The sequence below is a fragment of the Dipteris shenzhenensis genome, chromosome 17 (genome assembly GCF_047967505.1).
Source record: "Dipteris shenzhenensis isolate YYH24624 ecotype China chromosome 17, Dip_SZ_1.0, whole genome shotgun sequence".
In the NCBI taxonomy this organism is placed as follows: domain Eukaryota; kingdom Viridiplantae; phylum Streptophyta; class Polypodiopsida; order Gleicheniales; family Dipteridaceae; genus Dipteris; species Dipteris shenzhenensis.
Window position 1 is genome coordinate 50,913,740 of NC_141612.1, and position 72,089 is coordinate 50,985,828.

At 37.7% G+C, this 72,089-nt stretch overlaps 2 protein-coding genes across 2 annotated transcripts in view; both read right to left on the reverse strand.

The window, feature by feature from the left end:
* Nucleotides 1-28,467: 28,467 nt before the first annotated feature.
* On the reverse strand, nucleotides 28,468-29,708 carry TIL (temperature-induced lipocalin). Its single transcript, XM_087388954.1, has 2 exons — nucleotides 29,054-29,708; nucleotides 28,468-28,912 (listed from the first exon to the last, which is right to left on the reverse strand). The coding sequence occupies exons 1-2, from the start codon at nucleotides 29,432-29,434 to the stop codon at nucleotides 28,727-28,729; spliced, it is 567 nt and encodes a 188-aa protein (XP_087245080.1). The 5' UTR covers nucleotides 29,435-29,708; the 3' UTR covers nucleotides 28,468-28,726.
* Nucleotides 29,709-63,085: 33,377 nt separating this feature from the next.
* Nucleotides 63,086-72,089, reverse strand: part of LOC147892260 (SWI/SNF complex subunit SWI3C homolog) — an 11,980-nt gene continuing 2,976 nt past the window's right edge. The window contains exons 4-8 of the mRNA XM_087388403.1: nucleotides 64,709-65,281; nucleotides 64,485-64,579; nucleotides 64,250-64,374; nucleotides 63,889-64,085; nucleotides 63,086-63,805 (exon numbers count right to left, since the gene is read on the reverse strand). Coding sequence (XP_087244529.1) covers nucleotides 63,455-63,805; nucleotides 63,889-64,085; nucleotides 64,250-64,374; nucleotides 64,485-64,579; nucleotides 64,709-65,281 — 1,341 coding nt within the window. The 3' untranslated portion in view covers nucleotides 63,086-63,454. The remainder of the gene's footprint in view (nucleotides 63,806-63,888; nucleotides 64,086-64,249; nucleotides 64,375-64,484; nucleotides 64,580-64,708; nucleotides 65,282-72,089) is intronic.

Below are 72,089 nucleotides of genomic sequence, written 5' to 3' on the forward strand. Positions count from 1 at the left end.
ACCCATCTTGCTTCTTCACAGGGCTCTCGTCTTCATCTACACACTTAACCATATCTTTCACAAGCTCTCTTGCTACTACACAAAAACAAAAAATGAGAGTTCTTCTTCAACCCATCTTGCTTCTTCACAGGCTCTCTTGCTACTACACAAAAACAAAAAATGAGAGTTCTTCTTACAAGCATCTTGCTTCTTCACAGGCTCTCTTCTTCATCTACACACTTGACCATATCTTTCACAGGCTCTCTTGCTACTACACAAAAACAAAAAATGAGAGTTCTTCTTTAACCCATCTTGCTTCTTCACATGCTCTCTTATTCATCTACACACTTAACCATATCTTTCACTTTACATCCCTTATCCTATGAAGGGTGTGTTCACACCATTGAACACTCACACACACATACATCGTACAGGATCCTTCTAACATCTAATGCTATGACGCATCATGGGCATTTGGGATGCACAAACAAAGGCCTGTCTCCAAGTGTTGACTAGGAATCCAACATGCTAGAAGAGAGCCAAAAGAACATGGAAATTTGTTTATTCCAGTAGGATCACTGAGTCGCCTCTTTTGATAGGATCACTAGAGTTGCCTCCCGGGCCGAGTATGCATGCATACTAATGCGAAAGTTATCCCAATGTACTCTCTGGGTAAGTATCCATTGCAAGCTTCACATCTAGGATCACCTAGCATTCTTGGCTATGTAGTCTCTATGTACTCGGAGGAGATTGTCTTATGGAGACAATACACCATCTATTGCTTATCTCATGGGTCTCATGGTAAGGGTTGAAGAGGGTCCATGATAAGAGAAGGGTGGGGATATATGTACCATCCTCCATCACTAAAGCCAAGAATCCTTAATCGGCTCCTATTGCACCCATGTGCCTAGTCTTCAACCCTTCTTAAAGCCGCATAAAGCACTATTTTGCCTCCTTAGTCTCAAATGATACAAATAACATGCGAAGAGAACATGCTTATCTAGATAACCTCTCCAGTTCGTGGTCCTTGATCTCCGCGAAGAACTATTCAAGGTCGCTATCATAGATCTGCGATGCCTGCTAACCATTTAGGAAACATATATTAGCGTTAAATTGAAATTCATTCCTGGAAATCTACACAAACCACAATGCATGTGCAAAAGTAGAACTATATGTAATATAGTAACTAAGAATGCACCACACAAACAACAAAGAATCATAATGTCGACAAAAGCAAATAACTACATAACTACAACCATTTGTCTTGCTGCATACACAATTTAGTACTATAGCAGTCCAAGATGCATGTAACACTACAAAAGCTTGACCTCAAAGACTTGAAAACAAAAGCACTAAATAATTAAGCATTTTGACATACAACAATCCAAGCTATTGGATAGACAATTATAAACAAACAAAGTATAAATGATCAAAGAGAAGGACTACAACACCCAACACTAAAATATAAATACTTCACAATAGAGATGCATGTACATATAAGTCAAAGACAACAAGTGTAAGATTTACAAAATAGGAAGAAGAAGAGGAAAGCATTGGCCATCTCCATCAAGGGTTAGACACACATGCCAAAAGTTTAATGAACATACACAAAACTCCAAAAAACACTTGCTCGATGATAAAGTTGAAGCAAGAAATGATTAGATCGATAAACATATAGTAAATAGTAGATGTTGGAATCCTAAAGGGATATAGAACTATTAGAAGCAATTTTTAATCTACCCCTAATAAGCATGCAATCAATTTGATTTTGCATGCTATCTTATGGGGCATCATGTAATAGATCCAATTTCAATTTTGTAGATTGGCTTGGAATCTACCATCCCATAACACACTTGCACCCATAATAGAAACTTAGCTACCCCATAATCTCCAAAATTGAATAAAACAACCTTCATCTCCACAACATCACCACACACAGGTCATCCACAAACAAGAGGGCATGGGACAAGAGTACATAACATCCAATTAGCAACCAAAACCCAAAAGGATTAGATTTAGATCTTATCGCACCTCTTAGTTCATGCATTGAGCACTCCATCATCTAGTCAAGGTGATGAAATGCCACATGGAATATGAAATTCATTCAAAAACATTTAAAAAAAAAATTCTATTATTGAAGATCATCGAAAATCTACCATCAAAGGTGATCATGATTGTCTAGTATCTACAGAAGCATATTGATTTTGAAGAAACATTAGAACAGACAGACATGTGTTTGAAGATGATTAATGGACTGACTATATATCTTGCAATGTAATAAAAAGTGACATCTACGGTAGAAAATCATAGTGACTATGTAGTGTATAAGGTATTTACAACCCACAACGGATGCATCAATTTACAAGCAAAAACCTATGAGCAGATTTATCCAAGCGTGTTTTTCAAAAGATTTAAAAATTTGTATTTTTTTAAGAAACATGGTTTTTACACTTTTATTTACACTAGAACTAGATCCCTTTATCATAAAAATATACAAAATACTCACTCATTCTTTTTTACATAACATGAGTTTTCTTATTCATAGACATCTTTTGTACCCGTGTTACTTCAAAAAGTGTTGAAAAGCAATTCCTTTAAGAAACATCCCTCATAATCACTCTCAATGTAATAATATTATACATATATAATTACTTATTAAACACATTTATATCAATATGACAAGAGCTTTCTAGTGATTTAATAGCATAAATAACAAGATATTTATGGATATGTTTCTAAAGAAGTTTAAATTATTATAAATAACTATTAACTTGAGCTTATATATCACTCTACATAAGCTCATAAAATACATGCAATCTTTAATACTATATATGCAAGATTTTCTAAAATCTAACCCCATAGATGTGCTCAAATGTGGTTTTTTAATCAATTTGAGTGGTTGAATGACTATATTTGGGGATTAGATATTAAAGTTATGTCACTTTTGAAAGTGTTGTCCATGGTAGTTTTGCAAGCGAAACTACCTTGGAAGACCTGGTTTCACTAGTGAAACTACTTTGATCGCTTGCTTCAATGAGGTTTCTTTGGAGAAACCCTTACATGAAGCTAGGTTGAGAGATGGTTTTCCATGTCATCCCCTATTAAGTAAAATTTGTAAGAAAGATCATAAGGGAATTTTCATAGAGAAGACTACTCTACATGTGAGTTTCTCCCATTATGTTACTAACCATTCCCAAAGATTCATGTAAAGATTTGTGTATAGAATAGTCATTGCTATAATACTTTGCATATTTCTAAGTGAAACTATGTTTTGTTTTGATCTATTTTTGCCATATTTTTACATAGTTGGAAGCTTTTATTCCTTTGCTCGGACGCTCAAAAGATTTTGCTCAGAAAATGGTTGTCCCCACAACCGTTCATCTTCAATGTCAGCATATATATGTGCATCTGTAGAGGAGACAACATGGAATAGGAGTGAAGAGGTATGGAGAAGGCAATTAGAAAGAACATGAGTGTGTTCATTTTTTAGGAGAAGAATGGGTCTCCAACAAAAATCATAAGCAAAGCTTATTAAAGGTAACCCTAAGAATAGATACCCTAACTGCTTAATTTGTACTACCTTAGTTAAAAACATATTAACAAACCTAAACAGACAACTAGAAGGCCCTTGGATTAAAAAAACAACCAAGAATCCATACTTCCTTAGCAAGGCCGAGAAAGGGCTTGAAAGGCATTTCAATGTAGCATAAGTAGCCCTCCATCCATGACTACAATGAAGGTTTCAATGGCAATGGATGGAGGTTATTACTTGGGAAGGGAGGGAAGCTAATGAGACATGGGTTCTTTGTGGTACAACATTAAGAATTTTTTCTTTATTTTAGTCTCAATATCTACTTCTATTGGAACACAAAGTAGACTTCAAACCTGGGATTGTCTCTCAACTCTGACAAAACATGTGTGCCTCAGGATCTATGGAGCACTCTAAGGTGGATGGAACCTATGTGGAAACATGATGAAGAGAGTGCTCATGACATGTATCTCAAGTCAATTAGGTTCCAAGATAGATTAGCTTGGACTCATAAAAAGAATCTTGAGATAGTGCAAAGTGCTTCATTGAATTACTTCAAATGAACCTCCCTTTTATAGGTGAGGGTACTTACATCCATTTTGCTTGCTCACATGTGGGATATCTCCTCTATGCCATGTGGCAGCTTACCCTTTGCTCATACCTTTGCTCTACAAGTGCTCATGGCACCATATCTCTCAACACCTCCCCTTGGTGCCATGATCCTTTGGCTACTGCAAGGTGGTCAGATGTGAGTTACATTCCATCACCTCCCCTTAGTGCATGCATTGCTACTTAAGGTGGTCAAGTGTGGCTTTTACATGTCAATATCTCCCCTAGGTGCTTTCATAGCTACTCTCAGGTGGTCAGGCTTGATTTACAAAACATAGGCAAGGTTGGCAAGGTTTTTGCTTTTCAATACATTCCATTGATGTCACCTTTTGGCTCATGGCTTGATGATGACTCTTTTGCTTCTTTGTTTGGTGTAGCTACCTGCATGATGCTTTGTTCTTCCATGTGCCTTGATGCTTTATGTGTGGATGCCATGCTTTCTGCTATGGTCATCTCATGCACTTGTGCTTTCGGCTTGCTTTTTACATCGATGTTTGCATTCATGCTTTGCTTTTTCCAATGGTTGCAAAGGTCTTACCAATTGATTTCTTTCGATATTGGCAGTGTCTAATTGCATACAATGATTCTGACATGACAGACGCGTAGAGCTCGAAAAGGCGATCACTTTTCCCTTTTGGAGCGTGTCCAAATTCTTCCTGGATTGCAAGTTATGGCTTGTCAAAGATTCTATGAAGAAGAGAGCCTTTGATGATGTGGCACAGGGATTCACATGCTGAATTCCATACTGTGCTTAACAAGGGCCTCTGTGCCTAGGTGGCACTGTGCCATGTGGCATCCTTTAAACCCACTTGGTTAACCCAAGGTTTACACAAATCTTACCATGGTTCAACTAACCCAAGTAGCTGCACCTAACCATAGTTAATTTTGACTACCTTATCTGCCACGTGGCAAACAATTAACTATTCCCAAACCCAAGGTTAACTAAACTTACCCGGGTAAGATTCTATCTTGCCACGTGTCTTTGTTGAGAACCTTAGGAGGACTTGAAACATTGAAGCTTGTAGACGACAGCGACGGCGTTGAAGGCACAGAGGAGAGGAACGTCGACGCTCGAGCGGGTTGGAGTCGCTTATGGAGCCGGTGTCACATCTGTGCAGGGATGGAGCGACTGTGGATGCTTTGTAAGAGGAGTCGGATAGAGCTGTCTCGCATCGGCGCGTCGGCTGAGCGATTGTCTCGCATTGGAACGGCGCTGTAGTGGCTGAAGGCTACCTTTGGAGGAAGCTGCGCTTGAGCCGCCTTTCCCATTAGAGGTGTTGCATGGAGCGCCTTGTGGGCGGCAAGAAGCTTGAGTAGCTGAGTGAGCAGCTCGCTTGCGAGGTCGTTGGAGAGCTTCTTAGTTGTTAGGCGCCGATGGATGGAGCTCGTCCGTTGCAGAGTCGAGGAGCTGGATGCGCTGAACGGTGAGGCCGTTTCGTTGGAGCCTTCCATGAGCTTTGTCTTAGTCGTAGGAGACACTACCACTGCTATTGCAGCGTCATTGTTTGCCTGTTGGGCTGGCAGAGCACGTAGCAGAGATGGGATTCGAGTTGATGTGGAGGCTTGGAATGTATTGTTGTTGAAGGCTGTTGACCATCGCGTCGGCGGGGAGTCGAACACCTTTGTTGGAGGGAGCCGCCTAGGCTTGCTTTGCCATAAGTTGTCCCGGTGGCTGGTCTTGCTGGAGCTAAGCAAAGGAGTAGCTGCTGGCCATAGGTAGCTCGTAAGAGATGCCAAGACTCAATGACTAGCCGCTCGTTGGTGCTGCTAGTTGAGCGGTGTGTCCATAGGAGCGTTGAGCACTTCTATCACCTAGCCGTTCTTGCCTTTCACAAAACCGAGAGACTAGATCTCTCTCCAAAGCTCTCTTTCCCTTAGCAACAGAAATTTCCTCATTCGAGAAGAAGACGGAGAAGAAAGGGCACTGAACTCATGAAGAGAAATTCTCTCATAAGAAAATGGACGGAATGATATCTCTTCCTCACAAAGAAAAGTCTCACAATGAAAATGAACCATAGGAATATCTCTCTCAAAACTAGAAGCGAGAAACTATTGAGACCTAAAACTAATCTTACATTCTAAAACTAATCTAGGAATGGGAGCAATCCTAGTGAACTACTAATGAGCTAAACTAGGAGAGCTAAACCTATGCTCTGATACCATGACAAAACATGTGTGCCTCAGGATCTATGGAGCACTCTAAGGTGGATGGAACCTATGTGGAAACATGATGAAGAGAGTGCTCATGACATGTATCTCAAGTCAATTAGGTTCCAAGATAGATTAGCTTGGACTCATAAAAAGAATCTTGAGATAGTGCAAAGTGCTTCATTGAATTACTTCAAATGAACCTCCCTTTTATAGGTGAGGGTACTTACATCCATTTTGCTTGCTCACATGTGGGATATCTCCTCCATGCCATGTGGCAGCTTACCCTTTGCTCATACCTTTGCTCTACAAGTGCTCATGGCACCATATCTCTCAACAAACTCTAGTAGTCAATGTGATTGTTTTGGGTGACTTTTACATGGTTGAGATCAAGGCTAGCTAAGCGGTCTATTATTAGTTGGAATGAACTCTAGGCCTGAGAAGATTTAAAGGATGCTGATTATTTAGTAAAGTATGATACACCTAGGATATTGATTTGGTGTAATAGACAATTAGGAAATACAAGAGGGAGACTAGACTTGACAGGCTCTATTTATCTCAAGAACTTTAATCCAAAGTGACTAGTATTACTACCTACACTTTTGCTTCTCTCACTCTATCATACCACAAACCTATTCTAACTAAGTGTGATTTGATTGGGGGATAGAGATCCTATTTTAAGGGTAATTCCTAAGGAAAAGTATTCAAGAGTAGGTCATAGGGGTGTGGAGAGGAGCTTCTTTAGTGCACAAACCTACTATGTTATTGCAAGTAATAGGGGTGTGGAGAGTAGCTTCTTTAGTGCACATACCTACTATGTTATTGCAGATGCTTGGCAAGACGCTATTGAACACACCCCAAAATATTCTAAGTAGGGAAAATAAAATTTGATCTAAAAGAATGGATGCAATCATGCTTTCAATTGAAGGTTAGAAATTGTAGATAGACAAGGGGGCATTCTTTCTTAGGTTCTACTAAATAGAGCCAAAAGGGAAGGCAAAATCTAGGAACAAGCTTGGATGAATGAGAGCAAGGTATATTTTAAAGATTGGGGTAAGGAAGATAAATGACCGACCAAATAAATATTCAAACTAATTAGAAAGAAACGGGTTAGTTAAGAAGTACCTTTTCTCAAGAGAATTGATGCAACTCTTGCTTCCTTTACTAAAAAAAATACATAAATATACTCCAACATGTTCAAAACCTTCTCTATACTTCTGTGAAGAGCTATGAGAAAATGCCAATAGGCCAGAACACAGACTATTCTAAAATGTGACAAATTTTACCTGGAAAGTCCTTTAAGTCAAAATGTGTTAAAAGAGGTAGTGGATGTCATAGCAGATGGAAATACATTTGGGGGGGAGGATGGACTTCCTATTGAGTTTAATAAGGTGCTTTCGGAGTTGGCAGGCCCTTATATTTTGCCCATATGGTAGGAGAGTGTACTAGAGTAGGGCATTAAGATTCTTCCCAAAGAAGGAAAAAAAGAAAAGCTCAAAAAATGGAGACCCTCACTTTGCTCAGTCATAGCTATAAAATCCTCAACCATAGCTATAAAATGTTGGCAAAATCTTTAGCTCTAAGGACTCAAATAAGAATGGACACTTGGATCCTTCAAGAATTGAAATGTTTCATTATAAGTAAACAAGTTCTTGAAGCCAATATCAACATATGGGAACGATATGAGTGTACAAAGGAACATCGAGGCATTTTCTTGCTTAAGAAGAAGCTACTCAATCATATCTTGCATATTACTCTTCGTCATGGCACTAACTCTACACTTGTCTAAAGTCTGAGCCATGCTTAGATTCCGATTAATACTTTTGCCAAAGCGTTTCCATGCAAGTCGTTCTACATGAAAATTCCAAATAAAGGGTGTCGAGGTTAGCATTGAGTGGGATTTTAGAAAATTGGAGGTTAGCATTTAGTGGGTGTCGAGGTCAACATTGACGTGGGATTTTAGCAAAGTGGATCACACTCATAAGCGAAGGGTTTATAAAAAGGCTACCACACCTAATGCTTACCTAGTACTAGTATAAGCTAACATCTAACATAATAGTACAAGAGTAGTAGTACAAGCTAACGTTATAAGATTTCCCTAATAGTAGTACAAGCTAACATTTCCCTAGTCATAGTACAAGCTAACAATTCCCTAGTAGCAGTACATATACTAGGACTTTTGAGCAAAGTCAGAGGCAAAGCTACTATGGGCAACAAACTTAAATGTAATTGCCAATAGCAATGCCAACATTGCCAACTATAGGTAAGATAGCTAGAAGGAGACCTTGGAATGCCTATCGATGGTTACCAGGATGTTATCTTTTGGTCTTTTTTGCTTATGAGTGCGATCCTTGTCTTGGGAATCTCACTTAATGCTATTATATTTGACATTCGATATGCCATTCATACCATACTACAATGCTACATATTGGTATTTGCATCTATACTTACTTATTTTGAAGAATCCACGTGCCCTTCAAAGGCTACGCAAGCTTCTGAAACATTTGGCTCAACGGAGGCTCAGGGAGGTTTGGAAAGGAGGAAATGAGCTACCACGTGTGTAGGGAGGGCAAAATCTGAATCTGACACGTGCGTAGGGAGGCACAATCAGTGGACTGAAGCAGGAAATGAGCAGCCACATGGCCAAGGAGGGTAGTCTGAAGAGCAGACTCAAACTCTGACATGTGTGCAAGGAGGCGCAGTCAGTGGACTAACAATGGCGACGTGCAAACTACATGCCATGTGTCGCATCAAACCTACACACTAGGCCCTTGGGTTCTGAGAGGTTCCAGACTTGCAGGGGGCACATGGGGTAGCGTGGGTGGTAGACTGTAGGCAGCAGCATGGGTTGCGATTGCAAACTCTAGGTGGCTGATTGCAATTGTAAACTCTCGATGGCGCAGCTGCACGTTGACATTGTGAGACAGATCATGAGCAGATTAAAGAGAGGGACCTAAGAGGAGAGAGAGAAATATAAATAAATAAATAAATTATATATATATATATATATATATGATACATAGAATATATATACACACATAATATTATACATCTATATATATTTACAATAAATATTAATTTATCTTTATATATGACTATATAAAAATATAAATTTAACGATACTTATATATAAAATATTATATTTTATATATATATATATATATATATAATAGATATATTTATATATATAATAAATATTTATTTATCTTTATATATGATTATATAAATAGGCATGCATCATTGAAGGATGGATCACAATCCAACCATCAACATTACAAAATGAAGGGGTTACACTTCTCCCAAAATGTATCCAAATATGAACTCTAGTGTCAATAGGTTGGTGGGTGCAACAAGTTGGGGGTACAAGCCTTACTTGTTACACAAATCATCAAAATTTAGTGATTTATGCAATAGGTTAGGGTTTCACCCACCAACTTGTTACATGTGCAACAGGTTGGGGGTACACACAACCTATTGCATGTGCAATAGGTTGGTGGGCGCTACCCCAATCTATTCCACAAATCACCAAAATTTGGTGATTTTTGCAATAGGTTGGGGTTGCACCCACCAACCTATTGCATGTGCAATAGGATGGGGGTACAACCCTTACCTGCTACACAATTCATTAAAGATTTGGTGATTTTTGCAATAGGTTAGGGGGTGGGTACAAGCTATTGCATGTGCAATAGGTTTGGGGTCCACACAAGCTGTGGCACATGCAATAGGTTGGGGGGTGCACCTCTAACTTGTTGCACAAATCACCAAATTTTGATGATTTGTGCAATAAGTTAGGGTTGTACCCCCCAAGAATGGACTTAGTAGTAGCTAGAAAAGAGATCTTTGAACAAATCATTTCTCATCCCCATGTCAAGCATTTGCAAAATGCCAATGATGAACTTTAGTTTTGCATGGAGCAATTGTATCCAACATCCGCATCACCTTAAGCCATGTTAAACATCATGAACCTTTGATGAAGTTTTCTTTAAGACGTCTATCATGATGATGGTGATGAATGTTAATGGACCAACATACCAAGAATTTAACATTACAAAAGCCTAGAGGCTTTTGGGTGTCCATAGAAGAAATTTTTACTCTGCAAAATCTCGTTTGTTGGTCGAAGATCATGGAATTTTGTTGCTATCCATGTGCCAAAGACAACAATGACGTAGCAGCATTACACATGAGGTTCATGATATTGTCTTTGCATTTTGGAATGAGGAAACAAGGGTGTCCCCTAATAAGAAATATGTATGTCGAAAGAGGCTAGGCAAAAAAAGCTGTGTGAAGCATCCTATCCATCTTCTCAAGGAAACTCATGTCAGTGCACTCACTACTTTGTAGCTTTCATGGGACTGCTATTTGGTACTTCTAATAAACACAACAATGCTTTATACATTCATTGTCCCCCCATAAATTCTATGGATTTTTGGATTGCTTTGGGTTGAGGTGCTTTTTGACTACTTTGAAAATGCTGTGTGGCTTCTAGGGGCCATAATGAAGATCACATATAAGAAAGCTACCAATTCTTGGTGCTTTTTGACTGCTTTGGAACTGCTTGGGGTCATGTGGACTCCCCTAAGCTGGGGGCCACATAGACTCCCCCAAGCACCAACTAAACCTGCTTTTGGGACTCCTTGAGAGTGCTTTCAGAATGCTTTGTGGTTGGAGCCATGATAAAGTGCTTTGAGGTCGTTTGAGATCGCTTTGAGAATGCTTTGTGGCTAGTGCTATGATAAACTACTTTGAGACTGTTTGAGGCTACTTTGAAAAATCTTAGTGGCTAGAGCCATGATAAACTACTTTCTGACTAATTGGATCCATGATGAACTGCATTGAGAGTGTTTTCAAATTGCTTTCTGATTGTTTGGAGCCATGACGAATAGTTTTGAGCATGCTTTGAGACTACTTTCTGAATGCTTTTTCATTGGTTTTGGAGCCATGATGAACTGCTTTGAGCATGCTTTGAGCACATGCAATAGATTGTGAATACCCCCAACCTGTTGCACATGCAATAGGTTGGTGTGTCCCAAACCTATTGCACAAATCACCAAAATTTATAAATTATTGCTTTCATTTTAGGGTTCAGCTAGGATTTGTAATCTAGAGTCTAGGATTTAGAGATTATGGTTTAGGGTCTAAGATCTAGGTTCTAGGGTTTAGGATCTAGGCTATAGGGTCTAGGGTTTAGGGTTGAGGGTTTAGCTTTGTATCTAAGGTTAAGAGTTTAGAATCTAGAAAGTAAGGTCTATGGTTTAAGGTTTGGTGTGTAAGGTAAAGACTTTAGAATGTAGGATCTGGGTTCAATGATTTAGGGTCTAGATGCGAGGGTTTAGGGTTTAGGATGTAGGTTTTAGGGTAATTTCATATAGTAAAAAATATGTAAAATATGCATTCTAAATCATGTCAGAGAAATCCAATGGGTTTTATACATTGTACAGACCTTAAGGTAAGTAAGTTTAAGGTTTGTACAAAGTTTTATACCCATCGGAAACAAGTACATAGGCTAAAAGGCACATGGACATATATTTCTCAACACTCTTGCATGATGCATGGTACAAACCATATACTAACTGCATTTCAAACCACATACTAAATGATATCATTTGGGTATGATAATTTACATAGGTCCTACACTAACATAGTTAGTTTAAAGCTTATGCAAAGTATCACACTCACCAAAGGCTGTAAATCATTAAATAAAAAATTACTAAATCAAATAATTAAATATAAATAAATTATAAGTTAAAATAATTAAAAATATAAATTATGATAAATTAACTTTTAAAAATTTATATAATATAAATTGATTTAAATAATTTGCTTTTAATAAGTTTTAAAGTTTTTTCCATAATTACCCATGGACTATTTCATATAAATAACATAACTTTTGAATTAGTTAGTTTAATATAGCTCTAATGTATATGTTAATTATTTTTTATTTAATTGTTAGTTATATATTTAATTATTTATTTTATATAAATAATATTAATAATTTTTAAAATAATTTCTTATAAATATATTATATTTATATAATTATATAGACTATACTATGTTTTCATATATTTTTATATAAATTTTAATATATTGTTATATTATATTATATTATATTATAGATAAATAATGTTATTGAAAAAGCGTTTTTGAAATCCAAACAAAGAAAAACTTTTCTAAGCTATTGAGTACGCAATAAATTAGAGAACCTTTTCAAAAATATTGTAAAATTTGAAAAAGTGCAAAGGATTGGAGTTGTTGCATACGCAATAGATTAGGAGAGTTTTTTGAGAAATCTTTTAATAAGCAAAAAGCAAATGGAAGTTATTGCTCACAATAGGTTGGAATTTGAAAAAGCCAAGGTTAAGAGAAATTTTAAAATTTAGGTTGGAATTTGAAAAAGCCCAAAGAACTAGAGTTGTTGCATAAGCAATAGCTCTAATGTATATGTTAATTATTTTTTATTTAATTGTTAGTTATATATTTAATTATTTATTTTATATAAATAATATTAATAATTTTTAAAATAATTTCTTATAAATATATTATATTTATATAATTATATAGACTATACTATGTTTTCATATATTTTTATATAAATTTTAATATATTGTTATATTATATTATATTATATTATAGATAAATAATGTTATTGAAAAAGCGTTTTTGAAATCCAAACAAAGAAAAACTTTTCTAAGCTATTGAGTACGCAATAAATTAGAGAACCTTTTCAAAAATATTGTAAAATTTGAAAAAGTGCAAAGGATTGGAGTTGTTGCATACGCAATAGATTAGGAGAGTTTTTTGAGAAATCTTTTAATAAGCAAAAAGCAAATGGAAGTTATTGCTCACAATAGGTTGGAATTTGAAAAAGCCAAGGTTAAGAGAAATTTTAAAATTTAGGTTGGAATTTGAAAAAGCCCAAAGAACTAGAGTTGTTGCATAAGCAATAGCTTAAGATAAAAATTTCAAGTTAAGAAAGTTTTTTAAGAAATCTTGAAAAGTTTAAAATGCTAAAAGCAAACAAGCTTTTTGAAGGTGTTGCTCACGCGATAGTTGGAAGAGATATAAAAATTTAAAAAAAATAAAAAAAATTATATGTGGAAGATGTTGCATCTGTAATAAGTTAGAAAGCTCTTCACCTGTTGCATTATTTTGAAAATTTTGTTGATTCGTGCAATAGGTTGAGATAAAGAGAGAACCAAGAAAAATAAAGAATGAGCTCTTGAATGAAGGAGTGTCTTATACTTATAGTTAACCTAAAAAGCCTAAAAAGTTGCCCTAAACCTAATTATTACCCACTTCCTCATGAAATCTCAACCTCCCTCCTCATTCTCTCATTCTTCCTCAAATTTTCAAATCTTTCTTCTCCATTGTTGGCAGACTCCTCCTCTTGAGGTATTCCCTCTCCTCCCTCCTCTCCTCCCCCCTTCCATATCTCCTCCTTGACACCTTCCCCTCCCCTCCTCTCCTCCTCCCTCCCTCCCTCCCTCCCGCCTTTGCCTTCCCTCTCCCTTCTCCTCTCCCTCCCGCTCCCTCCCCCTCTGCTTCCTTTCCCCTCTCCTCCATTCTCCTCTGCTCTACTCCCTCTCCCCTGCCCTCCCTCTCCCCTTTGCTTCGCTCCCTCTCCCCTCCGCTCACACTCCCTCTCCCAAAAAATAAAAAATAAAAAATAAAATTATAATATAAAATTAATGACTTAAGAATTATTTAGAAAAAAAATATAATTAATTAATTTTATTTTAAAATGAAATAAATTAAGTAATTAAATTTATTTATTAAAAATTTTATTTATTTAAATTTATGTTTATTTTTAACATAATGTAATTAAACTTGTACCTATAGTAAGTGTGCAACTAGTAGCAGCAAATGTGCCATCAGTAGCATCTCGTTCTAAGGTTATACCCCCTACAACATCCATGGCATTAAGTACCGGTACACCACCTCCAGCTAAAACTACAAGAAAGTGAGTGAGTCGTAGGATCAACTTCCACAACTATTCCGAGAAAGAGAGAGAAAATAACTCTAGCTCCATAGACAGATTGAGTGAGTGCAAGTTATTTAGCACCAGGCAAGCAGTTGGAGAGTGACAACAATAAGGATACAAAGGAGGAAGAAGATGCATTTGTCGATTTTTCTATAAGGGTGAAAATTTTACATCCTCCTGACAAGACGAGGGGCATATTTGGGGATTGTTACAATTCCTCATTATCACATCATTCATTGATCGAGCTTGCTTGTTCACAAATCAATGGAAGCTGGTGAAGAGACCAAGTTGTATGAAATTTATGAGACTTCAAGATGATCCTCAATTGAAAGAAGTCACATTTCAAAAGCACGGAGATTTTCTCCAAGCCTTTAAAGAGTTCAAAGATAGTACTAGACTTTGCTCATGAAGCTGATCTACCAGACTAGATATGGGAGTGACATCGAGAAGAGATATATGCTCGCAAAAAACAGATTCCTTAATAGATGTAGGTTTGCCCATTGATGGGCAACACTTTTAAGAAGCTTGTAGAATTACCCTTGAAGAGGGATAAAAAGGAAACTTGAATCATGTTGAGTATCTGTAGAAGCTTCAATGGGTCATCTTTTATGTATGCTTATTTAACAATGACTCAAAATATATTCTTGAATGAGAAAGGTTGAATCTGGGAGGAAAAACTCAACTCTTTTCGAGATCCTAATAAAGGCAAGGGAGTTATGGATCGAATGCAGCTCGCCACAAACAGTAAGTTGAAGGCGACCTAACACCAAATACACTATGAAGCGGACTCCCTTTTATAGATGCTTGAAGGGCGTAGTGAATGATACAAAGTCACCTACAGGACTTAAAGATAGTAGTTACAAGATATAGGGACTATACTTGCATAGTGTTTCATGAGGAGTCAATCTTTCAACTTATCTTGGATGTTTGTATAGCATATGAAGCAGGAAAGATATCCTACAAGGCACCAGAGCATGCGACAGGTCAGAAAAAAGCAACAATAAAGAAACTATCTATTGTTTGGTGGAGACCATTACGGTACATTCCAAATCATATTTTTAAAAAATTTAATTTAAAATTAAATAATTAAATTATAATGAATAATATAACTAAATTATAATTAGATAAAATCTAATTATAATTTAATTATTTCATTAATTATAGTTTTAATTAACTTTAAATAATTTTTACTTTTTAAATTAATTAAAATTAAATAAGAAAATTTAATTAAAATTAATTTAGTTTTTAGCTAATTTAAAATAGAAATTAATGAAATAATTAAATAAAATTAATTAAATCACTATAATTATAATTTAATTAATTAATTTTATTTTAATAAAAGTAAATATTTTTTAAATAAATATTTATTTTTATTTAAAGATTAATTAAATTTAATGTATTTTAATTTAAAAATAATTTATTTTTCAAATATATAAAAAATTAGAAAAATAATAATTTAAATTAAGTAATTAATTTGATTTGAAGATTGATTAGTTTGAAAGTATTTTAATTAAAATTTTAAAAAACATATGTATTAAAAATTAAATAATAAAAAATAAAATTATATTATAAACTTAATGACTTAAGAATTATTTAGAAATAAAATATAATCAATTAATTTTATTTTAAAATAAAATAAATTAAGTAATTAAATTTATTTATTTAAATTTATGTTTATTTTTAACATAATGTAATTAAACTTTATAATATTTGGGTTGGAAATCCAATTTAACATTTTTATTTGTATAATTGAAGAGAATCATGGATCCCAAAGTTGCTTCCAAGCCTCCCAAGATGATTGAGACATTCCTTGAACAGGGTCTAGAGCAGAATTCAAAGTGTTTCATGGTGATCACTAATGAGGATGTGTCAAGCTCCAATTACAATCAAGAGGTAATAAAAATGGTGGAGTAGTTTCAATGATAAAATTTAAAGGCAATGGTTCCGTTGAAGTTGCATGTAGAAGTAAGAATGAAGATGTTTATAAGTTATAGTAAGAATGAAGATGTATATAAGTTATGGGCAATGGACAAGAAGTACATGTTGAAGCCTGTACTAGATTCAGTGCAAGGATCTATAGAACTACTTGATGCCTTGAGATTATTCGTGATATTTTGGGATGGTTTGCACAATGTTGTACCTGCAGTAAGTTTGCTAGCAGTAGTACCTATAGTAAGTGTGCAACTAGTAGCAGCAAATGTGCCATCAGTAGCATCTCGTTCTGAGGTTATACCCCCTACAACATCCATGGCATTAAGTACCAGTACACCACCTCTAGCTAAAACTACAAGAAAGTGAGTGAGTCATTGGATCAACTTCCACAACTATTCCAAGAAAGAGAGAGAAAAGAACTCCAGCTCCATAGACAGATCGAGTGAGTGCAGGGTATTTAGCACCAGGCAAGCAGTTGGAGAGTGACAACAATAAGGATACAAAGGAGGAAGAAGATGCATTTGCCGATTTTTCTGTAAGGGTGAAAATTTTACATCCTCCTGACAAGACGAGGGGCATATTTGGGGATTGGTACAATTCCTCATTATCACATCGTTCATTGATCGAGCTTGCTTATTCACAAATCAATGGAAGCTAGTGAAGAGACCAAGTTGTATGAAGTTTGTGAGACTTCGAGAAGATGGTCCTCAGTTGAAAGAAGTCACATTTCAAAAGCACGAAGATTTTCTCCAAGCCTTTGAAGAGTTCAAAGATAGTGACTTTGCTCATGAAGCGTATCTACCAGACTAGATACGGGAGTGACATCGAGAAGAGATATATGCTTGCAAAAAACAGATTCCTTTATAGATGCAGGTTTGAGCCCATTAATGGGCAACACTATTAAGAAGCTTGTAGAATTGCCCTTGAAGAGGAACGAAAAGGAAACTTGAATCATGCTGAGTATCTGTAGAAGCTTCAATGGGTCATCTTTTACGTATGCTTATTTAACAATGGACTCAAAATATATTCTTGAATGAGAAAGGTTGAATTTGGTTCAGTTGTCTAGGAGGAAAAACTCAACTCTTTTCAAGATCCTAATAAAGGCAAGGGAGTTATGGATCGAATGCAGCTCGCCACAAACAGTAAATGGAAGGCGACCTAACACCGAATACACTATGAAGCGGACTCACTTTTACAAATGCTTGAAGGGCATAGTGAATGATACAAAGTCAGGTGTGCAGGACTTGAAGACAGTAGTTGCAAGATATAGGGACTATACTTGCATAGTGTTTCGTGAGGAGTCAATCTTTCAGCTTATCTTGGATGTTTGTATATAAAGCAGGAAAGATATCTTACAAGGCACCGGAGCATGCGAAGGTCATAAAAAAGCAACAATAAAGAAACTATCTATTGTTTGGTGGAGACCATTACGGTACATTCCAAATCATATTTTAAAAAAATTTAATTTAAAATTAAATAATTAAATTATAATGAATTAGATAACTAAATTATAATTAGATAAAATTTAATTATAATTTAATTATTTCATTAATTATAGTTTTAATTAACTTTAATGAATTTTTACTTTTTAAATTAATTAAAATTAAATAAGAAAATTTAATTAAAATTAATTTAGTTTTTAGCTAATTTAAAATAGAAATTAATAAAATAATCAAATAAAATTGATTAAATCACTATAATTGTAATTAAATTAATTAATTTTATTTTTAGAAAAGTAAATATTTTTTAAATAATTAATTATTTTTATTTAAAGATTAATTAAATTTAATGTATTTTAATTTAAAAATAATTTATTTTTTAAATATACAAAAACTTAGAAAAATAATAATTTAAATTAGGTAATTAATTTGATTTGAAGATTGATTAGTTTGAAAGTATTTTAATTAAAATTTTAAAAAACATATGTATTAAAAATTAAATAATAAAAAATAAAATTATATTATAAACTTAATGACTTAAGAATTATTTAGAAATAAAATATAATCAATTAATTTTATTTTAAAATAAAATAAATTAAGTAATTAAATTTATTTATTTAAATTTATGTTTATTTTTAACATAATGTAATTAAACTTTATAATATTTGGGTTGAAAATCCAATTTAACATTTTTATTTGTTTAATTGAAGAGAATCATGGCTCCCAAAGTTGCTTCCAAGCCTCCCTAGATGATTGAGAAATTCCTTGAACAGGGTTGGTATTTTCTAGAGCAGAATTCAAAGTGTTAAATGGTGATCACTAACGAGGATGTGTCAAACTCCAATTACAATCAAGAGGCAATAAAAATGGTGGAGTAGTTTCAACGATAAATTTTAAAGACAATGGTGCGGTTGAAGTTGCATGTCGAAGTAAGAATGAAGATGTATATCTTTTGTGATCTGGTTAGACCTGTTAGACATAGATAAAGTAGAATGGGTTCTAGTCAATCTTCTTTTCGAGTGTCGCAAAGCTGATTCTGGTTTTAGACATAGGTTGCATAGAATTTCTAAAAGCTTGAGTCTGAAAAGTTTTAGAAAAATATCGAAGGACAAGGAGATGGATCTCTAATTGGGGCCTATAGGAACCCGGTTTGTATCCTTACCCTTAGCATGTTGTATAATCATGCTAGAAGAGGACACACCTACACCTCCATTCATATAGGAAGTACCTACTCTTCTTGCAATAGCAGAGTAAGAAGAGGATGTTGAAAAAAATATAAATGTGATTGCCAAAGCTAGCCTTGCCTTGGAGTGGTCCTCAAGATATGAAGCTCAGTTTGACCATGTTAAACTGTTGCAGATTGTTCCATATTGCCATGAATTCTTCCTAATAGCTCCGAGCTGAAGATAAACCACCCAAGAATCTGGACTTGCTTGTGACCATTCCAGTTATTGATACTCTGGTGGTAGATGACCAAGTACCAGTCATTTTAGAAAAAATTAAGAAGCATATTTTTTTGATTTCATTGTTGATGAGGGATCTGGAGTTAACATTATTTTAGAGGATATTGCCAATTCACTCAAGTTCAAGTGGCTTAAGCCATCACCATTCAAGATACAAATGGTAGATCAATAACCCATAGAACCAAAAGGTATGTTACAAGATGTTGTCATTACAATTGGTGGAATTCATAACACAGTAAGTTTATTAGTCATACCTATGGAGGAGAACATGTACCCAATCCTATTGGGTCGACCTTGGCTTGAAAGTGCAAAGTGACAAACATGTGTGCCTCAGGATCTATGGAGCGCTCTAAGGTGGATGGAACCTGTGTGGAAACATGATGAAGAGAGTGTTCATGACATGTACCTCAAATCAATTAGGTTCCAAGATAGATTAGCTTGGACTCATAAAGAGAATCTTGAGATAGTGCAAAGTACTTGATTGATATTACTTCAAATGAACCTCCCTTTTATAGGTGAGGGTACTTACATCCATATGCTTGCTCACATGTGGGATATCTCCTCCATGCCATGTGGCAACTTGCCCTTTACTCATACCTTTGCTCTACATGTGCTCATGGCACCACAACTCTCAACACCTCCCCTTGGTGCCATGATCCTTTGGCTATGGCAAGGTGGTCAGATGTGAGTTACAAGATCAAATCCTCCCCTGGGTGCTTACATAGCTACTCTCAGGTGGTCAGGTTTGATTACAAGAATATGGGCAAGGTTGGCAAGGTTTTTGTTTCTCAATACATTCCATTGATGTCACCTTTTGGCTCATGGCTTGATGACGATGTTGTGTTCTTCTATGTGCCTTGATGCTTTATGTGTGGATGCCATGCTCTGTGCTATGGTCATCTCATGCACTTGTGCTTTCAGCATGCCTATGATAGCGATATGTGCATTCATGCTTTGATTTGTCATTTTTTGTTGCGAAGGTCTTACCAATTGATTTATTGGCAATGTCTAATTGCGTACAATGATTTTGATCTAACAGGCGTGTAGAGCTCAAAAAGACTATCACTTTTCCTTTTTGGAGTGCGTGCAAATTCTTCATGGATTGGAAGTTACAGCTTGTCGAATTTTTGTGAAGAAGAGGGGGCCTTGATGATGTGGCACAGGGATTCACATGCAGAATTAAAACTGTGCTTAACAAGAGGCTGTGTGCTTAGAAGGCATTGCTGATTGTGCATGTTGATGTGGCATAACTAACCCTAACTCTAACCATGGTGGGTTAGGTTAACCAGACCTTGATTGAGCCTTATCTGCCATGTGGCAAAGTCTTGACCAAGCTTACTTTAACTAAACTTGGGTAAACACAACCATGGTTAATTTGAATCATGATACTTGAAGGATAAGGTCATTTGGGCATCGTTTGAGCTGTGTCTCGCTTTGATTTTAGAGAAGTTTTAGATTAGCTATGGCTGGAGAGAAGATAGGCTGCATTTGAACCTTATGCTCTCACGCTAGATAGGAGAATGATCTTGTTCACAAAGTGATCAACTTCCCCAGGCAGTTCGACGCTATTCAACTTCATGATCGCCACAACTGAGCCATCCTCGGTGTTGCCCTTGTAAACTGTTCCACAACCACCAGTTCTGAGTCGCTTCTCCTCTGAGAACTTCAAAGTGGCCTTTTCTAGTTCCCTTGAGCAACGGATGCTCGAAGGCAGGCTGCTGTGAAAGGTGTGAGGTATTGGGAGTCGGATGAGCATCCAGTCAGCCGGGCTATTAGAGCGCTGTGAGCATGGAACTTTGGAGAGGTCGTTGAGGTCATAGATGGCACACTGGGCTAGGCTAGAGCACTGCAGAAGCTAGTTAGGAGTTGTTCGGGCTGAGCGTCAGAGCTTGTGTGTGCAGGGCGGTCGACTACGAAGTGTTGCTCATAGGAGATGGCTTCTGTGTCACAGCAATTTTGAAGAACATCATTGATGGAGGCGGCTACTTTGCTAGAGGCCAGGTTTGGTCATCATCTGTGCATAGGCTAGCTTGTAGGAGCTATTGCTATGGGCATTGATGGAGCCGACCATTGGACATGGGGCACTAGCAGAGGAGTCATTGATGTTGTAGATCTGGGTTGGGGTTGCACTGGCTTCGTTTTGTTGCTTGCCAGAGATCGTTGGTGGTGGCTTGCGAGTCTCCTTGCAAGCTGCACCTTTGTGAGTCGTGAGCATAAGGTGGATGATGAGGGCTGCTTGCTCACAGAGTTTGTAGCTAAGGCCGTTGGTGGTCATAGGAGCCGCTGGAGCTCTCTTTATGGGATGGTTGGTGCTATAGAGAAGCCTGTAGTGAGTTGCATTGCTGGGTGTCGTTTGTGTGCAAGTAAGTCAGTAAATGGAAGCCTTTGTGTCTTTTTGGAGCAGCTTGGTCTAGGTGGCAGACTTTTCTCAAAGCTCTCAACAAACTGAACAATTAGAGACTCTCTTTCTCACAAGCTCTTTCTAAGAAGAAGAAGAAGAACAAATCCTAACAGAATGATCTCACAGATCTATCTTACAAAATAGATCTTCAAAAGAAACTCTCTCTCTCTCTCTCTCTCATCATGAATGATGGAAATATCTCAAGGCAATGAATGGAAATTTCATCAATGGACGGAATTCTCTCAATCTAAAACTTTAAAAAAAATTAACCTAGGAGGAAAACATGTGCTCCTAAGGCAAGCCTACAACTAATCTAGGAGACTAGACCTAAGCTCTGATACCATGACACACATGTGTGCCTCAGGATCTATGGAGCACTCTAAGGTGGATGGAACCTGTGTGGAAACATGATGAAGAGAGTGCTCATGACATGTACCTCAAGTCAATTAGGTTCCAAGGTAGATTAGCTTAGACTCATAAAGAGATTGAGATATTGCAAAGTGCTTGATTGATATTACTTCAAATGAACCTCCCTTTTATAGGTGAGGGTACTTACATCCATATGCTTGCTCACATGTGGGATATCTCCTCCATGCCATATGGCAGCTTGCCCTTTACTCATACCTTTGCTCTACATGTGCTCATGGCACCACAACTCTTAACACAAAGGTGATGCATGACTTGTGTTCTGATTTGATGACTATCAAAATGGGTGATAGTGAAATTCAAATCCCTACAAACCCAAGTAATATACGAAGTAGTTGTCATCTGGAAGTACCAAAATAATTTTCACAGGATATTGAAACTCAATTGATGGAGATACAAATATATACCTTTGTAAGACTAGAATAAGTCCAATCATACAAATTTAGATTTTTTGTTGTTCTAAAGATAAAAAATCTACACAGAAAATAAAAGAGAATATGAAAGAGAAGAAAAAAGAGGTACAAATATATACCTTTGTAAGACTAGAATAAGTCCAATCATACAAATTTAGTTTTTTTGTTGTTCTAAAGATAAAAAATCTACACAGAAAATAAAAGAGAATATGAAAGAGAAGAAAAAAGAGGTAAACAAAAACTTTTAAGAAAAACAAAAGAAAGACATACTTAGCAAGCAAAGCAACACTTCTGTCGTCATCAGTGCCCAAGCATAAGCAGCTATACTGGGTTTCTAAAGACTCGCGGAGTCTCTTGGGCAAAAACCTAGGGCTTACTAAAATACGTCAAATAAACAGAAGATAAAGAAAACAAGAAATAAAGAAGAAAGGAAGTAGGTAACTAAGCAAAAATAAACAAGCAAGTCAAGAAACAAAATCTTCCAAAAAACTGGAATATTGCTCTCTCTCTCTCTCTCTCTCTCTGTCTCACTCTAACTCTCGCTCTGACTCTTATTTAAAACGTAAAAAGCTAAATGGTCCTTTACACTTATGTATTGTTTCCTACAAAGAGTCAAAAATACATTTCTAACTTAGAAAGCCCAAGCATACTCAAACAAACTCTCTTTTGAAACTAAAAGAAAAACGGTCTATTCAACTCCCCGCTTTTTGTTTTCAACTTATGTTCAATCATTCTAAACATACCTAAGGCCGATACACCATAGATAAAAGACTTCATATCTAAGATTGTGCGTACTTTTTTCATTATTTTCCTTGGATTATACCTCTTGTGTAATAGTAAAGTGATCAAATTACTACATTGAGAGATAAAAGACTCCTTAGTTGTACAAAGGCAAGAAAATCTATGGAATTGGAAAGAAATGACTCCATATTTTGCCAAATTAGAAATGTTTGAGTCAATGTGAGGCATTTTTATAATGTGTAAACCACTATATTCATGTTGTTCATGTTTATCGTATATATCAACCTCTAATCCTATGGTAGATTGAGAAATTCTAAGATCTAAGAAAACACAAGAATCCCCTCTTGAAGTGCAGTTCAGTTCACAAGAGTCATGAGGATAGATTCCTTCTCCAAAAGCACTAGCGTCTTTGTACATAAAGTCTTGAAAGTTAGGAACATCTGGTACAAATAAATCATCTATAAAATGCCTAACTTGGCTAAGCTTATGTAAAACGATAGGGTTATTGATAGAAATAAGATGTTGCATAAACTCAAATTCATAAGTGAAAAGATAAAAGTTTGCTAAAAAGACGGCACAATTAGTGCCCATGGGGATTCCTATAATTTGTTGAAATAAAGAATCACCTATTGTGATGTAAAGATTATCTAAAAGAAAATCTATCCAAGAGCAAACATCTTCCACACTTGCTACCTTTGTGTATCTTTTATTTTTAGAACCTATGTCATGATCTTTATTTTTTAGCCACAAGAAGTCAAAGCATAAGGCTGTTTTCTCAACTTTTAGCACTTTGCATCTATCTTTGTCAAATCTTAGATTGAAAAATTCAGCCACTAGCTTTTTTATTCTAAACTTCAGGTCTTCCAGCTCAATCTTTGTGTAAAGCATCGTAAAATCATAGGTTTGAAGGAGAATAGGAGACTCTTTTTCTTGAATGCTTCGAGAGGAATTAAAAATTTTTACAACAGGAATCAATCCTACAGAGTCATTTAAAATCTAGCTTGAGTGCGAGGGGACATTTGCCTCTTTTAATAAGTCCCTCCAAAGTTCATGGACACTAGGCAACATGGCTTTGAAGCAGTAGCTTAGCCATTTAGAGACATCCATCAAAGTAGTCTCACAAGCAGCTGCAATAAATCTTGGCTTTTTGGGAGTTTTGTGAAACTTCCAAGTAGCACAAAGAAAAGGTATACTTAGATTGCAAACAAACCCAGAAGACTTATAAAAACTCTGATGTTTTGAGATCAAATCCTTTTGAGAAACTAAGGCAGGGGCATAAGTTTTGGCAAGTGAGTTCACTTCTCTCAAAAGACATTCTAAGTAAAACTTTTTGCAAATAAAAACAAAGTTATTGGAACATTTGTCCATATAAGAAATGACAAAATTCCTATGGAATTTTCGAAGGAGAGTTTCATCTTCTTTAGAAAGATGGTTACTTTGCTTTGAGCAATTAACCGAAGGGACTTCTAGTTTCAAAGCAACTTTCTTCAAAATCTTCCCTTTCCATTCTGATAAAATATTTTGAACTCCTAAACATTCTTCTAATTGCAAAACAAACTTTGAGATTCCCTTATCGATAGCTTTTAAAAGGCAAGACTCTTTAAAAGAGTACAATCGAAATTTCGTGCCTTTCATGAAAAGGTCTCTTAAGTTACTAGAAAGCAAAATTGAGGTATCAGCTGTGACTACATGTCCTAAATCAGCATCAATAAAGCTTTGGAATCTCTTACTTTTACAACAACAAGGTTCTCTAAGGATAGAAGATTTTGAATGCTCTAAAAGCCTTTTACCTATCTCTCCATAGTTGAAAGCCTTTTGTCCTAAAGTTTTTACATACTTCCAAGCTACTACTGGATGCTTCCAAATTCTTCTCACAAAATGAGGGAGAGAATCCATTACTTCAGGAGACTTCAAAATTGAGTTTAAGCCTATCTTGTCAAGTGAGGGAGAAGTAAAAATACAAATCAAGAGTTCCTTATTTAGATAGACTTCTTTGCTTTGAAAGGAAGCTTTTACTTTTAAGAAGCGATTCAACGAAGTTTTAAGTTGTATATAATGGAGCTTATTTAGATTCAAATCCTCAAAAGAGAAGTTTTCCAAGGTGTATTGAAGTTTAGAAAGAACTTTGACATTATATTTTTCAAAAACTTTTATTGAAAAAAGACCTAGAGACATTAATCTATCTAGGTAGAGTAGTCTTCTTTTATAGACTCGAGAGGCAAAAACTCTTAGAACTAAGGAAGTTAAAGGAACTAAAGGAGGGGGAAGTGGAGGAAGAGGAAGTGAGGGAGGCAACTCATGAACAACATGTGAGATTGCAGGAGAGCTAGGACAACCTCGTAACATAACTTTAGGTTTCCATATGATGTTAGGTGCATGACTATGTTGGTAATGAGGAATGTTAAAGGGCTTGATATGAGTTCTCCACATCAAAGGGTTCTTTTTAGAGGTTCTTTTATTTTTACGAAGAGTTGATTTTAGTAGGCAAGATTGATGTATTCCATGTTGTGGCCGAACTCAATGAAAAGACAAAAGCTAAGAAATTGGCCAAGCAACAACATTGTTACCCTAGCAACCTCACAGAGAATGTGGTTGGAGAATGGGAACTCGCTGAGCACCCACTACTACTCAGCTTGGATCAAAAAATTTAATCCATGAACCAACACAAGGACTCAAATTGGGAAGTGAGGAGGATCCTAAGGTAGCGATTGTTAGTGCACACTGACATGGTGACAAGCTTCAAGCACTTAATGATTTATTTATGCAATACAAGGATGTGTTTACATAAATATACAAATATGCACAAAGTGCCACCAAATTATATATATGTGTGTGCGTGTGTATAAAATATATATAATATACTATATGTATATAATATTATTCATACTATTTTATTTATATATATATATAATATATAATAGAGTATCTATATATTTTTTAAATATATATTATATATTATACATTACACACACACACAAATGCAATGAGTATAATGTATGTTATTATAGTATATATATTAAATAAAATATCCTATATACTATATGTATATTATAGTATATAAACCATTATATATATATATATATATTACTATTTGTATATTATATTATTCAAACTATTTTATATATATATAGAGTAAATATTTTTTTTAAATATTTATTATACATTATACATTACATATACACACACACACACACACAAATGCAAAGGGTATAATGTATGATATCATAGTATATATATTATATAAAGTATATAATATACTATATGTATATTATATGATATAAACTATAATATATTTATTTATTTATACACACACTCACACCATATACACAAATGCAACGGGTATAATGTATGATATTATAACTTATATATATATACATACATATATATATATATATATATATATATTATAGTACACACACACACACAGAATAGATACACAAAGAGAAAAAGCAACAGAGAGAGAGAGAGAGAGAGAGAGAGAGAGAGAGAGAGAGAGAGAGAGAGAGAGGAGTGTGTGTACCACACACACACATGCACACATAGTATTTATTACACACACACACACACACATATATGTATATGTATATGTATATGTATATATATATGTATATGTATATTGATATATATATGTATATCTATATATATACATATACATACATATATATACATACACACACACACACACACACACATATATATATATGCATATATATAGTCTCCTCCCTCTTCCCGCTCGCACACATACAATACACATTTAGACTGTACAAAAATTAAGTGCTTAGAGACTGACATTAGAGGGAGAGAGATTAATTCAAGCACTAATATGAAAACCTCCCTAGCAATTCATACAAATAATAACACTTTTACCAAACATGTTATGGGTGACCAACCTACAAGTGCAATCAGATATGCAAGATGGTGAGTCTTGATTTTAGCTTTATGCGAGATAAGCAAATGGTGAGTAAAAGGGAAGGGTGTAGTTGCTCATATGTTCCTGACAACCAAGAGCATGGAAGGGAGGAGGAGTTGTGAAATGTTTCACGACAAAATCTCCATGTTGGAGCTATATGGGGGACTAGGATGTGCTATTTGAATAGTAACAATGGCAACAATAGAGTGGATTTAGAGAACTAGTGTTGCTTCTCTTGCTGACAAGAGTCAAGTGGCATGGTTGCCCCAAAAGACAAGCTTGTTGTGGCATGCCCTCGCCTGTCAAGATGGAAGCTCTTCTTGATAGCACAAGATGCTTCCTCGAGTTTCCATACATTGTGGAGATGAACAAGGGAGAGCAATGAAAATTTTAGGCAAGAACTCACATCTTCTACCTTGCTCACTCCCTCTGAAGCGACTTCACTAGATTCGGGCAACAAATCCATCTTGCCATAGTTAGCAAAACAATGGTGCAAGAAGCCCAGGTTCTGAGCATTTGTACCCAGGTGGCCCTTGCCAGACTAGGAGACGAGGCTAAGTAGAGGGAGAGGGGAAGGGAGAGGGACACAACATGGGGGCTGAAAGTAAGTAGAGGGGAGAGGGAGATAACGAGAGGGGGGAGCCTAAGCATAAAGAGAGAGAGAGAGAGAGAGAGAGAGAGAAAGAGAGGGAGAGAGATGATAATGATGGAGAGGTGGAGGGGTGAGTGGCAAGGAAGAGAAGCAAGGGGAGGGTAGGGTAGGGCTAACTTAGGTTCATTAGGTTAATCTCCCCTTAGAGAACTAAATCCCCTTCTCCACTCCTCTCTCCATTTACCTCACTCCCCTCCCTCCCCTCTATAGAGAACTAAGACTCTTCCGCACACGAACCTTCTCGAATATTTGCCACCACCCTTGTATTAGATTTTTCCCTCACCTTACCGTAATCACCTCACCCGTTTTTCCTACAAATTCTAATACCTAACCACTTCCTCCCCTCGCACGGCTCCCCTTCGCCTCGCCATCTCCCTCCCCTCCCCCCCTCCTTCCCCTCCCCCCCCCTTTATAGACAACTAAGACCCTTACGAACACGAACCTTCTCGAATATTTGTCCCCGCTGTCATATTAGATTTTTCCCTCTCGCCTCTCACCCGTTCCGCTACAAATTCTAATAACTATTTGTTTGGAGGTCCTAAGTACTAAGTAGCATCCATATGATACTTGAGACAAAATCAAGGACCCTTTTCCCTTTGTGTGCAATGTCATTACACGATCCTTTCAAGCATGGCAAAGAATACATCAATTTATGGTTGACTTAGGACGTGGAGGATTTCAAGGGATAGAAATAGAATAGTCACATGCTGCTCCAATCAAGGCATGCCAACGAAAGTGAACATAAAAATAAGTAAATGTGTGATTTTTCAAGTAAATGTACCGATTCCAACATGAAAAAAGATTCCTCAGCTGAGAAAACACACGAAATGATGCAATACACGAATCATGATAAAACAAATTAGGAAAAACGCCGCTACATAATTCTCCGAGTACCTCTCTAGGGTATCTCTTTCCCATACACTTCAAGCACGAGAAACTCTCCTCGAAATGGAACAACCCCTCGCAAACTTCACGGAAAGAATGAGACACATTTTATGGCAGAGAACTCGAAAATCAGAACGGACGTCTTAAGAGGGGAAAGACTAGTTTATGTATACACGGCCGCAATCCATACAATTGGACGATGTATCCCAACGGGAAAGGCATCATTTCCCAAAGATAGACTTCAGCCACCATGCACCTCCATCATTCTTTTGGGTTGCTACTCCTGCCGCACCTGTCTCATCATGGACAGACTTACGAAGTAGAGAGATGTCATAGCCTTCCTTCTCAGCGTGCTCCAACAGCTTGGAGTAAACCTCTTCATCCAACTCGGGAGTGCGGCTAAGGACCTGCAGATCAGCAACCATTGATAAAGGCTTGAACGTACATGACAAAAACCGAGCATGTGTGCTGTCTAAGGGTGTCTTCATTTCGATGAAATAGCTTGCGCACAGAGACTAGCAAACACAAAGGGAGGCCGAAGTACTTACCCAAAGGTACTTCCTCGAAGGCTGACCAACAAGCGCCCATTTGTAATCTTCGTCCAAAAGCATTACCCAGTAATCTCCCGTAACAGGGATCACAGGTAGGAAAGGCGGTACCCAAAACCGAACCTGCAACTTCGCTTCGTCGCTCTTAGGATCGACCTTCCACGCCGTTCCTTCGATGAAACCACGTTTAGAATCGACCCAGGTCTCATTCAGGACATGGACGGTTCCATCAGGACGGAGGGTGTAAGTGGCGGTGGTGTTCTTGCCACTCTTGGGCTGAAATCGAGAAGGTATGTTTGCGATTTCGTACCAGCGACCTTGATAACGCTCAAGATCCAAGCCTCTGACGACCTGGATAGGCTGTTCGGACTTGGAAACCATGACTTGATCGACAGAGCAAGCGCGCCGAGAGAGAGAGAGAGAGAGAGAGGGAAGGAGGCGAGCACTATAACACCAGGTCGCGGAGGTTATATCAGAAGGTCTGCCTCTCTATGATTTCTTGGCTTACAAGAAATACAATTTCAACTTTCAACTTTCAACTTTCGACTAGGCGGTTGCCAGTTGGAAAAGCGGGTTCAGATAAATCCCGTCTGCCCCATATGTGGCAGGGCGCTGGAGGATCTTCGACACCTGTTCTGGAATTGCCTGGTTGTGAAGGAAGTGTGGAAGAAGGTGGAACGGGTGGTGCAAAACGCAGGGCTGATGAGCCCCTTTTCTCGACGAGCCAATTGGGCGCGCTCCTAGGTGACGTGGAAGCTTCCGTCCACGTTGGCAGCCACGTGGCCCTATCTAAGGGCGAAGACATTAATGAGCATCTGGGAGATCAGGAATAAACTCGCGTTCAGCCACGGCGCCCAACTGGGATTTAGGGCCCCGGCCATTACAACTCTTGTGAAAGCCTACATCCAAGACTTCGGGCAGATCGTTAATAATGAAGACCCGGACATAGAAAGGAACCTCTTGGTGACTTAAACTAGCTATTCGCAGCGTGGGCCCCGGGTTTCCTCTCCGGTGTAGAGGGCCAATTTTTGTAAGGTCAAAAAGACCTCCTTTTTTATTATCAATATATGAAGCTCTTGGTTTTTTTTTTTTAATTATAAATAACTTTCAACCAGGCATTTACTTGACGATTGAGCAGCTAATGTTGATGGGGGGCAAAGCTTTACACAAAAAGTCCGCCCCCTCCACCGACACACACACACACTCTCTCTCTCTCTCTCTCTCTCTCTCTCTCTCTCTCTCCCTCCCCCTCCTCATAAAAAACACACACTCCATCTTAGTGGGCATATAATATTTACCTCTCCATCACACACCCAGGTGTGCTCTCTCTCCCGTGAGTGTCTTCCTCTCCATCTCACACCCACGTGCACCCAGGTGTCTTCTCTCTCCCATATATCTTCCTCACATGCATACACACATGGACACTCAAACATACGAAATCCCTCCACCCGTTCTCTTTCACATATACACCTACACACACATACGTTACAAACTCTCTCTCTCTCTCTCTCTCTCTCTCTCTCTCTCTCAACCACAAACAAATTCTCTCTTGGGACTATTCCCCTCACACACACAGAGACACATGAACATGCATGCACACATATACACAAACAAAGATATATAGAGAGAGAGAGAAGGATTTGCAATGCCTAAGGTTAAGGAGTGAAATTGTTTGAACTCATTAAGGGGATCATTCAAATTGAATGACCAACTTTCAATAATGCCAAAAAGAAAGAAACAAAAGGGGGAAGTCAAAAAATTTTCAATATAAGGGGGAAAATCGACTCAAGACTAAAAAAGGAAGTGGCAATGTTCCCTAATTACAATCAAGAACCATGTGAAATGATAAATCACATGATGGATCCACATCATTACATCCCTTCCTAAGTTTGATACTGCCCACTGTCGCAAAGAAAATGTGGAAATTTGGAGGTAAGAGTCTCCAAATCCATCGAAGAAGGATTTGGAAGGAATGTGACCTTTTTTGCCCACCAACAAGTACAACTCCATTTCTCCTCTTTTGGTAGTTTTGGTCTTTAGTCCTAGCAAGGTATTCTTTGAAGGGGCTGCTAAAAGTTTGCCTTTACATCAGACATAAGTGAGGCCTTCGTTGGAGCCAAATCATCAGAGAGGAGAGGTGGATAATAAGGCTTCTGAAATTCACATTGAAGATAGCATGAATCAAGAGTTAGGAGGGAGATCAAGAAGGTAGGCATCTTCATGTACTAGCTTTAGAACTTTAAAAGGCCATATCTCAAGGCTGGGACCTAAACATGGGGACTATGCTGTAATCTCTCCTTGTGCAAATGTAGGTAGACCATGTCACCTTCTCTAAAACTTAGAGACTGCCTATGCTTGTTAGCCTAGTGGTTGCATTTGGCTTTAATTTTCTACAAAGAATGAGGGACTAACTTACGAAGATCCTGAAGGTGTTTAGAGAAGGTCTCTACCTTAGGTATATCTCTAGCTACCTTGGAAGAAGAGACTTTGAAGAAGATCTTGCAAACCAACTCCATGGAAAATATGGCTAGGAACCATGGAAAACTTCATATGGACTCTTTCTTATGGAGGAATGAGGAACTCTATAATAAGAATATTGTATGTAGCCAAGATAGGAGTCTTAACTCTTGAGCATTTATTGACAACAGAATCTGATGAGATTAACCAAGACGTTTTTAACCACCTCAATTTGGCCATCAGTGTGAGGAGGATGCCAAGCTATGGAATGTTTAAGCTATGTGGTCATAGGCTACCACAATGTGGTCTACTAATGTGGAGAGAATCCTTGAATCTCTATCAAACATAATAGAAGAGGTCATCCCAAAATGCACCCAAACATGTTGCAAGAAAAGATGTTTACTATGACTACATCACATTGCTTGGTTGTTTGCATAAATTGGCCATTTTCAAAAATTTATGCACCAGCAAATAAATGCACCCATTTTGCTTCTTAGTTGTGGGAAGCCTAGAGAGAAAATCAATTGAAATATGTTCCAATGCCTAGGAGGGAACTAGAATAGGGATGTATAACCTGTAATTAACTTTATGATTTTTGTTTTGTTGATAGGAACCACATGTTTTGATGAATCTCTCCACATCATGTCTAAGATGTGGCAAAAAAAAGTGCCTTTGCAAATGCATTATTGTCTGAAGTGTCTAACATTGAGAGAGGGATGTTCCTTGATGTGAGCTAGAATCTCCAAGATCCCTAAGGGACACACAATTTTTACAATTTGTAGAGATAGGAATGCTTGACTGTGTAATCCAGAAAAGGTTCCTTGTTTCTACCAATTAGATGCGTGGCCAACCAATGACATGATGAAATCTTTGTCACTGAGTTATAGGTCTAGCGATTCAAAAAGGCTAGAATATGAATATGAAAAATGGAGAACATGACATGAACAGGATGCCTAGATAGGCAATTTGCCTATTTATTTTGACAATCAGGTTTGTACTTGATTACGAGATGAAATCGATACATATATGTATCCCATTTGATAGATCTAAGATTACCTATGGAGCTCTGAGTAAGCAAATATTGTAGACTTCTTGCCCAAAAGGAAAATCATATAACTCCTTAAGCAGGATAATTCAATATAGAATTTGAGAGGATAGACATAAAATAAGAAAGTGGATGACCTTCTTGAGAAATCACAACTCCAATGACATAAGTGCTTGCACTTCTAAGTTGAGAAATATCAGTGGGAGTAGGCCACTTCATGATAGCCTTCATAAGGAATGGCAAAACCAAGATATTTCAAATGGATGAGGAAAAACTCATATTCCTTGGGAGTGAGATGAAGAGAATGTTGCTCTAGCTGAGAGAAAATAGTGTTGGAGATGACCCAAGTGCTCTTGATGTAAGTTGGAGTACATAAGGATGTCATCCATCTATACAATCACAAATTTGTCCAAGAAAGGTCTAAGCTCTCATGAATGTGGCTGGACCATCCTTGACAATAATAGTAGATGCTAATGGAATAATAGTAGATCCACATTAGTAGCAATAGATGGTATAGCAGCAAATGAATTAGTAGAGATTATAAGGGCATGTCTAGCCATGGCAATGAATGGAATAGAGGATGTTGCAACAATAGATAATGTAACATCAAGTACATTAGGGATAGAAGTAGCTCAAAGTGTGTTGGATTTAAGAGCAATGATATAGCAAATGGTGGAATAACTAGAATAGAGGTTGGGGCTACTGGAGCATCTTGAACATCTATTAGGGCTATGATTGTAGCAAAGGTAGTTGCAATAGAGGTTGATCTAAACAAGAGACTAAAGGAGATGTCTAATAGAGAATCAAGATATGGAATGTCTATGCTTTCTTGATGAGGATAGTACATTGCCTTGCAGAGATGAGCAAATTTTGAGATTGGTAGTGGTGGCTGCATGGGAAGGAGAATTTCCTCCCACCTTTCACCAACCTGTAGATGTTATCTCTATCCTTGTGCACAACTAACCTATCATATTCATATGGATTCCCCAAGAGAATATCCCCACAATGATCCATGGCTACCACACCACCAATAGCAAACTTGAGAAGACATTGTTTGGTAACTTTCAAAGGCTAAACTTTATTCATCTATAAGAGAGTGTATCGATGTGGATGAGCTGGAGTAGGAGCCTAGAGCTTCTTGACAAGTGTAGGCAAGTGGAGCTTCTTGATAAGATTTGCAATGATCAAATTCTTTTGACTTCCATTATCAAACATGAATGAGACTGGACTCCACAAACATTCCCTTTGAGGGTTTTGAAAGGCAATGCCTTGAGAGAAAATTCTTATCATGAGGCTCAATTTGTGATTTACCTCAGTCTACTCTTGACTTCAACCTTTAATTGGGTTAAATGTGTAATATCTCTTGTCTTATTTCTTCATTCTTTCTTTGTGTGACCATGCTTGTCATAGTAGTTGCAATGCTTCTTAGACTTCTACTTGGCATACTCCTCTAGTGGAAGCCACTTCTTAGTTCCCTTTTGATGCTAATGTTGTTGTTGTTTCTTAGACCTATCAAGAGGTTTGGTTCAAGATGACTCTATGAATCCTCTAGATTTACAAGACCCATTTCTCTCAACTCTCTGAGAAACAATAGCATGAACCGATGGAAATCATCTATGTACTATGAGACTCTTTGGCTTGACTTTTGTTTAAAGAATTGCCATGTGTGGACCATCTTCTCTTTGTACCCAATAGGAATGAATTGTTTCCTATCTTGGTCTAACTCATCCATGTGTTAATGGGGGTCTAGAGTCCTTAATTTGGACTATATACGACCAATGAAATGCATTTTTAGTTAGTTTGATGGCTGCAAGATAGAGCTTGTCTTCTTTAGTGAATCGTTGGGTCTAAGACTAGAAAGCGACTTCTTGGCCCATCGCTCTAACTTCTTAGGATTAATGGAACCATCAATAGGTTGTAAATATAAGGCTATCTCCACCTTAAAACATTTGGATTGGTGGGAATGTAAGCTTCCTTGACAGAACTTTGTTCCTTTAGAACTACTACCTAAGGTAGTCCCTCTATGGGGTCCAACGTTGGGATTTGAATTCCCTAGTCCTTGCAAAAGCTTGGGTAGATTGAGCTATGTCTGAGAAATCGGTTGGGAAATTTGTTAGCAAAAGCCACTAATTCTCTCTCCTTGAAACAAAGTCAATTTCCTTTGGAGAGCTTGAGGAGTTGCTATTGGAGTTGAGCATGCCTCCTCCTTAGTTCATCGAGCTCTTCATGAACAACAAATTGAGTCTTCTTGGGAGATCATATGTTCTTTGAAATGATGTAGGAGGATATTTAAAGATCAAGATACTTTTAGTGAGAAAGGGGTAGATGGAGTAGGCTTTGCAAGAATTGACAAGGCTAAGTAATGTGGACTCTCCTTCTCAAAACTCAAGCTTTAATATGAAAAATGTGCACCATGACCACACTACTTAGTCAAAGAGGCCCTCTTAGACTTACAATAATAGAATAGGCCTTGAGTGGACTAGAAAATACATTTTCATTACTCAAGAAAGAGAGAAGGAGAGGGAAACCTGTCAATACAAGCTAGAAGACCACAATGGATCAACTAGCTAAAGGAAGAAGAAGAATGTGTACACTAATGTGAGTTATCAACTACTTCCAAATCCCTATAGTGAGGATGTAGAGTGATATAAAAGCTTATATTTTCTTAAAAAAAGGTCCAAAATTGATGGTATGTTTTGGAGGTAGGTGGCCTCTAGTCGAGGTAGGCTTGTGAGACCCCTGCAATCTAGGGATTCACTCATAGAGAGGGGAAGTCTCCCATGTTAAGTAAATGAGGGAAATTGGTGGATTTCTCTTACCCAATACTTCATCACATTATGGAGCACCTATCATTACATTGGTGTGACCTAGATTATCATTATGGCCATATGGCATGGTCTCCATTACAAGTGGGTCCATAGAGGAGTTTGCAGACTAGCTAACTAGACCACCTAGGTTGAGTAGGCTTATTATGGTTAGACCCATGACACAACTATTGATACAATCATTCCTAGACCTATCTGAGGACTTATATTAAAACTCTATAACATTGTACATGACAAAGCATCCACCTTGGTGAATATTAGCTCCAAGCCATAGCAACATAGGTGTAAAATCGAGTTAAAACTCACAAAGGAAATGGCAATGTTGCCTTATTACAATCATAAAACATGTGAAATCATGAATCCAATGATGGATCCACTTCAAAAAGTCTAGAACTTGTTGATTTTTTGAGAACAAATGAACCATCGACAAACACTGATGAATATAATAACTAAAATTAGCTGCACTGTTGGTTGGCTTTTCTGCCCATTTAGCCTCTAAAAGACTTACAAGAGCTAAAGTGCTCTTCATTTAGCAAGATTGTATTCCATAGCTCCTGCACTTAACATGCTAGAGTAAGGTTGACCATAATAGAGAGAGAGAGAGAGAGAGAGAGAGAGAGAGAGAGAGAGAGAGAGAGAGAGAGAGAGAGAGAGAGAGAGTATTATGCTTGCAGAAGTGGTTGACTACTTTGATATCTAGTGTATTGCGGTATGGGTTAGCTGTAAGTGTAAGCTAATGAGTGCAAAGGAGATTATGTGAGATATTGATAATTCAAAGAGATTATCATTGCTAACCGTAAGTGCTAGCAAAAGAAATGGATTTACTGAACGAATGTGGTATCAAGGTGGTTTCTAAATTACACGTGACAAATTCAGTGGGTGAGAAGCATAGTCTATCTCATGACTACTGTCCCCTATCTATAAACACACACACTTGAGTGCTCCACCATGGCTATTATTGTAAGATGCATGCTAACATGCCTAGCATGCTATGATAGGAAAAGACACCTGGCCTTTTGGAATTTCGACCACTATTGATACGTTCAGCAAGCATGCATATTTCATTCCTGTACTAAAGACACCTAATCATATGGCCAAGATCTTTCTTGTATAGATTTTTAAACACCATGGATAACCTAATTCCATAGGCCACTAGTGACCAAGATCCTTGAATGACTAGTTTATTCTATAGAGCCATATTTGACAATATGGGGACAAAATTGAAATTTCCTTCATTTTTTCATCCCTAGACAGATGGTCCAAATGAGATAGCAAAATCTCCTAGACTTGATTTGTTGAAATGCTATGTGGCCAAAATGTAAATGGAAAAATACCTCCCATTAGTGGACTTTTCATATAATTATATAGTTCACAATTCTACACTAAAATCCCCCCTTGAGATTGTAAATGGAAAGATGATCCTATCACCAATCCTCTAGGACAAAAGATGAGATATTTATAGCTGATCAATATGTATGGGACCTTGAGACAGCTTTCAACAAAGTCCAGATAGTCATTAAAAGATCCTAGGGAAAAGCATAAATGAGCTATAGATAAACATAGGCACAAGCTAGACCCACCACAAGAGATTGGGTCCTTTTAAAGTTTGAGAAAGCTTGGGTCCATAATACCAGGTATTATGGCCCCTTTTGGGTCATATATGAAATTAGTGAAGTAGCTTAGAGGTCGGACTTGCTAGAGAATTGCAAGATTCACAATGCTTTCATGTGATTCTCCTCAACGATATCAAGGGCCGGAACCTATAGATCCTATTTTGCAAGAGCCACCAAAGGTGGAGGAGATGGAGGAGATAACTCCAAGTAGAGCAGATTGTACACCATATAGTCAAGAAGAGACCCAAGGGCAAGATCACCTACAGGTTTCTGGTGAAATTGAAGAATTATTCTAGATTAAAGGCCAAGTAGATGGATGAAGATATTCTCTCTAATTATCCATAACTTTTGGATTTCTACAAAGAGGCTTTTTAGGTGAGCTCAATTGATTAGAAGTTGAGAGGATGTCACCAAATATCATTGTTTTGTAACTATCCCTAAGTAATAAAAGAGGATAATTTTATGTGCTGAATATGGTCAAAGAGTCAAAGTCTTTTATTTGACATTGGTTTTGGCGTTGACTAATGGTCAAATAGACTTGGCCATGGCCAAGAGACTTGAATTCGATTAAACAAGGTTGACTTAGATCAACCAAAGAACCACAAAGGTGACTTCCATCAGAGAGAACTTACTATCGTCAGGGAGACTTGACTATAGTTAAGAGGGTTGAGTTAGTCAAACCAAAGTATCCTTTCTATTTATGCATGGTTTTGCATGGCAAGGACACCCACACAAACTAGGACCAATCTAAGTGTTTGATTTGCATGCAGAAGACTAATAATCAATTGGTGCCATGGTTGTGTGCTTATATTTAATTGTTGCAAGTGTAAGAGAGGGGTTGATTGACCCTATTTTTAAGGAGCTAAGGTCATCTATAAGGAGGGGTTCACCTTTGTGTGTGACCATGGGCTTGGAAGGCACCCGAAGGATCTTGCTAACTGGTTAGCAGGCTTCTCGGATGTATGATTGTGATCTTGATCAGTTCTTCTCAGAGATACGTGATCATGAGCAGGAACATGTCAAAGTGTTTAATGAAGAATGTCAGTTCAAAGGAAGTATTTACTATAAATCTGAGTTCGACTTAGAATGAAGTCTTCTATGTTTGCTTCCTACTGTTTTGTCATGATCTAGAAAAGTCTTATTGTTACTAAGGCTGTACACTTGGCTATGAATGTATATATTTTGATCAATATATAATATAAATACCTTTTTTTCTTTTAAAAAAAGAATTTGCCACATCAACTTGCTCCACTTAAGTTTCAAAGCCATCACAGTATGATTAGTAGTATTCAAGCATGGGGGGCTACCATGTCACGAATGCATGGCCACCTCCCCACTTAACCTTAGAGAAGACCTTAGACCATAAAATGGACCCTATGAAGATTATCCCAACATACCTGCCTTAATTTGTGGAAGGGATTAGATCCAAAACATATTAGGAAGACAATACATTCATCGATTTGTAGAGTCATTGATGATAGTGGGGTGATCGAAAATTGGCCACTAGTTTTGTGAATTACATTGCCCCAATCTAGCTTTCCAAAAAGAGAGGAGCACCCAACAATTCTAGCATCAGGAACCTAACATTGTTTTGATCTCCTATCTCAAAGTCCATCTAAAGGAGGTGTGGGCATGGACAGTGAAATGCAGAGGACTATATGTTAGAAGAATACGAGGGCCAAGGGTTTGCTATCCTACTATACGCATGCCATCAAGAATGACTTTCTTAGAAGTGGGTCCAACAACCACATTATGATGGTTCTCAAGGTGCCCACAAAACTTCAAGCTCTCTTTGCACTTAGCATGCCTATCCCCTTTAGCTCCTCCTCTTTGAGTGAGAAAATCAATCTTAATGATGCATGGCAAGACCAAGAGACTAAAGACCTTGCCAGCCACATCCCCTCCATTCAATGTGCTAACATGCACACACAAAGAAGGGTAAATTGAGGGAGTAGTTTTGTGATTTGTCATGTCACATGATGTCCTTCAAGCATGCCAACACCTCTTCTTGCCTCACTTCATCACCTCTGCCTGTCCTATCCCTCTTCCCCAACCTTGTTTTTGCCTCATTATCATACCACTCACCCTTATTCCATACTTGTCTTTTTTCCTTTTATACCCATGAGCATCCACATAGACCCATAGGTCACTTTTCCTATTTCTATTCACCTCCACCCTATCCCACCCATTATTTGTTGCACCCCCAATCTTTTAGTTGCTTTCTTGCCTACTTTGAACATGCTTTCTTAGTTCTTTCCCTCTTATTCCTTGCCTCTAGTCTCATTCACCTCTTGTGATCTTTCAAGGTACCAATAGGTGGCATATGACACTTTTTTGGGGTAGTCCTAGGTTTTTCTTCTTGCCCATGCTATGTTGTGGTTTTTTTATTCTTTATCTCCCCTACCTATATCTTGTCAAAATCATGGTTGTTGCCTGATACTTCTCTGATCAGGACACAACACCCCACAAACCCTTCTCCCTAAAGAAGAGTCATACAGACAACTACCCATGAAGGAAAAATTTTCCCATTGAATTTTGTGATAGAATACTCAACCATGAGGGGCTCATCAACTTCAAAAAATGTATCTATTGCTCCCAATGGGACAACTAACCAAACTTGATAATCATAGACTCCCTAGACCTCAAATGCTCTGATACCAATATTATAATCTTAAAGAAATAATTCAAGATTTAACAAGCATTTTGCCTCTTTAAAATCACAACCAAAGTCAATTGTTTACAAGTAATTACCATGACATGATGAATAGTGTAAAAAACTCTATCCTTATATTAAACTAGATATCTAGAAGGCTCAGCTTGACCAAGCTTGTTGCCTTACTAGAAAGAATCTAGACAAAGAAATATGGCTAGCTAGCTATTGGCCAGTAGGACTACTACGATGTTAGCAAGAGCCACGAAGCCAAAGCACAAATCTAAGTATGACTCTCATTAGTGTCTGTGAATGAACCAATGCACAAATCATGCCGAGATAAAAGGATTTGTCACTTTGCCTTGCTCCACTCAAATCTGAAAACCACCTATTGTGATTAGTTGGTCATATCTTGATTGATAATAATCCATGCAAGGATGACTACCACTCTACAAATGCATGGATATCCCCCACTTAATCATAGATCACCTTGGACCATAACATGTACCTTATGAAGATCACCCCAATAAATTTAAAATTTTGGCAAGTGCATAAGCAAGGCCACCCCACTTAACCTTAGAACACCTTAGACCATAACATGTTACATACAAATATCACCACAACAAACTTTCTAGCTTTGGTAATTGCATAAGCAAGACCACCTACACTTACTTTTTGTACAAAAAAGCACAGCTTTAAAGTTTCTTTTATTTTACGTAAAAAGCTACAAATCCTTGATGATTTGGTTTCAAAATCTCCTTTTCTGATAGATGCAATTGTAATTGATGTGGTTGAGCTTATTCCACCATGAAGGAAGGGAAAATGGGTTTTGAAAGTATGATAAAGTTAAGATATCAACCAATAAAGTCAATTTTATGAAAGTTGAATTTATTGCAAGAGTGTGCTATGTTTCCTTCATTGTGCTTATATTTTATTCATTCAAATGTTTAGGTCAGAGGCTTCTTTAAGAAAGAAAATACAAGGCTGAAACAAATAGGAGGTGCTTTACATGCATGGTTTTCTAATCTCATTGTAAATAGGCCTTTTGGAGGCCATCTATTATTCATAGATACAATACTTCCACATTATGATTATGTAGATGAGGACCTCATTTGTTTTTCTTTGGAAATGACACATAGCTCCCTAGATGATGATGATGATGATGGTTTGGCATTGGTTTTTTGTGCATTTAGTTGCATTGGCAGCTATTGGAGTAACCTCTCAGAGGAAACCTTAGTCAAAGGGGTGGGGTGCCCATGCAATTTGACATTGCACTTCACTTGTGTGGAGGTTACATGGCAGACCAATCAAATGAAGGAGGTTTTGTTGTTTAGTGCATCATTGCAAGAAGGTGTTTGCTTCTTGTTGATATCAAGCTGCCTTGGATGTGGAATTGATAACATATCTTAGATGAGAGTCGTTGGTCTAGTACTGAGTTATTGGTTGTTAGACTGGCTGCCTTGTTTGGCTTGGCTATAATAGGTGCTCGTAGAGCCTGTTGTTAGTGGCTCCACTAATTGTCCTTGGCTAGCATCTATCAAGTCATCATCACTTGAGTCTTTCATATCAAAGCAACAAATCCAGATGGGTGACCCATTTTTCTTAGACTAATATTAGAAGCTTTGCAATGAGGTTTTCTTGCAAGCCTCTCCAAAGGTACATGAGAAATCCACACACAGATAGATAGTTCCTATCATACAAATTCTCAAAATTTAGATTATTAACAATCCACCTTTTTGTTTGTAAGAATTATAAAAATTGGCTTAATATAATCAATCCATAAATCTTTGCTTAGACTTTAAACCACCATGTAGCTATGTGTGGACTTTCTTGCAAGGCATTCAAGGGAGCCAATTTCATATACTGAAACCAATAGCAGGTTATAACCAATTTGATGTAGATGTCAAGACAACTATAATCAATTTGATGTAGATGTCAAGACAACTATATCTCAAAAAACCAAAAATTCATGAACCGTTCATTCCATATGATAGAATGAAGCAAATACTAGGTAAAAGGTATAGGCAAAAGGTTTTATTGCATTGAAGTGGTGGCTTCTTCCTAATGTCAAGCTAATTATGTGATGATCTGTAACATAGCATACATGAGAAACAACAATGCTACTCTTGAATTACCAATTGATAGGTTCTAGTAGAGTCTTTTGATAGTAGCTATGCTTGTACTCAATTGGTAATAATCAAGTCATCACTACTTGATTTATTTGTATTAGGGAACAAATTTGATAGTAATGAGCCATTTTTTTGAGATGAATATCAAAAGTTGCATGTGTATATTGTGTGTCAACATTGTTTATTGTCTTATATCTTTTATGAATTGAGGAAGGGAGTGAATGGTTTCATATGCTTGGTTTTATTCATAAAATACCAAATAGTTCATTGCAAGAGCGTAGGATTTGAAATTCCATATAGCTTTGTATGTTTATTAAATTGGGTTGACAATGTCGATGTTTTGATATGTTACTCTTTAGTATCCATCATGAGCATAGAGTGCATGTGAATATCCACATTCTCAAATTGTTATTGTTTTTTGAATCTATAATGTAATATTTTGTTGGTCCAATGTGTACGTTTAAACATACACAAAAATGAATACCTCTTGAGGAAGGTCAATAGTACCCCCAAGATGGCATACAAGTATTTTATGTCCTTTTTTGGCAATATCAAAGAGAAAAAGAGGAAAATAATGCCTCTACATTGATGGAGAGGCCTATACTTTTGCATATACTTTTTACCTACTATTTGCTTCATTCTATCATATGGAATGAATAGTTGATGAATTTTTTGTTTTTTGTGATATAGCTATCTTGACATCTACATCAAATTGATTATAGTTGTCTTGACATCTGCATCAAATTGATAGTTGTGTTGACATCTACATCAAATTGATTATAGTTTTTGGTGATATAGTTGTCTTGAATTCTACATAAAATTGGTTATAACCTTCTATTGGTTTTAGTATATGAAATTGGCTCCCTTGAATGCCTTGTAAGAAAATCCATACACTGCTACATGGTGGTTTAAAGCCAAAGCAAAGATTTATGGATTGATTATATTAAACCAATTTTAATAATTCTTACAACCAAAAAGGTGGATTGTTAATAATCTAAAATTTGAGAATTTGTATGATAGGAACTATCTATTTGTGTGTAGATTTCTCTATCATATTTTTTTTGAATGAATTACTAGGTTTCCTTCCAATATAGATGTAATGAAAAATGTACCCTCCAAGGCCTATGAAAATTCTATTTTCCCTCAATTCAAGTTTGTCCTCTTTACTCTACATGCTACTCAGCATATTTGGGATTTGGCCAATGTATTTCTGATGCTAACTATTCTTTGTTAAAGTGGATGTCTTGTACATAGAGGTTCTTGTAGCTTGATTTGTTGTAGTGTTTCTTGTGACTTGTGGTATACTCAATAGATTATGAAATCTTCATTCATTTTACTAAGTTTTACACTCATTCTATGAGTTTATGAAAAATTGCAAAAATGCTTTGCACTTTTTGAAAATTTGAGGCAGAATTTGTGAGAAGCATTTAGTATGGCCTTTTATTCTAAGCCATCTATCTATACTATGTGTTTATTAGTTTCATTTATGATTGTGCATCTCTCATTGTTGCAATCTATTAATATGTTTTTCTCTTTAAATTCCAAGTATAGTTGATTGTTTCTCTTTGTTGTGGAGGATACATAACATGGCACACGTTATGCACTTCAACCATGTAATATTTTAATTGGTAGAGGTTATGGGAAATTTAGGCTTGTAACAAGAAAACACCCATTTATATTCACACATTTTCAAAAAGAATGAAACTTTTTCAAAGATTCTAGTACTCTTTTGTGAGGATAAGAGAAAACATTAGTGAAGATGTGTTATACTTCATCTCAATTGTACTTTATGTTAATAGGATAGGTATGAGTGACATAGGATTTGGAAAGTCACAATAATGGATTGAATAGATTGAAAACATTAGGAGTTAGCTTTGGGATGGATAACATTTGAAGCTTTAAGACACCGACTTCCAAACATCGGTAATTACATTGATTTGTTGAATAGCATTGCTAGATATGCTCTACATTCAAGCAATCTTCATATGATTACTATGATTTTAATGATACTAAGGCTACTAGAAATAGCCACTTAAAAAAATAGTCTTTTGACAATATTATGATAGGTTTCTACCTTTAACATGGATTTGATAACATAAATAGGCCCCCCCTTTACCCTAAAAGCTTGAGAATTCAAAGCTCAAAGCTCATTGAATTGATAACCTCAACATAAGGATTTCTTGGCCCAAATAAAAAATTTATGTAAAAGATTTATTCCTTGGTCAAATAAAAAATTTCCTACCTACTTCCCCTTTCCAAGAATGGATGTGTGATATTATGAGTATGCAAAAAAAAAAATCAAGAAATAGTTTTCAATGGCATGAATTCACATACTTGATAGTTGATCGATCAATTGATGGAGTTATAAATCATTAGCTTAGGGTTTCCTTTCTTAACTATTTGTATTCTCTAATAGTGTGGGATAATAAAGTGTGACAATCCCATAGGAGCTAAGATCCTAAGGAGCTTGTGCATGTAAAATTTTAGAAACTAGACTTGTGAGTCCCCAAAAACATTTTTTATGGAAACTTACAAGTCATGGGATATAATGTGAACTTACATCCTTGACCATGAAAGTGATGTCATTTTTAATGGAAACTTAAAAGTCATGGGACATAATGTAAACCTACAATTGACCATGAAGTTGATGGCAAGCAATACTTTTTTGGCCAAGCAATTTTGAATTATTGTTTTCCATTAATTATGGTGGACAAAGCAAAGCAATTTTTTATTATTATTATGCATTAAGTATGGTGGACAATGCAAACATGCAAGATGCATCAAATTGCATCAATGTCAAATAAATTTCAAACCTCGTACTTATAATGCTTTACAAACAATTGTACTAGACAAAGCATATGTTGCCAAAAGGCTCACATCGATCATATTGTTTTTTAGCTCTTGCATAACATAAAATGCATAGTTATTTCTAATGGATGGACAACTATAAAAAGATGCCTTTTATTGATGAATGTGATGACTATATCAATGTGATGCTCAATAGAATATATAGCTCAAGGGTTGGGTTCACTTTAAAATCGCCTATAGCAACAAGGTTTTGCATGCCATATTAACATTTTTTATAGAGGTAAGTTTTACATCATATATGGATTTAATGTCCATGTAATCATGCAACTTTTTGCATGATTTGTGGTTGTGTGCAAGCTCTTCATGAATTTATGCATGCAATGATGACAAAACCTTCTTAGTCAAGAAAAATGGAAAATCTAAATTTACCAGTGGTACTTTGACATTTACTGGTGGTACCCATGAAATGCCCGGTACTTTATGACTCTTACCACAAGTAAATATCAATGTATTGGCAATTTAAAAAATACTACTATTAAGGAATTACATGTGAAAACAATTGGTGGTACTCTTACATTTATTGGCAGTACATTTTGTGATACTAGGTGGTAATGCAATAGCTATCACCAATATTAGACTAGTACCAATGGTATACTATTGTATACCAATGGTACTAGTACTACCTCAAGTACATAAGGATGCCGTTGGTTCATTTTTCAACTCTTTTGATTCGAGTGATAAATTCTCCTCTCTTATCTTAAGCCCCATGCCAAGGCTTGGCCTGCAGACTATAGTCTCTAGCCCATGTGCTCACAAGGAACAAGACTACATGGGACCACTCTTAGGGTGCAGGTAACTAGGCTCTCAAAGAGAGACATACTTTTGTCATATTTTTATTTTAATGCATGCCATTTTTTGTTTGCATGCATGCAAACTATTTAAAGAAAAACATGCATGCAATCTATATCATTTTGTAGGCTTGAGTCATTGATATTAAATTTGTCCTTGTGCTTGAATTTATACATGGAGATGATCTTGCTTGGATTCCCAATATCTTTTCATAGCATTTTCCTTTGGCCTTGAATATCTAGATGCTGCCATTACACAAGAGATGCTCTCAGATGCATTGGTGGGAGAATAAGATACCATGGAAGAGCATCTCTGGAAACTAGAGATGCTCATTTTCAGATGAACCAATACTTGAGAATCCAAATGACAAAGGAAGTGGCCTGTAACATAGTGAAGGCTCTCATGGAAAAATTGGCAAGCTTAATAAAATTGGACATGCATCTGTTTGCATGGACCACAAAGCCACTTTGCTCAGGTTGAGCTCACATGAGATTGAGACAACAATATGTTTCCATTTTGCAAACCAACCACACCCGATGAAGCCTTTATTCCTATTTTATTTTAGTTATGTTCTAAAGTCCATCATGAATTCATTGAATTTTGTATAGCATAGTTATCATATTCCAACATTCATTGAATTTTGTACAACATAGTTCTCACATTCATGAAACTACACCACTCCCATTTGCATCCATAATGAAGCCCCCCATCACCATCAATAGGAAAGAATAGTGATATCATTATCACATAAGTGCTGGCTAGCACCAGAGCCATCTGAACAAGATGTGCTAGTATGATGGGAACAATATCGTGCCTCAATTGTTATTTCATTGTTTGAACTTATTGACTGCCTCTTTCGACTTCTATTCTCTCAAGAACACCTTCTTGATGATATACCAAACACATAAATGCATTTTCAAATGAATATAAAGTCCATCTTATTGAAGCTTCCCTTATATGTGGTACAAGAAAGTTTTGAAACCATTATCAACACTATATAAAAAAACAACATCCAACTCTATGGCGCAAGTGTGATGTTTTGGACATGGAGGTAGGAAGGGGTATTTAGAAGGGGCATGGGAGGAAGGGGGAGAAGGAAACAGGGGTATGGGAGGGAGGGAAATGAGATGGGGGGCATGGGAAGTATGGGTAATATAGAATGGGGATCAGACATATGGGGGGGAAGGAAAAGGGGGATGGGAGGGAGGAGAAACTCACAATGGAGATGGGGGAAAAGGAAAATGGGAGAGAGAAAATGTAGAAGTGGTATGGGAGAAAATAGAAATGGGAGAGAGTGACATTAGAAAGAGGATGGAGGGAGGGAAGGAAGGAAGGTGGAAAAAAAGGAGCAAAGAAAGGGGGGAGAAAGAGGGGGAAAAGGGATGAGTATGAGGGAAGAAATAAGGAGAGAAAAAAGGAGGAAAGAGGAAGGAAGAGGAATTGAGAATTAGGAAAGAGAGGAGAAAGCAGAAAGGTAAACCAAGGGAGATAAGGAAGGGGATAGGAAACAAGAAATGCAAGAAAACTTTCTCACAAACATATCTCTTATGATCTTTGAAGTGTATTTTTCCAAGCTTGAGTGTCTCCCTTTAGCTTGAGTGTGGGTAGGATGGGATAAAATGAAGAGGATGCCAATGGGCTAGATGCAAAGGATGGAATGTGGGTAGGACACATCTTGTTTTCTCTAATGGGAGGAGAGGCAAGCATAAACAAAGGCATCACATCTCATAGGCTAAGCTACCTATTTAGGAAATTATCATTAAAATACAAGCAATACAAGCATTAAACATTTATTGATAGCATTGGATAAGCATCAAAATGTCTTTTCTAAGGGTATTTTGAGGAAATTTTTTTAACAACACTATCGATGCTTTATCTAGGCCCACATTGATGACCTTTATATGGATAGTTATATCAATGCCTAGGGTACTTTAAAATTCTTTAAAGTATGTGTTGATAAGAGTGAAGATCGGGTATTTAAAAGGAACATGTTGATAAGAGGGAAATTCACCCCAAGAGTGTTAATGCATCTAGGGAACCTAAAAATTCTTTAAAGTATGTGTTGATAAGAGTGAAGATAGGGTATTTAAAAGGAACATGTTTATAAGAGGGAAATTAACTCCAAGAGTGTTAATACATGAAAGATCCATTTTTACTCCTTTATAAAAAGTTTCATCTCAACATTAAAGTTTGTTAACCCTTCCTAAAAACTTACCTTGTTTTAATTTGACCTCTTATTAATGTGTAATATGTGGTTAGCAATAAATAGCTTTGAATGGCTAAATGAGATCCACGTGGTGTGACATTTCACCTATTGCTAGCATTTTGTGTGTGGCTTTTATTTATGTCAAAAAGTAGCCTGTGAGGTACAAGCTTAATCCCTCTATATGCTTAACCTATGGAAAACTTGTTGGAATAAATTAATAAATATTGCGTGGAAGCAAATATAATAATTTATTTGGTTCTAAATAGTCTTAATAATAATAGGACCTTGATTTAATTGGAAACATGATTAAGTTTGGACTTTCTCAAGTTGTTAGCCAACCATAAATGTATAGCTTATAGGGAGATTATAGGTCCTTGGGTTGCAAAACACATCCAAAAAACCACATCCAACAAGACATAGTAATGATAATAACTATCGTTTAAACTATGGTGAATATAAAGGCCCACGTGACTAAGAACATGAATATAGTAAAGAGCATGCCGTACCATGATATAATGTTTAAATTTACAAGCAAGTCAGAGGACTCTTGAAAAGGGGTGTTATACTACATGTATTGATGTAATAACCATTGATTTCTTATGGTTTTGTTAATGAATAGATCGATGTTGTTTTTTAAAAAAGCCCAAATTTGATAATTGCCTAGTACTGATGATTATTTAAAAATCCAATAGTTTTGATAACTAGATTTTTATCTCAAGACTTTTGCATGAATACTAGATGTTTTGGAGTCCCACAACATTTACATTGATGTGTCTAGTAAGGAGACTCACCATCGGGATGTCTCATTATACTTCACAAGATGTTATATTGCCACTTTGTGAAAAGACTCCCTATTGACTTCTTATAGTGAGAAACTTATGAGGCCTTGAATATGTGCCATTACACAAGTGATGCTCTCAAATGAATTGGTGGGAGGATAAGATACTATGGAAGAGCATTTCTAGAAACTTCTTGAGGAAAATAGAGCTCATTTTATGGATAACCAATGCTTGAAAATCAAAATAATAGAGGAATGGCCTGCAAGATAGTGAAGTCTCTCATGGCACAATTGGCAAGCTTAACAAAATTGGACATGCATCTGTGACAAGAGTGCATGGACCATAGAGCCACTTTGTTGGGGTTGAGCTCACATGATATTGAGACAAAAATTTATTTCCATCTTGCAAACCAATCATGCTTGATGGATCCTTTATTCCTATTTTCTTTTAGTTATGAAATAAGCTCCATCATGAATTCATTGAATTTTGTATAGCATAGTTGTCATATTCTTGAATTCATTGAATTTTGTACAACGTAGTCACACTCCTGAAACTACAACACTCCCATTTGCATCCACAATGGATCCCCCCATCACCATCAAAAGAAGAGAATAGGGACATGATTATTGCATGAGTGCTCGCTAGCACCAGAACCATATGAGCAAGATGTGCTAATATGATGGGAACAATGTCTCCCAGTGTCTGATTTTTGTAATGATTCAATTGTTAACTAATTGTTTGAACATATTGACTGCCTCTTTTGACTTGTATTCTCAAAGAACACCTTCTTGATGATAGACCAAACACATACATGCATTTTGCAATAAATATAAAGTCCATCTTGTTGAAGTTTCTCTTGTATGTGGCAGAAGAAAGATTTGAAATCCATTATTAACACTATATCAAAAAACAACGTTCAAATCTATGGAGCTAGTGTGAGGTTCTAGATACGGAGATAGGAAGGGGTATTTAGAAGGTGCATGGGAGGGAGGTGGGAGAAGTAAAAAAGGGGATTGGAAGGAGGGAAGTTAGAAGGGGCATGGGAGGTATGGGTGTTATATAATGGGGATCTGAGGTTAAAAGTTCTTTAAAGTATGTGTTGATAAGAGTGAAGATAGGATATTTAATAGGTACATGTTTATAAGAGGGAAATTCATTCCAAGAGTGTTAATGCATGAAAGATCCATTCATGAGTACTCCTCTATGAAAAGCTTCATCTCAACATTAAGCTTTGTTATCCCTTCCTAAAAACTTACCCTATTTTAATTTGATTTCATAATGTGTAATATGTGGTTAGCACTAAACACCTTTGAATGGCTAAATGAGAACCAATCATGGTGGAGAACTTCACCTATTGCTATTTATGTGTGGCATTTATTTATGTCAAAAAGTAGCTCGTGAGGTGCAAGCTTAATCCCTCTATGTGCCTACCCTATGGAACACTTGTTGGGATAAATTCATAATTGTTGCATGAAAGCAACGGATAATAATTTATATGGTTCTAAATAGTCTTAATAATAATAGTGCCTTGACTTAATTGGAAACATGATTAAGTTTGGACTTTCCATGGCCCAACTCGATTTGTTAGCCCACCATAAATGTATAGCTTATAGGGAAATTATAGGTCCTTGGGTTGCAAACTACATCCAACACCATGTAATAATGATAATAAACTATCAAACTATGGTGACATATAAAGTCCCATGTGACTAAGAGCATGGATATGGTAAAGAGCATGCAATAGCATGATATAATGTTTAAATTTATAAGTGAGTCATAGGACCCTTGAAAGGGATGTTACACTACATGCATTGATATAACCACCAATTTTTTATGGTTTTATTGATGAATATATCGATGTTGTTTTAAAAGAATCCAACATTGATGATTGTCTAGTATTGATGGTTATTTAAAAATCCAATAGTTTTGATACTTAGGTTTTTATTTCAAGATTTTTTCATGAAAACTAAATTTTTTGGAGCCCCAAAACATTTACATTGATGTGTCCATCAAGGAGACTCACCATTGGGATGTCCCATTATACTTCACAAGATGCTATATTACCACTTTGTGAAAGGACTCCCTGTTGAATTTTCTTATAGTGAAAAACATGTGAGGCCTTGAATAGATGTTTCCATTACACAAGAGATGCTCTCAGATGCATTGGTGGGAGAATAAGATACTATGGAAGAGAGTCTCTAGAAACTTCTTGAGTAAAATAGAGCTCATTTTGAGAAGGACCAATGCTTGAGAATCCAAATGGTAGAGGAAGTGGCCTACAAAATAGTGAAGGCTTTCACGGTATAATTGGCAAGCTTAATGAAGTTGGACATGCATCTGTTAGACAAGAGTGCATTGCTGAACTCACATGAGACTGAAATGACAATTTGTGTGATCTTTGGAGTGTAGTTTTACAAGCTTGAGTGTTTCCATTTAGCTTGAGTTTGGGTAGGATGGATAAAATGAAGAGGATTTCAAGCTAGATGGGAAAGGATGTGATGTGGGTAGGACACATCTTGTTTTCTCTAATGGCAAGAGAAGCAAGAATAAGCAAAGGCATCATGTCTCATAGGATCTCATAGGTTAGCTACCTATTTAGGAAATTATCATAACAGTACCATCAATATAAGCATAAAAGATTTCTTGATAGAATTTTATAAGCATCAAAATGTCTTTTCTAAGGGTATTTCAAGGAGTTTGTTTATATGACATTGTGATGCTTTATCTAGGGCCACATTGATGACCTTTAGATAGGGCCCCATTGATGACCTTTATATAGATGGTTATATCAATGCTGAGAGGCATTTTTCAAACCAAACATGTCCATTAGAGCCTTTATTCCTATTTTCCTTTAGTTATTATCTAAATTCCATCATGAATTCATTGAATTTTTTATAGCATAGTTGTCATATTCCTTAATCCATTGAATTTTGTATACCATAGTTGTCACATTCTTGAAACTACAACACTCCCATTTACATCCATAATGAAGCCCCCCATCACCATCCATAGAAGACAGTAGGGACACCATTATCACATGCATGTTGGCTAGCACCAACAGAACCATGTTAACAAGATAGGCTAGTAGGATGGGAACAATGTCTCCCAGTGTCTAATGTTTGTAAAATTGTTATTTAATTGTTTGAACATATTGACTGCCTCTTTTGACTTGTATTCCCAAAGGCCACCTTCTTGATGATATATTAAACACATACATGCATTTTGCAATAGATATAAAGTATATCTTATTGAAGTTTCTCTTGTATGTGGCACAAGGAAGTTTTGAAATCAATTATTAACACAATATCAAAAAACAACGTCTAACTCTATGGAGCTAGTGTGAGGTTCTGGATAAAGAGGTAGGAAGGGGTATTTAGAAGGGGCATCGAAGGGAGGGGGGAGAAGGAAAAAGGGGGATGGGAGGGAGGGAAATTAGAAGGGGCATGGGAGGTCATGTTATGATTATCCCATAGGAGTTTTAATAGTGTGGTTGGATTTGGATCTTCATGAAGGTATCTCAGTTGTTGATTTTCTTAGTGCCCTTGATATAAGGCCACAAAATTTTGTACATCAAGAGGTACTTGACATGGGTCTTCTACATATGAAACCATTCCCCATAAAATAGTTGGACAGTCCCAAAAGAAATTCCTTTCATTGGATTTTTTTCCAAAAATAAACACCATCTTACAATTGTTATATTGGCAAATGTGTAGGAATATGAAAGAAAAAACAACCAATAGATGGCTCAAAAACCAACTCTCAAAGAAATTCCTAGGAGTGAGAAATAGCTTAGTCAACTTTGCAATCAACTTAAAAACCTTAGGAGAAATAGCTACAGGTCCAAAAATCAAGGCTATTAGGTGTCAATAGATTAGAAGGTCCAAGAACTTTGTAAAGAAAAGCTTTGCAAGTGAAAGAAAATAAGTGTCGTTGATGTCATCCCCATGGAGTGTAGCAAGAAGAGTGCATGGGTGAGTATGAAATGCTCATAAAATGTTCCACATGTTGGCATTGAGAGGGGATGTTGGATAGTTCAATGAAATGTAAGCAAGAAAATTGCATGGGTGAGTGGTTTCTGGTTAAGCATGTGAGGAGGCAAATGAGGTGCGGGCAGTGTGGATTAGGGGATGAGGACCCCAATCCATAATCTTGTCTCAGTAGACACACAAGTCGAATTGCATGGTGTGGAATGAAGTCTAGCATTTGAAGTTTGATATATCTTGGCTATTGTGTCTCTCTCACGTTTTGAGGTCTTCCACCATTCTTGAGCTCTCTCCATTTGCACTTTCATTTTTTCTACATTTATGATGTTCACGTCATGAATAGTTTGCAAGATTGTTCCCTTACAATTCTCTAGCAGATTGGTCAATTAAAGTAGATTATATATATCCGGCTCCTAGGGACTCGTGGTCCCTTCCCTAGCCTCTTGCTTGTTTTCTACCTTTCCTAGGGACATTAGAAAGAGGATGGAGGGAGGGAAGGAAGGAAGGTGGAAAAAAAGGAGCAAAGAAAGGGGGGAGAAAGAGGGGGAAAAGGGATGAGTATGAGGGAAGAAATAAGGAGAGAAAAAAGGAGGAAAGAGGAAGGAAGAGGAATTGAGAATTAGGAAAGAGAGGAGAAAGCAGAAAGGTAAACCAAGGGAGATAAGGAAGGGGATAGGAAACAAGAAATGCAAGAAAACTTTCTCACAAACATATCTCTTATGATCTTTGAAGTGTATTTTTCCAAGCTTGAGTGTCTCCCTTTAGCTTGAGTGTGGGTAGGATGGGATAAAATGAAGAGGATGCCAATGGGCTAGATGCAAAGGATGGAATGTGGGTAGGACACATCTTGTTTTCTCTAATGGGAGGAGAGGCAAGCATAAACAAAGGCATCACATCTCATAGGCTAAGCTACCTATTTAGGAAATTATCATTAAAATACAAGCAATACAAGCATTAAACATTTATTGATAGCATTGGATAAGCATCAAAATGTCTTTTCTAAGGGTATTTTGAGGAAATTTTTTTAACAACACTATCGATGCTTTATCTAGGCCCACATTGATGACCTTTATATGGATAGTTATATCAATGCCTAGGGTACTTTAAAATTCTTTAAAGTATGTGTTGATAAGAGTGAAGATCGGGTATTTAAAAGGAACATGTTGATAAGAGGGAAATTCACCCCAAGAGTGTTAATGCATCTAGGGAACCTAAAAATTCTTTAAAGTATGTGTTGATAAGAGTGAAGATAGGGTATTTAAAAGGAACATGTTTATAAGAGGGAAATTAACTCCAAGAGTGTTAATACATGAAAGATCCATTTTTACTCCTTTATAAAAAGTTTCATCTCAACATTAAAGTTTGTTAACCCTTCCTAAAAACTTACCTTGTTTTAATTTGACCTCTTATTAATGTGTAATATGTGGTTAGCAATAAATAGCTTTGAATGGCTAAATGAGATCCACGTGGTGTGACATTTCACCTATTGCTAGCATTTTGTGTGTGGCTTTTATTTATGTCAAAAAGTAGCCTGTGAGGTACAAGCTTAATCCCTCTATATGCTTAACCTATGGAAAACTTGTTGGAATAAATTAATAAATATTGCGTGGAAGCAAATATAATAATTTATTTGGTTCTAAATAGTCTTAATAATAATAGGACCTTGATTTAATTGGAAACATGATTAAGTTTGGACTTTCTCAAGTTGTTAGCCAACCATAAATGTATAGCTTATAGGGAGATTATAGGTCCTTGGGTTGCAAAACACATCCAAAAAACCACATCCAACAAGACATAGTAATGATAATAACTATCGTTTAAACTATGGTGAATATAAAGGCCCACGTGACTAAGAACATGAATATAGTAAAGAGCATGCCGTACCATGATATAATGTTTAAATTTACAAGCAAGTCAGAGGACTCTTGAAAAGGGGTGTTATACTACATGTATTGATGTAATAACCATTGATTTCTTATGGTTTTGTTAATGAATAGATCGATGTTGTTTTTTAAAAAAGCCCAAATTTGATAATTGCCTAGTACTGATGATTATTTAAAAATCCAATAGTTTTGATAACTAGATTTTTATCTCAAGACTTTTGCATGAATACTAGATGTTTTGGAGTCCCACAACATTTACATTGATGTGTCTAGTAAGGAGACTCACCATCGGGATGTCTCATTATACTTCACAAGATGTTATATTGCCACTTTGTGAAAAGACTCCCTATTGACTTCTTATAGTGAGAAACTTATGAGGCCTTGAATATGTGCCATTACACAAGTGATGCTCTCAAATGAATTGGTGGGAGGATAAGATACTATGGAAGAGCATTTCTAGAAACTTCTTGAGGAAAATAGAGCTCATTTTATGGATAACCAATGCTTGAAAATCAAAATAATAGAGGAATGGCCTGCAAGATAGTGAAGTCTCTCATGGCACAATTGGCAAGCTTAACAAAATTGGACATGCATCTGTGACAAGAGTGCATGGACCATAGAGCCACTTTGTTGGGGTTGAGCTCACATGATATTGAGACAAAAATTTATTTCCATCTTGCAAACCAATCATGCTTGATGGATCCTTTATTCCTATTTTCTTTTAGTTATGAAATAAGCTCCATCATGAATTCATTGAATTTTGTATAGCATAGTTGTCATATTCTTGAATTCATTGAATTTTGTACAACGTAGTCACACTCCTGAAACTACAACACTCCCATTTACATCCACAATGGAGCCCCCCATCACCATCAAAAGAAGAGAATAGGGACATGATTATTGCATGAGTGCTCGCTAGCACCAGAACCATATGAGCAAGATGTGCTAATATGATGGGAACAATGTCTCCCAGTGTCTGATTTTTGTAATGATTCAATTGTTAACTAATTGTTTGAACATATTGACTGCCTCTTTTGACTTGTATTCTCAAAGAACACCTTCTTGATGATAGACCAAACACATACATGCATTTTGCAATAAATATAAAGTCCATCTTGTTGAAGTTTCTCTTGTATGTGGCAGAAGAAAGATTTGAAATCCATTATTAACACTATATCAAAAAACAACGTTCAAATCTATGGAGCTAGTGTGAGGTTCTAGATACGGAGATAGGAAGGGGTATTTAGAAGGTGCATGGGAGGGAGGTGGGAGAAGTAAAAAAGGGGATTGGAAGGAGGGAAGTTAGAAGGGGCATGGGAGGTATGGGTGTTATATAATGGGGATCTGAGGTTAAAAGTTCTTTAAAGTATGTGTTGATAAGAGTGAAGATAGGATATTTAATAGGTACATGTTTATAAGAGGGAAATTCATTCCAAGAGTGTTAATGCATGAAAGATCCATTCATGAGTACTCCTCTATGAAAAGCTTCATCTCAACATTAAGCTTTGTTATCCCTTCCTAAAAACTTACCCTATTTTAATTTGATTTCATAATGTGTAATATGTGGTTAGCACTAAACACCTTTGAATGGCTAAATGAGAACCAATCATGGTGGAGAACTTCACCTATTGCTATTTATGTGTGGCATTTATTTATGTCAAAAAGTAGCTCGTGAGGTGCAAGCTTAATCCCTCTATGTGCCTACCCTATGGAACACTTGTTGGGATAAATTCATAATTGTTGCATGAAAGCAACGGATAATAATTTATATGGTTCTAAATAGTCTTAATAATAATAGTGCCTTGACTTAATTGGAAACATGATTAAGTTTGGACTTTCCATGGCCCAACTCGATTTGTTAGCCCACCATAAATGTATAGCTTATAGGGAAATTATAGGTCCTTGGGTTGCAAACTACATCCAACACCATGTAATAATGATAATAAACTATCAAACTATGGTGACATATAAAGTCCCATGTGACTAAGAGCATGGATATGGTAAAGAGCATGCAATAGCATGATATAATGTTTAAATTTATAAGTGAGTCATAGGACCCTTGAAAGGGATGTTACACTACATGCATTGATATAACCACCAATTTTTTATGGTTTTATTGATGAATATATCGATGTTGTTTTAAAAGAATCCAACATTGATGATTGTCTAGTATTGATGGTTATTTAAAAATCCAATAGTTTTGATACTTAGGTTTTTATTTCAAGATTTTTTCATGAAAACTAAATTTTTTGGAGCCCCAAAACATTTACATTGATGTGTCCATCAAGGAGACTCACCATTGGGATGTCCCATTATACTTCACAAGATGCTATATTACCACTTTGTGAAAGGACTCCCTGTTGAATTTTCTTATAGTGAAAAACATGTGAGGCCTTGAATAGATGTTTCCATTACACAAGAGATGCTCTCAGATGCATTGGTGGGAGAATAAGATACTATGGAAGAGAGTCTCTAGAAACTTCTTGAGTAAAATAGAGCTCATTTTGAGAAGGACCAATGCTTGAGAATCCAAATGGTAGAGGAAGTGGCCTACAAAATAGTGAAGGCTTTCACGGTATAATTGGCAAGCTTAATGAAGTTGGACATGCATCTGTTAGACAAGAGTGCATTGCTGAACTCACATGAGACTGAAATGACAATTTGTGTGATCTTTGGAGTGTAGTTTTACAAGCTTGAGTGTTTCCATTTAGCTTGAGTTTGGGTAGGATGGATAAAATGAAGAGGATTTCAAGCTAGATGGGAAAGGATGTGATGTGGGTAGGACACATCTTGTTTTCTCTAATGGCAAGAGAAGCAAGAATAAGCAAAGGCATCATGTCTCATAGGATCTCATAGGTTAGCTACCTATTTAGGAAATTATCATAACAGTACCATCAATATAAGCATAAAAGATTTCTTGATAGAATTTTATAAGCATCAAAATGTCTTTTCTAAGGGTATTTCAAGGAGTTTGTTTATATGACATTGTGATGCTTTATCTAGGGCCACATTGATGACCTTTAGATAGGGCCCCATTGATGACCTTTATATAGATGGTTATATCAATGCTGAGAGGCATTTTTCAAACCAAACATGTCCATTAGAGCCTTTATTCCTATTTTCCTTTAGTTATTATCTAAATTCCATCATGAATTCATTGAATTTTTTATAGCATAGTTGTCATATTCCTTAATCCATTGAATTTTGTATACCATAGTTGTCACATTCTTGAAACTACAACACTCCCATTTACATCCATAATGAAGCCCCCCATCACCATCCATAGAAGACAGTAGGGACACCATTATCACATGCATGTTGGCTAGCACCAACAGAACCATGTTAACAAGATAGGCTAGTAGGATGGGAACAATGTCTCCCAGTGTCTAATGTTTGTAAAATTGTTATTTAATTGTTTGAACATATTGACTGCCTCTTTTGACTTGTATTCCCAAAGGCCACCTTCTTGATGATATATTAAACACATACATGCATTTTGCAATAGATATAAAGTATATCTTATTGAAGTTTCTCTTGTATGTGGCACAAGGAAGTTTTGAAATCAATTATTAACACAATATCAAAAAACAACGTCTAACTCTATGGAGCTAGTGTGAGGTTCTGGATAAAGAGGTAGGAAGGGGTATTTAGAAGGGGCATCGAAGGGAGGGGGGAGAAGGAAAAAGGGGGATGGGAGGGAGGGAAATTAGAAGGGGCATGGGAGGTCATGTTATGATTATCCCATAGGAGTTTTAATAGTGTGGTTGGATTTGGATCTTCATGAAGGTATCTCAGTTGTTGATTTTCTTAGTGCCCTTGATATAAGGCCACAAAATTTTGTACATCAAGAGGTACTTGACATGGGTCTTCTACATATGAAACCATTCCCCATAAAATAGTTGGACAGTCCCAAAAGAAATTCCTTTCATTGGATTTTTTTCCAAAAATAAACACCATCTTACAATTGTTATATTGGCAAATGTGTAGGAATATGAAAGAAAAAACAACCAATAGATGGCTCAAAAACCAACTCTCAAAGAAATTCCTAGGAGTGAGAAATAGCTTAGTCAACTTTGCAATCAACTTAAAAACCTTAGGAGAAATAGCTACAGGTCCAAAAATCAAGGCTATTAGGTGTCAATAGATTAGAAGGTCCAAGAACTTTGTAAAGAAAAGCTTTGCAAGTGAAAGAAAATAAGTGTCGTTGATGTCATCCCCATGGAGTGTAGCAAGAAGAGTGCATGGGTGAGTATGAAATGCTCATAAAATGTTCCACATGTTGGCATTGAGAGGGGATGTTGGATAGTTCAATGAAATGTAAGCAAGAAAATTGCATGGGTGAGTGGTTTCTGGTTAAGCATGTGAGGAGGCAAATGAGGTGCGGGCAGTGTGGATTAGGGGATGAGGACCCCAATCCATAATCTTGTCTCAGTAGACACACAAGTCGAATTGCATGGTGTGGAATGAAGTCTAGCATTTGAAGTTTGATATATCTTGGCTATTGTGTCTCTCTCACGTTTTGAGGTCTTCCACCATTCTTGAGCTCTCTCCATTTGCACTTTCATTTTTTCTACATTTATGATGTTCACGTCATGAATAGTTTGCAAGATTGTTCCCTTACAATTCTCTAGCAGATTGGTCAATTAAAGTAGATTATATATATCCGGCTCCTAGGGACTCGTGGTCCCTTCCCTAGCCTCTTGCTTGTTTTCTACCTTTACCCTCATCTCTATGCCTCGATTCAACAAGCTATCCACATAAATTTTACCCTATGCCTCTCACTTGCCTTCTACCTTTACCCTCATCTCTATGCCTCAATTCAACACCTAAAGGACCCTTAATCAAATGGTAGCATGGGGAAAAATTAAAGTAGGATAATGGCATGATGGTCCATATGGGCTCCTCTTGGGTTACAATAACAACTTAAACAAGTTAGGTTGTGCTATTACCATGGCTGCCTCTTTTTGTGTTGCTAATGTATGACCCCTAGTGTCACCCTTGTATTGCCAAGAAGGACAAACTCTTACTTGTCCACCACGGGGTATCTTATGTGCTACCTGCCTATAACTTTTCCAATCCCTCTTCATGTTCCAATGTGGCACCCATTTCTTATGTAAATGGCACCTTTTTCTCCCCCAACTTCTTATAGTTGTCAAGCCCCTTTGTCATATGGGTGCTCGTAGTAGTATGTTGATCCTATGATTTCAACATGGAAACATCTAGACATTTGAAGGTTGGATGTGCCTTCAAGATTATGCATGTGTATGAATGCAAGATGTAATTACAAGTGGGTGTCTTTAATGAAGGATTCCTCAAGATATCCCATCATCTTGATTCACACTTTTTAGCACCATGACCATCATCTAATGGCAGTGCAAAATACATCAATATGTGGAAAACTAATGCCGTTGAGTTTCATAGGGAAGATGAAGGAAATGACGGGTTCACTCTATAAAACACAGTCCTTCTAATGGTACTAGTGACAAGATCTATGTGTTGTCTTGAAATCCCCTTGACCCTCCATGGACACTTGGCTGGGCTACATACAATCTCACAATCATGCCGCATACTAGGCTTACTATCATGCCAATATTTTGATCAAGGTGTCCATATTGGTTGCCCTAAAATAACATCAAGGAGGATCGTAGTCCATGTGGCAGTCATGTTGTTACCCACATGGAAGCCTCAATCCCATTCCCAATCATGCATCTTCCCTTCTACATATTGAGGTATCAAGCCTCTTAGACTCTCAATGACACACCATGGTCGATACCCACTCTTTTGAAGAACTGCTCCATCAATTGCTTTGCAGAAGCTCTCAAGAATAAGTAAAGGATGTCTTCATCATTTGATCTTGTATTCGACACCTCCAATATCTCTAGAAACTTCTTTGCATTATTCTGAACCACTGCATTTAGTCTAGAATGCTGCTACAACTTTGGGTCCAAGTTACAAATGCTCCAAAATCATCGGAATCCCAAGGCACCGATAGAACCATCCAATTATGCCCCTCAAAACATAGGAACCCACAAAACCTTGTAACAAACCAAAGTTTCTGTCTTATTCAACCTATCATAACCTAGCACCATCCACATCCTAGTCCTTGATTCATTGCATAGTGAGACCCTTATGTCTGGTCCACATTGATCCCCACTAGTAGAATCCCTCTAGCTGGCTCTAGCGTAATATTGTCATTCACTAGTATTCCATGGGCATGATCATGTCTCCTTGATCTTCTAGATCCCATTTCTACACCATGAATAGTCTTTCGACGAGTGTCGTGCAATTGGGATTGCATAGAGAAGCCTCATGACCACCTCCATCGATAAGTAACTTCTCAAATTCTCTGTCACTAATCTAAAGGGCAATCTAGCAGAATCTATTGAAGGCTTGCACAATGAGAAATCCCCCTCTTTCTGCACTTTTTATTTCCTAGAGCCTCAAATCTGAAGGTTGTTCCATGTAGAGCTTCCCTTTAAAATATCCATTCAAGAAGGCTAACTTATGCCCATATGAAGTGCTGGCCAAACAGGATGTGCAACTAACATAGATATTGTCTTGATGGTTGACATAACCTTTGTCCTATGGGCCATTAGACTTGTACATGACTTTGAAGCCTAAGTTGTCCTTTGGACTTCGCGAGTTCAATCATAGGGGAGGGGCTTAGTCACAAACCATTTTCATCAATGGAGGGAAAAGACCAAGCTACTGCGATTTGATTGAGATTGAACTTGCATGACATAGGTTCATAATGAGATGATGAGGAATGGCAACCATAGTTGTATAGCCATAGCCAAGAGTCATGTCTTTCATGTTCATGCAGCACATTGAGTACACTATCGTTTTATTGGAGAAAAGGTTCACAACAAAGGACAACCCAGTCTTGTTTTTTGTCCAACCAAAGTTAAAACATCAACAAGGGAGTCTATATCAATGCTCCACCATACAGGTTCTAGGCAAATCATTATTTGCTTAATCTTTAAAGCCCCAAAGCCAACATCTAGAAAAAAAACATAGTCATCCAAAGATCAACCATTTCATATGATTTGCTAGGCATCTTTGTGTTCCAAATCAAGAGCCACAAAGCTATGGAGAGAAGCTTGACAAGAGTCTGTCAGCGGAAGTGATGGTGATAGGCAGAGTTTGCTCTAGGAAAAAGAGTAGGTCAAGTGACTGACCTTCAAGGTTCACAACAAAGGACAACAGTCTTGTTTTTTGTCCAACCAAAGTTCAAACATCGACAAGGGAGTCTATATAAATGCTCCACCATACAGGTTCTAGGCAAATCATTAGTTGCTCAATCTTTAAAGCCCCAAAGCCATCTGAAAAAAAAAAGTCATCCAAAGATCAACTATTTCATACAATTTGCTAGGCATCTTCATGTTCCAAATCAAGAGCCACAAAGCTGACTACACATCACTGCACTGTGTTGGAGAGAAGCTTTACAAGAGTTTGTGAGTGGATGTGATGGCAATAGGCAGAGTTTGCTTTAGGAAAAAGAGTAGGTCAAGTGACTGGCCTTCAGGCACAATTATTTGGAGAGCAAACAAGTCAACTCTTTTGCAATTTGAGTCTAGGACTAGTTGGGATACAAGACTTAGTTTTAGTAGTTAGTGTAAAAGTGGAAAAGGTTCGTAAACATACACTTGAGGGCAATGAAACTTTTATCTCAGCTTTCTAGAACCATGCACATATAGTAGACTAGTTCAATTCTCAACCTTGAATACTCATGGAAAAGTGGAAAAGGTTCGTAAACATACACTTAAGGGCAATGAAACTTTTATCTCAGCTTTCTAGAACCATGCACATATAGTAGACTAGTTCAATTCTCAACCTTGAATACTCATGATGGATGAAATTTTGGGTGGGAAAATTACCATGCACATACAATTGACTAATTCAGTTCACATTGAATGGTAACAATGGATGAATGGCTTTCATCCCTTGTTTGATGCCACTCAAACAATTGTGACCCACAAGAGTTCATAAGCTGGTGTTGTGCTCTCCTAGGCATCAATCTTGAGTAAATGAGGGCAAAGACTCCCCACCTTTGTTAACTAGATAGCTATCCCCGAGATGGCCCCGTCTTCTGTGTGCCCTACATGCCATGTGTGGCCATAATGGTCCTTGCTGGGATTGGCCAGATTTGGCAAAGCAGGTATTTTTGTTGACTGGGATCTGATTGAAATTGCAGTCAATTGATGGTCGGTGCAAAGAACAGCCTTACCCAAAAAAATGGTGTGCCCACTTGAATCCCCAAGGTTACCACAATATTAACTTCATGATCGTTGCGTGTCTCATGGGTAAAGTGAAGATGGCACATATTCAGCCCTCCATGGAAAAAAGCAGACCCTGTGCTAGAGACTCATCATGAATGAGAGGCCAGGGAGGGCTGGAAGCAAGCACATCGACAATTGTAAATATTAAAGGTGATAAGAGCACAGAGCAGCACCCATTTTGACCACCCTCGTGTAGGTATATTGCAACTGATGCGATTTTCATGCAAAGCTTTTTTATTGAGATATATTTACCCATCAACATGAAACTTACCTTGTAATAACTCTTCCAAAAACTACCCTTGGCTGTCACAAAACCAGTTTCAACAGTCAAGTTGACTATAGCTATTCTTTTTAGCAGTTAATACTTTGCATCAATTGACTATCAATGCCTCACAGCACCTAAGATTGTCAATGTTAAACAGGGAGCATATGAAACTCGTCAAGAAAATTTTCATGTGCGCTTTAGTTACTGTTGTGTTTGAAATCTTGTTAGTCTGAAGTCTTCCACTTGAAAATGCAACATGCAAGGTTCTAGTCCCTAAATTGAACTGTGCATTCATGTTGTCACAACATATGTTAACACAGCTAAGACTTTCATGTCCTGAGTCATGAGTAATGATAAACTCTTCGTCAAAATTGTGATTTGATGGCTGGAAGAGTCAAATCACAATAATTTGATAGACTGAAATTCTTACATCATGTTGATGGGGAACACCATCCCCAAGCAATGTACATAGAACCCGTGGTTGACATCAATAAAGTCGTGATGCATTATCCTGTTAGACTAAAACCATTGAAATCACTGCTGTCTCCTATATCAATCTGCTTGAATTATATCCTTTGGGATAAATGAACAAACCAAACCAGAGAAGGATCTAATGTTACACCACAGTCATTAAGACGGTGGCTTGACAATGGAGGCCGATACAGGTACCGGCATGCCACCAGGACCAATGGTATACAGTGTTTGCCTCGGCATTGCTGAAGAATGAACGCTGGTAGCAGCGAGAATTGTGGCAGGGATGTTTGATCCCTGTGCAGGTCCTGTCGGTCTGATATTGAAAGAATTAGGAGTCACTGAAACTGGCATCTGAGATGACAGGGTTGCAGAACCTAGACGAGTGCCTGCAAAACGAATTCGCTCAGTAGAGAGCCGTTGCCTGTTCCTTTCTGTCTGCTCACATTCTTTCTCTAGTGCAGGATCAACATCTCCAAGTTGTTTCAACTTCACATCAAGCTTCTTCAGCTGGACAACGGCAGCATCTAATGTTAGCATAGCAAAAAAATGGATAGAAGTGATGCATGTACTAAATTGCTATATTAGCATACCTGATTATCAACAATGATTGCAGCCAGTCGCTGTATCTCACGCTCCTCATGATCAGCCAGCAACTTCGCCTTCACGGATGCCGCTGCCAAAGCAGCAGCTGTAGCTTTCTTCATGGAGTCTTTAGACAGGCCAACTTGACCATCCTGCATCCTATGCTTGTCTTCAAGGTTCTTCTCTCCTTTAGCTCCATCTTTACCTGCCTCCCCCCAACCCCCAAAAGAAAAAAGACCTACCCTTCAGACAGTGCAACAGCCAAGGTTCCACTTTGTCGGTGTGCAATTTTTTTTGCCCATAATTGGCTTCATAAAAACAAGGTGTAGAATCTGTAGCTTCCAGTTCCACAAGAACCTAACAACACACCTGTATGATTATCCATGCTTGCAGTAGATGCATCTCGGATGGTTGTATGAGAATTTGAGTCTGTTGAGACTGGCACCCTTATAGAAGGTACACTCGTGTTCTGATCCCATGTATCCACTGAAGCCCTGTAAGATCCCAATCAATCACAAGTTCAACCCCAGAATTCGCTGGATCAAGTTGCAAAGCTTTAAGCAGGAATAACAATTCTTAATATAAAATGATTCGGATACTTCACTGGGATGCCTGGTGATCTTCTGACAGACTTGAGAGCGCGGTATGTGCAGCAGCTGCAGCCACACGAGGTCCAACCATGCCTACCAAAAATGCCACCTGCAAGACCACACACCGATGAAAGAATTTCAAATTTTTGAAACTTTACACGTCAGAGCATGATAACAGCCAAATACAGACTAAACAAAACAATCCTCTTCCAGATGTAAAAAGCATAATAAAGTATACCAGTGCCATGACAGGGTTGCCTGCCTCTGCAAATGCCACTTGATCTTCAGGTTCCAACCTGTCCCCGGAATTAAAAATCCCTCGCTGCTCAGTCTCACCATGTAACCTTGTAACCTGTCTACCAGCTGTGAGTAATTTTGTCCCCAGAGTTGGCTCTGGCTTGTCCAATACAGCCAAAGCCCTGACTTGAGAGATGTTCGTATTGATCATATGGTCCTCTGGATTTACTGGTCGGACGGCATCAACAGATTCAGTTCTTCTAGCCTCAGCAGTAATAAATGCCCTGGGTATCTCCATATCCTCTAAAAATCGATCTTCAATAGACAGGCCAATAAAATGTGAAATACACTGTGCCTTGGACTTGGTCCCCACAAATTCTGAGATTTCGGTCCAATTCTCATCATGAATCTCTAGGGCTTCAAGAAGCATCAAAGTCTCTTGGTCACTCCAGCTTCCATTACCAGAGGATTCAGCAGCCTCTGAACACCCATTCAAAACGATAAAGTCCATTGAGGTCATTCCAATGCCAAACTTCCCATCACCAAAACAGTTGCTACAAAGGATATAGTCTGCCTGCCATAAATCCATCATTAACTTAGCATAACTGAAAATTAACTTACTAGGAAACAGGAAAGAAAGTTGAGCTCTTCGAGACAGCCTTCTGTAAGGTGAAACGATAGAATGAATAGACTGAGCCCTCGACATAACATTCTCACCTATCAAAGGAAAAAATATACCCTGCTATGCTCATGCAGAAAAATCAGACCATATTGTAGACGCTCTCTCTCTCTCTCTCTCTCTCTCTCTCTCTCTCTCTACATATATATATATACTTGTTTATTTATATTTACATTTCTTTGTTTCTTCTTCTTTATTATTATTATTGATTTATTTTTGCACCCTTCCAATCTCCTATCTACAAACACAACAGCAGCATCCCACGAGGGGGCTTCTTCATGCATACTCTAAAGATAATGAAATCATGTGGCAGGGGATTTTAATGCACGAACAGGCTCAAGGCAGGCTATCATAACAGGAGTAGGGAAAAACCCACTACGGATGGATGAGGATAGTGAGGAAAGGAGAGGATGGAAGAGGACGTCAAAAGATGTAAACGAGATCCCCACCTGGGAGAAAAGTTACTCACGTTATGTGAATGCTTTGGGCTGTAGATATACAACTCTTGTTGAGATATCGAGCTCCACTCGTGATATGCCAGGGTGACTGTTGTGCATTTATGTCACCGACTTGTTAGCTGCAGATGCAGTTGGTACACCGCCCATGAATAATAGCTAGATGACAGCTATCCTTATGTACTCTAGTTCATGGCTCAGTTAGTATGCCACCTTAGTTAGCTGAGTTTGATTTGAGACCCACATGTAGGGTTCTTCTATTTCTTTGTACTAGAGTTCTTTTGGCTTTCACAACTAAGAAGAGGAAAACTGTTTTCAGCCTCCACCTTTGTGTGTATTTCCCCATTGTGTATATGAGAAAACCGCAAGTGAGACTCCTTCCTTCTCTCCCACTATCTTCACATGGTATCAAAGCCTGGTTCGTGGTAAGGAGCTCAAGAAAGCAAACCAAGTTCGTGGTGTCCTAGTAAGAGGACCAGTGTTGCTTCCCTTTTTCGAGTTTGGGGGCAAATCTCTGCAGGTAGCACAGCCGGAAAGTGCAAGAGTGCATTGTCTCAGATTGAGACGCCCTTCGCGGTGTGACGAGAGGACAGTATATGCTGCGGAATAGGGCGAAGCCCTTTGGTGACTTTATTTTTCTAATTCGAGGCCATTTCGGGACCCGTTTTGGAGGCGGAAGTTCTCTGCAAGCATTGAGAAAAAGGCCATGTTTTTGCTATGCGACCACTGCTCCGCAGGTCGGTGAAAAGTTGCCGCAGAAATTGCATCGTATCCTTGTGTGCAGAGATATTGGGAGTTACAGAATCATCCTTATTGCCTGTTCATGCAAAATCGTCACTAGGAAGTGACTGTGTGGTCAAATACCACTTTCGTCAGTTTTGCAGATTTGCCCCTGTGAGACAGAAGCTGTGTTTTTTGCAGTGACAATATTTTACAGTGTTCTATAATGGCGTCTCATTCTCTTTCACAGATTGTCACTGAAAAACTTAACAAGAACAACTTTCAAGCATGGAAGTTTAGAATGACGAATTTCCTTATGGGAAAAGGCTATTGGGAGTTCATTACTGGAAATGAAGAACCAGTTCTTCCTAATGTTCCCAATCAACAGGAAATGCAGACATTTAAAGGATGGCATGAGAGAGTCAGAAAAGTTATGTACTAGCTGTCTATCAGTATTTCAGAGTCTATGATTGTGCATATTTACGATGCAAGTACGCCAAAGGAGGCATGGGATACTTTGGCAAAAATGTACAGCACAAATACGCAAGCCAGGAAAATGCAGCTCAAGCAGGAGTTGCATAATGTGCAGAGAGAAAATATGAGCATCAATGACTACCACATGAAGGTGAAGAAAATTGCAGATGCACTTGCTTCCATTGGGTCGCCAGTGGAAGATGATGATTTAGTTTCTGTGACCTTGAATGGTCTAGGAAAGAATTATGCACAGTTCCGGACATCCATTGCCATCCGTGAAAAATTTCCTAATTTTGAGGAGTTGTTTGCTCTTCTAATTTCTGAAGAGCAGAGAAATGGCGGTGCATCTTCTTCAGAAGGAACTTCAAAAGAAGCTGTCCTCTACTCAAATGCTGGAAGAGGTAGGAAAGGATTATGCACAATTTTGGACATCCATTGCCATCCGTGAAAAATTTCCTGATTTTGAGGAGTTGTTTGCTCTTCTAATTTCTGAAGAGCAGAGAAATGGTGATGCATCTTCGTCAGGAGGAACTTCAAAAGAAACTGTCTTCTACTCAAATGCTCGAAGAGATAGAGGCAGAGGCAGAGGCAGAGGCAGAGGCAGAGCAAGCCGATCTGGAGGCCGTGGTAGAAATCAAAATATGCAGCAAACTCAAGAAAACCAGTCCTATGGAGGAGGACGTGGTAACTCTAGAGGCAGGGGGAGCCAAATAGGTCGTGGTGGATGGCAGAGAGGCCAGAATGTAAACAGCAATGTTGAATGATACTATTGTGGTAAAATAGGTCATATGGCTAAACACTGCTACAAAAAGCAAAATGACATTATGAATGGAAAATTGCAGCAAGGCAATTATGCATCCTCTAGTAGACAGGGTGATGACAGAAATGAGCATTTGTTTATGGTGCAGCACATGACCAATTCTGTGACAAGTGCAGAAGAAAGCAATGATGTGTGGTATGTTGACTCAGGTGCATCAAACCACATGACAGGTCATGCAAAATGGATGCAGGATGCAAGGAAAATGAAAAACCAAGATTTGAGGAGACTGGTGATGATACTGCACATCCTATTGTGCAGATTGATAAAATTCCTTTGTCTATGCAGGACAGAAAAAAGAAATACCTGTCTGATGTATTTCATGTCCCGAATATCACCAAGAACCTGGTTTCTGTTGGTCAAATGGTTGAGCAGGGCTTGCACGTCAGATTTAATCCTCATGGATGCTTTGTTGAGGATATGAAAAATAACGGTCGCTTGATAGCAAAAGGAAATAAGAAGGACAGGATGTTTACGTTGGATGCGGACATACCTGAATTGAGTGCAGCAATGTTTGTACATGGGACCGGTGTAGTTGCAAATATTGATATCTGGCATAAACGCATTGGTCATGTTAATGTACAGCGACTTAAATCAATGCAGGCCCAAAATATTATTGCAGGATTGCCTAAATTCAAGGTTGCAGAAATGCTATGTGAAGCCTGTCAATTTGAAAAACGGGCAAGGAAACCATTTCCTAGACATATTCAAGAGAGTAAGAGGCCATTGGAATTAATCCACTCTGATGTGTGGACTACTAAAGGTGTGGACTACTAAAGCTGCATCTATTGGAGGCTGTCATTATTTTGTCACTTTTATTGATGACTACAGCAGAAAAGTTTAGGTGTATATTATGAAAAAGAAAAGTGAAGTGTTTGGGCATTTCAAAGCTGTTAAAGCTATGGTTGAAAAAGAAACAGGCCTGCAATTAAAATGCCTAAGGTCAGATGGAGGGGGAGAGTACCTCTCAAATGAGTTTGCAAGGTTCCTGCAAGAGCATGGCATAAAGCAGCAATATTCATGCAGTCATATCTCACAGCAAAATGGATTTGCAGAAAGAAAAAACAGGCATATTGGAGAGGTATCTCGAGCCATGCTAAATGAAAAAGACCTACCAGATTATTATTGGGCTGAAGCGGTTGCTACAGCAGTTTACATAATGAACAGGACTCCCACTGGAACAATACATGACATGACGCCAGAGGAGATGTATACTGGTAGGAAACCACATATGAGTTTGTTTGCAGATTGAAGAAAGCCTTGTATGGCTTGAAGCAAGCACTTAGAGCATGGTCTGACAAGATAGGACAGTATCTTGTCACTATTGGCTTTCAGATTTCCAAGGCAGATTTCTCACTTTATGTGAGAAAAACAGAGAAAAATATTATGCTGCTTGTCATTTATGTTGATGATTTGATCATCACAGGTGATAGTGATGAAGATATCCTTCATGTGAAAATGCTATTGAAGCAGAAGTTTGAGATGAAGGATTTGGGAGAGCTGCGTTATTTCTTGGGCATTGAGGTGATTAGATCACCAAGTGGGATACGGCTCTTGCAGAGGCAGTATGGATTGAACATGCTATCCAAATATGGGATGACAGACTGTAAGATTGAACATGCTATCCAAATATGGGATGACAGACTGTAAGCCTATTTCAGTTCCTTTGGAGTAGAGTGTGAAGCTGAGCGCAGATGCAGGTGAGCTTATGGAAGACCCTAGGAAGTTTGATTTATATGACTATTACCAGGCCAGATTTGAGCCATGTTGTTGGATTGGTAAGTCAGTTTATGCAGGCTCCAAGGAAACCGCATTTGGATGCGGCTAGACGCATACTTAGGTATGTGAAGTCCACATTGCAGTATGGACTATTTTATGAGGCTGGGGTTCAGATACAGTTGCATGGATACACTGATGCTGATTGGGCTGGTAGTATTTCTGATAGACGATCTACCAGTGGATATGTGTTCTCTTTTGGGAGTGCTGCAGTCACTTGGAGCAACAAGAAACAGCTTACAGTTGCCTTGTCGAGCACAAAGGCTGAATACAGGGGCGCAGCAATGGCTGCATGTGAGGTAGCTTGGTTGCATAAGCTACTTTATGATATGCATCAGTCTACAGATGGGCCAGTTGTCATTTATTGTGACAACATGAGCAGTATACACTTGACAAATAACCCAGTCTATCATGTTGGAACAAAGCACATTGAGGTGCATTATCACTATGTGCGGAAGAAGGTTTTACTAGGTCTTATTGATCTAGTTTATGTCAGCACAGAGGATCACGTAGCTGACATATTCACGAAGGCATTGGGCGCAGAGAAGCTACGCAAGTTCAGAGACCTGCTTGGTGTGCAGGAATTGGGATTGAGCTCGAGGGGAAGTGTTGAGATATCGAGCTCCACTCGTGATATGCCAGGGCGACCGTTGTGCATTAGAGAGTGTTTACTTCCTAGAATTGCCTACTCACCGCGGGGACTGGCCTAGAGCAAGCGTCAACTTTCCAGAAGTCCCTAGTTCGATTTCTAGAGCACCCACTAGGCCCAAGTGCTGGGTTAAGGGAAGGCTAAGAGGGGTCTAAATGTTGGGCCCAAGGAAAACCAATGTTCCATTGGTTGGAGAGGATTAGAGCTTTAATGTGGGGGCAAACCAATGTTGTCATTGGTTTTGGGGGTTAGACTTTAATGAGGAGCCACGGCAATTCCTCATGCAAGTCTATCCATCCCTTCCCCTCCTTCCAAACAAAAAACGTACGGATTTGACGTCTTTTTTGGTGCTGCCCTCATTTTCACGCATTTTTGGAGGTCCCTTTCTCTTTATTATCCTTGGTACACATCCCAAGGCACCTCTTTTGCTGCTGTGTGAAATCCTTCTCCTTGCTGTACAGACCTTTCTCCAAGCTGTACGGCTGATTTCTGCTGCATTTCAACCCTTCTTTGCTGCTGGCACGCATCCCAAAGGCTGCTCTCCTACACCAGAACTGCTGGCACGCAGTCCAGGACCTGATTTCCAGTTGGTACAGAACGTTTTCTTGATCGAATGACCCATTCTGAAGCTGTACGGGCAGTTTTGCACCTCCAAAGATGCCATTGCAGATGTTTTAGCCACTTTTTTCAAAACATAAGATAACAAGTTTCAAGTTTCAACTACTTAAGCATTCCAAAAATATATCTTAAACCATAAATAGTTATAGAATCTAAATTCACAAACATTGAAAGACTTGTTGCTTCATGATTCATCAGTCGCCAAACACATCAACGATCAAGGATTGAAGAGTCATGAGGCTTAAAACTTTAAAAGACAAGTCTAGGAAAAACTTCCAAGTTCCAACTTTCAACTTTCAACTTTCAAGCATCAAAGATGAAAACTCTAAAGGCCTAGACAAAAAAGAAATGAGACTACAAAAAAGGAATGAAGCTACAAAGTCAAGACTCTAGCAGTGAGCTAGCTCAAAAGTCTCCATGGTCAACTTCTTCCTCTTCCTCTTCCTCTTCCTCATCACCGTCATCATCAAAAACTCCCCCCTTCAAAAAAAAAAGGTGGCCACATATGAAATTCCATTTTATACGTCTTTTTTTCAGACGTTTGCAAACGTTTGGTATCCCTACATACACGTATGAAAAAACCATGTCTAGCACAGCCCCCGAGTAACTGCATATTTTACTGGAAGAATCTACTATTCTTGGGTGAGCACACCAACAAATCAGCCCTCAATACCAATAGTACAGACACGAGAAGCCCAGAACTCTAACAGAATAAGAAGAAGAAAGCCCTCTACTTCTGGCCAACCAGGTCTCTGCCAACCTGCACTTCCTGGCAGTGTAAAGGCAGCCCTTCCCCTGCCATTCTCTTCACTTGTTCCAGCCCAAAGGGGGCCCAGGAGGGCTCCTATCCTAGACTGGACCTAAACCTGAGGTGGAAACACTACCCTATGGTTCTCCAGTGGGTACTAGTGAACAAGGACTGATCTTCTGACTTGACCTAAGGCTGAGAGACTGACTTATGTAGCTTGTGCCTGACTGTGCCCGACTTACATAGCTTGTGCCTGACTGTCCCCCTTCCACCCTTACAAACCCCCTTGGGGTCTCCTCCCCTCTAGTGCCTGAGGGAGAGAGGCTAGGGCCACTCCCTACTGCCTCCTTTTCAACGGCAACAAGCAGTCCCATTGTAGGACAGCCATACCTCCCAAACCTTATTCAAACACACAGACAGGTTTTGTCTAGGCGAGGAGCATCCTG

Coding starts and splice junctions, on each gene's coding strand:
- TIL (XM_087388954.1), bottom strand. CDS start 29,434: ATGGTTTCCAAGTCCGAACAGCCTATCCAGGTCGTCAGAGGCTTGGAT. Junction 28,913..29,053: donor CTTCGAGGAAGTACCTTTGG/GTAAGTACTTCG, acceptor GCTGATCTGCAG/GTCCTTAGCCGCACTCCCGA.